The 72,089-nt window shown below is 40.3% G+C and overlaps 2 protein-coding genes and 1 long non-coding RNA gene across 3 annotated transcripts; 1 reads left to right on the top strand and 2 right to left on the bottom strand.

The window, feature by feature from the left end:
- Window positions 1-1,350: 1,350 nt before the first annotated feature.
- On the bottom strand, window positions 1,351-20,389 carry LOC139567117 (zinc finger protein 664-like). Its single transcript, XM_071388604.1, has 2 exons — window positions 19,822-20,389; window positions 1,351-3,643 (listed from the first exon to the last, which is right to left on the bottom strand). Exons 1-2 carry the CDS (start codon window positions 20,072-20,074, stop codon window positions 3,084-3,086), a joined length of 813 nt encoding a protein of 270 aa, XP_071244705.1. The 5' UTR covers window positions 20,075-20,389; the 3' UTR covers window positions 1,351-3,083.
- Window positions 20,390-25,329: 4,940 nt separating this feature from the next.
- LOC139567121 (uncharacterized) lies at window positions 25,330-40,109 on the top strand. Its single transcript, XR_011673229.1, has 2 exons — window positions 25,330-25,445; window positions 38,904-40,109. It is a non-coding gene; the product is annotated as an uncharacterized lncRNA (long non-coding RNA).
- Window positions 40,110-46,253: 6,144 nt separating this feature from the next.
- Window positions 46,254-57,245, bottom strand: LOC139567115 (zinc finger protein ZFP2-like). Its single transcript, XM_071388603.1, has 2 exons — window positions 56,625-57,245; window positions 46,254-49,595 (listed from the first exon to the last, which is right to left on the bottom strand). Exons 1-2 carry the CDS (start codon window positions 56,995-56,997, stop codon window positions 48,889-48,891), a joined length of 1,080 nt encoding a protein of 359 aa, XP_071244704.1. The 5' UTR covers window positions 56,998-57,245; the 3' UTR covers window positions 46,254-48,888.
- Between the last annotated feature and the right edge of the window lie 14,844 nt (window positions 57,246-72,089).

Here is a 72,089-nt window from a genome sequence, read left to right as displayed (position 1 = left end):
GATTGGTTGATTTCCAGTTGAAGTATTTAAGATGATTGACGAGAACAGTATAGTCCAACCATCCGGTAACTTGTTTCATGCGCATCAAAGGTGAGGGTGAATTTCAGATGTTTACTGCTTGTATTGATGAAGGAGTGGAATCGATGAAGTTCCTCTGCTGTCCCCTGGAATAGAAGGATCACGTCATCAATTAAACCTTTTACAGAGCCTGATGAGGTGCTAGAATGGATTGTTAGGGCTCACAATCACATTCTTCTCTAACAACCCCACATACAGTTAAGCATAATTAGATGCTATTTTTTTTTTTAAACTACAATGACCATAATGACCTGAGCGCCTACTTGTCTTGTCTGTGTTTCTTTTACACCTGCTACGTAAAAGAGACCGAAGAATGTGTAACAGTATAGCTTCCGTCCCTCTCCTCGCCCCTACCTGGGCTCGAACCAGGGACTCTGCACACATCAACAACTGCCTCCCACGAAACATCATTCCCATCGCTATTAGCGCGCACCCCGCTAACTAGCTAGCCATTTCACATCGGTTACAAATGCACAATGGTCAATGCTATCTGGGATTCTTGGGACATCCCTACCCTAAACCCTAACCTTAACCCCTAACTTAACCCTTTTAAATGTCAACTTCAACGGGCTAGGGACGTCCCAAGGATGTATCTCTACCTGAAAATACATGATCTAAGTGATTGATAGTTGGTATTCAGCAGTCATAAAGCCTTATTTACTTTAATGAACTACTAAAATAGTGATTTTGTCAGACAGCAGCTCTACACTTTATTGACTGACTGATCCATTCATCCTTCCTTCCCTCCTCTGAAGACCCAGTTAGGGTGGAGCTCAGTCAGAGAGCTGTTGAGGGACTGGTTAGGAAGAACACTTCTACAGCCAGAGAGGTGAGAGGTCACAGATGGTTTAGATGGTAAAAATGTATGTACTTTTCCCTACTCATTCACCCCACCTCTTTACGTTGCTTATTTATATTCAGTGGCCTGACTCCATCCAGACTGTCAAAGGCCCATCCTGGTAGATCTGAACCTAATTCAGCTTGGAGTGATCAGATGACAGAAGTCACATTTAGGTGCCAGGTGTAACTGAGGCCATAGACGCTCCATATCCATTACTTTTAATGTTTTATATGACTAAATGTGTTTATTTCTGTGTTGCAGGGGCAGTCAAGAAATGTAACGGCAAGGCCACAGAACATGACATAAGCAGGTAGAGCCGGGGGTGGTGTTTACCACTCCACCACGCCTTCAGCAGGCTGGAAAAGTGATACTGTTTTTCATACTAAGAGGGACCTAGAGTCTGTTGATTGGTCAGTCATTGGGTTCATTAGTTGAAATCAAATCAACCTTTATTTATACAGCCCATTTCAGACATGGATGCAACAGAATGGCTTCACAGGAAAAAATGAAAATAAACAGAAATATTTAGTACACAACAAACAGAAGACTAATAACTGAAAGACTAATGAACATTCTAAGGAAATACCATTGATTAAAATATTAATTGGATGCAGTATCCAACCCAAAATATAAGCTTGTTTTTTAGGAGGGGCTCTGAAAGACACTATGAAAGTTGATTAGTAACAACAACTGGGACATAAGACACCCACCATGAGACCCACCAAATCTGCCAAGAAGAGGCAAACAAAAGAAAAACCCACACCAAACTTAAAGACAGGAAGCAAACCAAAAAGGTGGAGCAACTAAAGGTGTTCACTCTCCACATCTATCAAGACAACTGGAGCACTGGACCAGACACTCTTAAATATAACCTGGACCAGCTCAGGTGAAACACCTTCCCACTAACGAGATGGACAAGCCAGCACAGGTGTAACACATACTGACTAACGAGGTGACACCAATCTGTGCGTTCTACGTGCTGACGAGCTATATGTGCTAAAGTCCAACCTCAAAACATAAATGGAAAAACCAGACTGTAACACCTTCCTCTTAGGACAACAAATATATTTTATATTTATGACTCAATTTATTAGGATTGTTAATAAAATTGATTATAGACCAATTTATTATACTGCGTCCATGTGTATAAGCTGCAAGTACGTTGAAATTAAATAGTTTTCTTTTACACTTTCAACTAAAACGTAGTCTTATTTTCAATGACATTTTGCTAGGTGGGATATCCCCAATGTCACAGTTTAAACGTGTCCAAATCAATAGTCCAAATGCAGAAACAGTTTGTGATAAATTGAAAATCTAAACGTAAAATGTACTATATACACAAACATCTGCCACAATAATCATATTACTTGTATTTTTTAAACAAGCACCTTATAAACTGCACAAGCACCAGAAACGCTGTTGTTTTGACAAGTAGCAATAAATCACTGAATTCAATTAGGTGGGACATCAGGTTGTATGTGCTGTTGAAACTAACACAACTAAAAAAACACATGGAAATGGGAGATATCTTTTACCTCACTGATTAGAGGACAACCTGCAGAAGACAGTCAGCTACATGTTGGAGTGTTGCATTTAAATTTAGGGGTCGCTAAACAAAGGAACGCAACACTTATTTGTCATCACTCATCGATATCATGTTGAAATCAATTGTGCCGAGAGGAGGGAGATGAGGTTGCACGTCCTGTTAAAACTAACAGCTCAAAAACCACACGGAATCTGGGAATAATGTGTACATCCCTGGTTAGAGGACAATTTGTAGAAAACAGCTAGCTACATTTTGAAGTGTTGCATTTTGATTCTAGTGCGTCACCAACGTGGTAAGTGTAACACAACTATTTTCTTGTTAGTCACTTTTTTGTTGAATCTCATAAATAGTACTCTTCCATTTCATAAATAATACTCTCTCAATTCAGAGCCTGGATTTTTCCCCTGAGGCTAATATCCATATCATGCTGAAATCATTTGATAAGGGGGCAAATGTTTAGGCTTCTACAATGTGACATTATTAAAATACTCCTACTACAATGTTAAAACATTCTACATTGTGACATCATTTCATTGATATCATGAAACAACTCCATGTATTTTCTGATGTTTAATCAGATATCTATTATCAGAGTATCTCTTCCCACATTGATTACAGCTATGAGGTTTTTCTCCTGTGTGTGTGTTCTCTTTGGTGTCTAGTCCGAACACTAGATATAGTAAAACTCTTCCCACATTGATCACAGCTATAAGGTTTCTCTCCTGTGTGTGTTCTCTGGTGGTATATCAGGCTGCTTGACCGAGTAAAACTCTTCCCACATTGGTTACAGCTAAAAGGTTTCTCTCCGGTGTGTGTTCTCTGGTGTACAACAAGACGGCTAGAACAAGTAAAACTCTTCCCACATTCATCACAGCTATAAGGTTTCTCTCTTGTGTGTGTTCTCTGGTGTAATATCAGGCTGCTTAGCTGAGTACAACTCTTCCCACATTGAGTACAGCTATAAGATTTCTCTCCTGTGTGGATTCTCTGATGAATTTTAATGCCTGCTGACGAGGTGAATCTCTTCCCACAATCAGAGCAGCAGTGAGGTCTCTTCCTTGTGGATCTCCGCAGGTGTTTCTTGAGGTGTTCTGATGTGGAGAGACTCTTCTCTGCCCTGTCAGCATCGTGATGTTGTTGAGGCTCCCCAGAGGATCCACAATAGTCCCGTCTCTCTCCTGTGTGAACAACAAAGTCAGACAGATGATTAAAGGCCCACAACATCAGAAATCCACTGTAAAAGTGATGCCAACAGCGTAGCCATGATGTTGTACAATAATTGACGCCTGTAATGAATGTAATGATTATTTGACATTTGTCTTAAAATGAGCAAGAATAGTCATATTGTCTTGTTTTCACATTAGTAGTTACATCTAAGATTGTAAACTAGAAATAAGTTATTCATGTTGTTGAAACTCTAAGCAGTGTGCCAGACGACTTTTGTTCTCCAATATAGGCCCCTTTCTGTGTTTAATAAAATTGCGGCATGAGAGCAATGCACACACAATTTGATTGCAGAAACACCTCCCTGCTAATGAGCAAACCGATAGTTATGGATGTAGTATATCTGCCAGGAGCAAAAATGGTGAGCAAAGATTATAGTTTTTCACAATTTATTCTGAATGTGAGTAGGTGAAAACTCAGGGGAGTAACCTCCATTTCCAGGTTGCTTATTAGTGCATTTCACACTACTTTGGATTATAATTGTAAGAATCGCTTGAATGTCCTGCTTAATATAATGTTTGCTACAGTATTAAGAATTATGTGTAATTATTGAAGAACGGCATTAATGACAGTATCCATTTGGGTGTCAATAAAGTTAATAATTTTTATTTTACCTTTATTTAACCAGGTAGGTCAGTTGAAAACAAGTTCTCATTTACAACTGCGACCTGGCCAAGATAAAGCAAAGCAGTGCGACAAAAACAACACAGAGTTACACGTGGGATAAACAAACGTACAGTTAACAACACAATAGAAAAATCTATATACAGTGTGTGCAAATGGAGTAAGGAGGTAAGGCAATAAATAGGCCTTAGTGGCAAAATAATTACAATTTAGCAAATTAACACTGGAGTGATAGATGTGCAGATGAGGATGTGCAAGTAGAAATACTGGTGTGCAAAAGAACAAAAAATAAATAATCATAAAACAATATGGAGATGAGGTAGGTAGTTGGATGGGCTATTTACAGATGGGCTGTGTACAGCTGCAGCGATTGGTAAGCTGCTCAGATAGTTGCTTCTTAAAGTTAGTGAGGGAGTTAAAGTTAGTGAGGGAGTTAAAGTTAGTGAAGTCTCCAACTTCAGCGATTTTTGCAATTCGCTCCAGTCATTGGCAGCAGAGCACTGTAAGGAAAGGCGGCCAAAGGAGGTGTTGGCTTTGGGGATGACCAGTGAGATATACCTCCTGGAGCACGTGTTATGGGTGGGTGTTGCTATGGTGACCAGTGAGCTGAGTGAAGGCAAAAACTTAGATGACCTGGAGCCAGTGGGTTTGGCGACGAATATGTAGCGAGGGCCAGCCGAAAAGAGCATACAGGTCGCAGTGGTGGGTGGTATATGGGGCTTTAGTGACAAAACGGATGGCACTGTGATAGACTGCATCCAGTTTGCTGAGTAGAGTGTTGGAGGCTATTTTGTAAAGGACATCGCCGAAGTTAAGGATCGGTAGGATAGTCAGTTTTACGAGGGTATGTTTGGCAGCGTGAGTGAAGGAGGCTTTGATGCGAAATAGGAAGCCGGTTCGAGATTTAATTTTGGATTGGAGATGCTAAATATTAGTCTGGAAGGAGAGTTTATAGTCTAACCAGACACCTAGGTATTGTAGTTGTCCACATATTCTAAGTCAGAACTGTCCAGAGTAGTGATGCTAGTCGGGCGGGTGTGGGCAGCAATCGGTTGTTGATTGATCAGTTGTTATTATCGGCTGTTGAGTCTGCCGATAAGAATACGGTGATTGACAGAGTCGAAAGCCTTGGCCAGGTCGATGAAGACGGCTGCACAGTACTGTCTTTTATCGATGGCGGTTATGATATCGTTAAGTACCTTGAGCGTGGCTGAGGTGCACCCGTGACCAGCTCAGAAACCGGCAGATAATTTTAGAAAGAGAGGGTCCAGATTTTCTAGCCCAGCTGTTTTGTATGGGTCCAGGTTTTGTAGCTCTTTCAGAACATCAGCTATCTGGATTTGGGTGAAGGAGAAGCTGGGGAGGCTTGGGCAAGTAGCTGCGGGGGTGCGGAGCTGTTGGCCGGGGTTGGGGTAGCCAGCTGGTCCAGGTTCTATTTAAGAGTGTATGGCCAGCCGTAGAGAAATGCTTATTGAAATTCTTGATTATCGTGGAGTTATCGGTGGTGACAGTGTTTCCTAGCCTCAGTGCAGTGGGCAGCTGGGATGAGGTGCTACAGGATGCAAATTTCTGTTTGAAAAAGCTAGCCTTTGCTTTCTTAACGTCTTGTCAATATGGGGGCGCTGTTTCCACTTTGGAAAAAATCTTGCCCAAATTAAACTGGCTCGTACTCTATTCTAGATCGTACAATATGCATATTATTATTACTATTGGATAGAAAACACTCTCAAGTTTCTAAAACGGTTTGTATTATATCTGTGAGTAAAACAGAACTCATTTTGCAGCAAACTTCCAGACAGGAAGTGAAAAATCTGAAAACGATGCTCTGTTCCAGGGCCTGCCTATTGAATTGCCTTATATTTATGGATATGCATGCACTGCATACGCCTTCCACTAGATGTCAACAGGCAGTGGAAGGTGGAATGGGGTGTCTAGCTTGATCTGAGGTCGAACAAGAGCTCTTGGAATGACGTGTCCAGAATTTCCTTTCTCTACCTAGGCGCGGGAAGCACCTCCATATTGTCTTATGATAAGCGTTCGGTATACACGGCTAATATCTCCGGCTTTGTTTTCATTTGATACATATTAGAAAAACATCATAAAGTAGGTTTTTCCAACCGAGTTTCATCAGTTTATTCAACGTTTAATGGGACTTTTGGAGTTTTCCGTTCTCTGCGTCGAGAGAAATTGGGAACGTCATCAACATTGGCTAGCCTTGTGGAGCGAATTCGACAGGAGAGAAGGACATTCTAAAACCAAACAACGATTTATTCTGGACCTAGGACTCCTTGTACAAGATTCTGATGGAACCTCAGCAAAAGTAAGAACAATTTATGATGGTATTTCGTATTTCTGTGGAAAATGTTGAGTCCTATTATCCGCCCTTTTTGCGGGCGCTGTCTCGCTATAACGTAAGCTGTTTGTTATGGTAAAGTAATTTTTTTAAATCTAACACGGCGGTTGCATTAAGAACTAGTGTATCTTTCATTTGCTGTCCAACATGTATTTTTTAGTAAAGTTTATGATGAGTTCTTTGATTAGATTAGGTGAGTGTCCAAAATATCTCCGGACAATTTGGTGAATCGATGCTACATATTCACAATGTATAACCACGGTTTGCAGCTCTAAATATGCACATTTTCGAACAAAACATAAGTGTATTGTATAACCTGATGTTATAAGACTGTCATCTGATGAAGTTGGTCAAGGTTAGTGATAAATTTTATATCTTTTGCTGGTTTTTGCGATCGCTACCTTTTGCTGCTAATAAATGCATTTGTGTGTTTGGCTATTGTGGTAAGCTAATATAATGCTATATTGTGTTTTCGCTGTAAAACACTTTATTTTTTATTTTTATCGGAAATATTGGCTGGATTCACAAGATGTTTATCTTTCATTTGCTGTACACCATGTAATTTTCATAAATGTTTTATGATGAGTATTTAGGTATTTCACGTTGCTCTCTGTAATTATTCTGGCTGCTACGGTGATATTTTTGATGGTAGCTGCAATGTAAAACTATGATTTATACCTCAAATATTCACAAGATGTTTATCTTCCATTTGCTGTATTGGACTTGTGATTTCATGAAAATTATATTATATGATATCCCTGTCGCGTTAGGCTAGGCTATGCTAGTCTGCTTTTTTGATGAGGATGCTCCCGGATCCGGGATGGGTAGCAATGAAAGGTTAACTGACTGTGTGTATTGGTTCCGGACTTCTCTGAAAAGATGCATATTGCGTGGACTATTCGATGCTAGTGCAGTACGCCACAGGATGTTTTTGTGCTGGTCGAGGGCAGTCAGGTCTGGAGTGAACCAAGGGCTATATCTGTTCTTAGTTCTACATTTTTTGAAAGGGGCATGCTTATTTAAGATGGTGAGGAAATTACTTTTAAAAGAACAACCAGGCATCCTCTACTGACGGGATGCGGTCAAAATCCTTCCAGGATACCCGTGCCAGGTCGATTAGAAAGACCTGCTTGCAGAAGTGTTTTAGGGAGCGTTTGACAGTGATGAGGGGTGATCGTTTGACCGCGGACCCATAACGGATGCAGGCAACGATCGCTGAGATCCTGATTGAAAACAGCAGAGGTGTATTTGGAGGGCAAGTTGGTCAGGATAATATCTATGAGGATGCCCATGTTTACGGATTTAGGGTTGTACCTGGTGGGTTCCTTGATAATTTGTGTGAGATTGAGGGCATCTAGCTTGGATTGTAGGATGGCTGGGGTGTTAAGCATATCGCAGTTTAGGTCACCTAATAGAACGAACTCTGAAGATAGATGGGGGGGGTGCAATCAATTCACATATGGTGTCCAGGGCACAGCTGGGAGCTGAGGGGGGTCTAACAGGCGGCAACAGTGAGAGACGATTTTCTGGAGAGATTCATTTTTAAAATTAGAAGCTGTTTGGGCATAGACCTGGAAAGTATGACAGAACTCTGCAGTAGATTACAACTCCTCTCTTTTTGACAGTTCTATCTTGAAGGAAAATGTTGTGGTCGAGGATAGAAATTTCAGAATTTTTGGTTTCCTTCCTAAGCCAGGATTCAGACACGGCAAGGACATTAAGGTTGGCGGAGTGTGCTAAATATGCATGAAACCAAGGCTTTTTGGATTACAGAAGTCAACAAATGAGAGTGCCTGGAGACACGCAGGGCCTGGGTTAACGTCTACATCACCCGAGGAACAGAGGAGTAGGATGAGGGTACGGCTAAAGGCTATCAGAACTGGTCGTCTAGTGCGTTGGGAACAGAGAATGAAAGGAGCAGATTTCTGGGCGTGGTAGGATAGATTCAAGGCATAATGTACAGACAGGGATATGGTAGGGTGCGGGTACAGTGGAGGTAAACCTAGGCATTGAGTGACGATAAGAGAGGTTGCATCTCTGGAGGCACTAGTTATGATAGGTGAGGTCACCGCATGTGTGGGAGTTGGGACAAAAGAGCTCTCTGAGCCATGTTGAGTGGGACTAGGGGCTCTGCAGTAAAATAAAACAATGATAACTACCCTAAACAACAGTATACAAGGCATGTTGACATTAGAGAGAGACAAAGCGAGGCATAAAGTAATCACAGGTGTTGATTGGGAGAGCTAGCTAAGACAACAACGGCTAAGACAACAACAGTTAATCAGCTAAGACAACAGGTAAAATGGCAATGAATGGGCAGAGAGGGTCAGTTAATTTATTTGGTATAGGGGGCAGCATTTTCACTTTTGGATGAATTTCGTGCCCATACTGAACTGCCTCCTACTCTGTCCCACATGCTAATATATGCATATTATTATTACTATTGGATAGAAAACACTCTGAAGTTTCTAAAACTGTTTGAATGATGTCTGTGAGTATAACAGAACTCATATGGCAGGCAAAAACCTGAGAAAAAATCCAAACAGGAAGTGAAAATTCTGAGAGTGGTTGTTGTTAAAGTCATCGCCTATTCAATTCCCTGTAATATACGGATCTGTTTGCACTTAATACGCCTTCCACTAGATGTCAACAGTCAGTAGAACGTGGAATGAAGCTTATGCTGTGTTTTGGGGCCGGATGGGAAGGGAATGAGTCAGTGGTCTTGCAGATTGCCAGTTCCTGGTCACGCGCTTTCCTCATTATATCATCTTGCGTTCCATTACTTATAGAGACTGAAAAGAATTCTCCGGTTGGAACCTTATTGGATATAAATGATAACAACATCCTGAAGATTGATTCTCTACTAAGTTTGACCAGTTTATTCGACCTGGAATATAACTTTTTGAAGTTTTCGTCCGAGTTCGCCTGGACCGGAGCCAGCGTTTGGACACGTGAACTAAACGTGCTAGCAAAATTAGCTAATTGGACACTAGTAATGGACATTATCGAACAAAACAACGATTTATTGTGGAACTAGGATTCCTGGCACTGCATTCTGATGAAAGATCAAAGGTAAGGGAATATTTATGATGTAATTTCGTATTTCTGTTGACTCCAACATGGCGGAGAAATGTTGTGTATTTCTGAGCGCCGTCTCAGATTATTGCATGGTATGCTTTTTCCTAAAGTTTCAAAATCTGACACAGCGGTTGCATTAAGAACCAGTGAATCTTTAATTATATGTAAAACATGTATCTTTCATCAAAGTTTATGATGAGTATTTCTGTTATTTGACGTGGCTCTCTGTAATTACTCCGGACATTTTGGAGGCATTTCTGAAAATGGCGCTAATGTAAACCGAGATTTGTGGATATAAATATGCACATTATCGAACAAAAAATAAATGTATTGTGTAACATGATGTCATATGAGTGTCATCTGATGAAGATGTTCAAAGGTTAGTGATTAATTTTCTCTATTTCTGGATTTTGTTACTACTATCTTTTGCTGGGAAAATGGCTGTGTTTTTCTGTGGCTATGTACTGAGCTAACATAATTGTTTGGTGTGCTTTCCCCGTAAATCCTTTTTGAAATCAGACATGTTGGCTGGATTCACAACATGTATAGCTTTAATTTGGTGTCTTTCATGTGTGATGTCATGAAAGATTGATTTTTATAGTAATATATTTGAATTTGCCGTGCCACATTTTTTCTGGATTTTGGTCACGTCCCACATACCCTAGAGAAGTTAACTATACACAAGGCCTGAGAATGAGGCTGGGGCCGACAGATAAACAAAATGGAGACACGTGATTAATGAACAATCCAGCAGCATCAGCTATGAAGCCAAGTGATCATGGGGTCCAGTGAACAGGAATATATGAAACAGGGAAGCCGCTAGGTAGTCGTTACTACGCTAGCCGGGAGATGCGCCTCGCTCGAGGCTAACTGGCGCTAGCTTCGGGACAAGGGCGTCACCGACGTCTGGCAAAGGCCGGTTGAGGGCACATCGGACGGAATTACATCGGCAGACCAGTCGTGATGGATCGGCGGGGCTCCTTGTTGACAAAGGGTCCAGGCCAATTGGCAAAAGAGGTATTGTAGCTGGAGTAATTTTGTTTGCTAGCCGGGAGATGCACCTGGCTCGAGGCTAACTGGTGCTATCTTCGGGACAAGGGCGTTAGTCACTATAGCCACTCCGGTGCAAAGGTCCAGAACTTATGGCAGGAATCCGGTGATGTAGTGGCTTCTAGTTGTCTTAGTGAAGAGACTGGGATGCATCAGCTGTGTAGCCGAGTGATCATAGGGTCCGCTGAGCAGGCTGGGAGATGGGCCTGGCTCAAGGCTAGCTTCGGGGCTGGGCCACTCAGTGGCAGCTAGCTAGTTGCGATTATCCGGTGTAATGGTCCTGAGCTTATGGCAGGAATACGGTGATGTAGTGGAGAAAAACAGTCCGATATTCTCAGGGTTGATATTGCGCTGTGCAGACTGGCTAAGCCAAACCTTGACCCGGAAAATATAAAAAACTATCGGCCTATATCGAATCTTCCATTCCTCTCAAAAATTTTAGAAAAAGCTGTTGCGCAGCAACTCACTGCCTTTCTGAAGACAAACAATGTATACGAAATGCTTCAGTCTGGTTTTAGACCCCATCATAGCACTGAGACTGCACTTGTGAAGGTGGTAAATGACCTTTTAATGGCGTCAGACCGAGGCTCTGCATCTGTCCTCGTGCTACTAGACCTTAGTGCTGCCTTTGACACCATCGATCACCATATTCTTTTGGAGAGACTGGAAACCCAAATTGGTCTACACGGACAAGTTCTGGCCTGGTTTAGATCTTACCTGTCGGAAAGATATCAGTTTGTCTCTGTGAATGGTCTGTCCTCTGACAAATCAACTGTACATTTCGGTGTTCCTCAAGGTTCCGTTTTAGGACCACTATTGTTTTCACTATATATTTTACCTCTTGGGGATGTTATTCGAAAACATAATGTTAACTTTCACTGCTATGCGGATGACACACAGCTGTACATTTCAATGAAACATGGTGAAGCCCCAAAATTGCCCTCGCTAGAAGCCTGTGTTTCAGACATAAGGAAGTGGATGGCTGACAACTTTCTACTTTTAAACTCGGACAAAACAGAGATGCTTGTTCTAGGTCCCAAGAAACAAAGAGATCTTCTGTTAAATCTGACAATTCATCTTGATGGTTGTAAAGTCGTCTCAAATAAAACTGTGAAGGACCTCGGCGTTACTCTTGACCCTGATCTCTCTTTTGACGAACACATCAAGACTGTTTCAAGGACAGCTTTTTTCCATCTACGTAACATTGCAAAAATCAGAAATGTTCTGTCCAAAAATGATGCAGAAAAATTAATCCATGCATTTGTTACTTCTAGGTTAGACTACTGCAATGCTCTACTTTCCGGCTACCCGGATAAAGCACTAAATAAACTTCAGTTAGTGCTAAATACGGCTGCTAGAATCCTGACTAGAACCAAGAAATTTGATCACATTACTCCAGTGCTAGCTTCCCTACACTGGCTTCCTGTTAAGGCAAGGGCTGATTTCAAGGTTTTACTGTTAACCTATAAAGCGTTACATGGGCTTGCTCCTACCTATCTTTCCGAGTTGGTCCTGCCGTACATACCAATACGTACGCTACGGTCACAAGACGCAGGCCTCCTAATTGTCCCTAGAATTTCTAAGCAAACAGCGGGAGGCAGGGCTTTCTCCTATAGATCTCCATTTTTATGGAACAGTCTGCCTACCCATGTGAGAGACGCAGACTCGGTCTCAACCTTTAAGTCTTTACTGAAGACTTATCTCTTCAGTAGGTCATATGGTTGAGTGTAGTCTGGCCCAGGAGTGTGAAGGTGAACGGAAAGGCTCTGGAGCAACGAACCGCCCTTGCTGTCTCTGCCAGGCCGGTTCCCCTCTCTCCACTGGGATTCTCTGCCTCTAACCCTGTTACAGGGGCTGAGTCACTGGCTTGCTGGTGCTCTTTCATGCCGTCCCTAGGAGGGGTGCGTCACTTGAGTGGGTTGAGTTACTGACGTGATCTTCCTGTCTGGGTTGGCGCCCCCCCTTGGTTTGTGCTGTGGTGGAGACCTTTGTGGGTTATACTCGGCCTTGTCTCCGGATTGTAATGTTGGTGGTTGAGGATTTCCCTCTAGTGGTGCGGGGGCTGTGCTTTGGCAAAGTGGGTGGGGTTATATCCTTCCTGTTTGGCCCTGTCCGGGGGTTTCTTCGGATGGGGCCACAGTGTCTCCTGACCGCTCCTGTCTCAGCCTCCAGTATTTATGCTGCAGTAGTTTATGTGTCGGGGGGCTAGGGTCAGTTGGTTACCTGGAGTACTTCTCCTGTCTTATCCAGTGTCCTGTGTGAATTTAAGTATGCTCTCTCTAATTCTTTCGTTCTCTCTTTCTCTCTGAGAACCTGAGCCCTAGGACCATATGTCAGGACTACCGGGCATGATGACACCTTGCTGTCCCCAGTCCGCCTGGCCTTGCTGCTATTCCAGTTTCAACTGTTCTGCCTGCGGTTACGGAACCCCTACCTGTCCCAGACCTGCTGTTTTCAACTCTTAATGATCGGCTATGAAAAGCCAACAGATTTATTCCTGATTATTATTTGACCATGCTTGTCATTTATGAACATTTTGAAAATCTTGGCGCTCTCTAATTTTCTCCTTCTCTCTTTCTTTCTCTCGGAGGACCTGAGCCCTAGGACCATACGTCGGGACTACCGGCCGTGGTGACTCCTTGCTGTCCCCAGTCCGCCTGGCCTTGCTGCTATTCCAGTTTCAACTGTTCTGCCTGCGGTTATGGAACCCCTACCTGTCCCAGACCTGCTGTTTTCAACTCTTAATGATCGGCTATGAAAAGCCAACAGATTTATTCCTGATTATTATTTGACCATGCTTGTCATTTATGAACATTTTGAAAATCTTGGCTCTCTCTAATTTTCTCCTTCTCTCTTTCTTTCTCTCGGAGGACCTGGGCCCTAGGACCATGCGTCGGGACTGCCGCCCGTGGTGACTCCTTGCTGTCCCCAGTCCGCCTGGCCTTGCTGCTATTCCAGTTTCAGCTGTTCTGCCTGCGGTTATGGAACCGCCACCTGTCCCAGACCTGTTGTTTTTCAACTCTTGATGATCGGCTATGAAAAGCCAACTGAAAATTATTCATGATTATTATTTGACCATGCTTGTCACTTATGAACATTTTTGAACATCTTGGCATAGTTCTGTTATAATCTCCACCCGGCACAGCCAGAAGAGGACTGGCCACCCCTCATAGCCTGGTTCCTCTCTAGGTTTCTTCCTAGGTTTTGGCCTTTCTAGGGAGTTTTTCCTAGCCACCGTGCTTCTACACCTGCATTACTAGCTGTTTGGGGTTTTAGGCTGGGTGTCTGTACAGCACTTCGAGATATTAGCTGATGTACGAAGGGCTATATAAAATAAAATTGAATTGAATTGAATAAAAGCGGCTGGTGTCTGAGCTAAAAAGGTAAAGGCCGCTAGCAGTGGCTAACAATGACTAAATAGCTAGTAGCTCATTAGGTGGTTAGCTTCTGATGGCTAGGTTCTGATGGCTAGGTTCTGATGGCTAGGTTCTGGCTATAAGGTCTAAAAAATAGCAGATCCGTATCACATTGGGTGAGGCGGGTTGCCGGAAGGTATATTTAATTTAAACATGGAAAAAGAGATTGAAATATTTTGCTATATATACAAAAAGTGACAAAAAATACATAACATTTACAACAACAAACACGTCATACTGCTACGCCATCTTGGATTGCAAGGTGACTCATTTAAAAAACATTGGATATAGCAAACTTTGAAATGACTTAGCATTTCTGTGCCCATGAAAACTTTTTTCCCAGCGTAACATAAGGAGCCACTAAATGATACGTAGTTCAAGTGCATTTCAGAATACAAAAAAACTGTCCGACAGCAAGATCCCTTATTTAAGTTGAAGTTCATCATATGACAAACGTAACGTTATGACTATAACGACTGTTCCCTGAAGAAGGGAAACTAGGTACAACATACTATTAAATTCAAGCCTAGCTCGGGTTTATTCCTTAAATTTAATACCGCTCTTCACCGACCAAGGAAGGAGTGGGGCCAAACAGGTGTTGCACCTCGTTTCCCTCCTTCAGGGAACAGTAATTATAGTGTTAGGTTCTAATTTTTCAGAGTAAATAACTCACGGACACTAGAGAAGCTTAACCAAGTTGAATTCTTCCCAAAGGGTCGTTACAGCTGTAGTTCAGACAAAAACATGTTCTCACCATCACAAGTATATACACCCCACTTTGGACACTCCTCTTTCTCTCCAATCCTTAAATCTTCTGGGTCGACAAGAAGAGGGTAACAGGATACTAAACCCTTATTACTCCCTTCAGGGCATCTGACCTGACCTCAACCCTTCCTTCACCTAATCCACAGATGTCCACCTGCTTCCCCTATAGCAATCCTGTGATCTCCTCCCATCCAACCAGCACATTCCACAGCCACTCTGTCTTTCTACAGATCTCACTCCTTTATATACTCTGCGTCTGATCTATCATGTCTTTAATATCTCAATGTTCAAAGTTTAGCCCGAATCCAGTCATAAAGTTACACTCCCTTTCAGTCTATGGGAAAATACAATCATTCCCCATGCCGACCCAAACAGATATTAAATGAAACGGCCCCTGGCAGACCACCCAGACCTTACTTCGCAAGATTTTTCAATGTATTAGTTGTATTTTGTTTGAAACACTCCTGTCAATATTGAGTAAGGACACACACCCAATTACGCATATAGAAGTAGGACTAGTCTTCCTGGCCTGAGCGCAAATGTAGGCCTATAAATGTGCCCATTTGGGGATGTCTGATAGTATTTCTGATTGTCTTAACGCACCACCACTAATGAGTTGTGGAGCTTCTCAAAGTAATGTTTTATTCACCTCAAACAGCAAGTAAACAAAGTCTAATCAAAATCAATAGCGAATGACAATAGTTCCTCAAAGTATTTTCGTAAAATATTTCCAGCTCTCACCCTTTCGATAACCACTCGGCACGAAAGGGAAAAACGTAATGGGCTGATCCAGTGGAAATGTTAAAACACCTGATTACTTCTTATCCATTTCACAAATAGCCTACAGCTGTGTCGGTCGAGAACTCACTGGCAGGGGAAACTGAGGGCCCAGAATATTTTATACAATGTTGCAAGCTTGCTATCTAGAGTTTTGGGCCGACCCAGTTGATAGTTGATCCAATGTTTCCAGTTCGTTGCAGACAGGACATGTGTAGCCAATGAGATTAATATGATATTTATTTATCAGGATATTTTATACATGCAGGCTGCAATGTCAGCATTTTTTAGCTTTATGTAGTTTTTTTTTTTTTTTTACTTAGCAAGGGTACAAATGTTTCTTCATAATTTTCATTTAAATAGAATGTAGATTAACCACAGAGAATGATGTTGAGATAATAATTATAATAGTCTATTACTATTATAAATTAAATGAAACTGTTCCAATAAAATGTGAATATGAAAATCCTAGCTGGCACCAGATCAGTAGAAATGGTCAGATAACTTGGCACCAAATGGAAAAGGTTGCCGACTGCTGGTGTAGCCTATTACCAGAAACTACAGGAGCATAACGACTGCTGGTGTAGCCCATTACCAGAAACTACAGGAGCATAACGACTGCTGGTGTAGCCCATTACCAGAAACTACAGGAGCATAACGACTGCTGGTGTAGCCCATTACCAGAAACTACAGGAGCATAACGACTGCTGGTGTAGCCCATTACCAGAAACTACGGGAGCATAACGACTGCTGGTGTAGCCCATTACCAGAAACTACAGGAGCATAACGACTGCTGGTGTAGACCATTACCAGAAACTACAGGAGCATAACGACTGCTGGTGTAGCCCATTACCAGAAACTACAGGAGCATAACGACTGCTGGTGTAGCCTATTACCAGAAACTACAGGAGCATAACGACTGCTGGTGTAGCCCATTACCAGAAACTACAGGAGCATAACGACTGCTGGTGTAGTCTATTACCAGAAACTACTGGAGCATAACGACTGCTGGTGTAGCCCATTACCAGAAACTACTGGAGCATAACGACTGCTGGTGTAGCCCATTACCGGAAACTACTGGAGCATAACGACTGCTGGTGTAGCCCATTACCAGAAACTACAGGAGCATAACGACTGCTGGTGTAGCCCATTACCAGAAACTACAGGAGCATAACGACTGCTGGTGTAGCCCATTACCAGAAACTACAGGAGCATTACGACTGCTGGTGTAGCCTATTACCAGAAACTATAGGAGCATAACGACTGCTAGTGTAGCCTATTACCAGAAACTACAGGAGCATAACGACTGCTGGTGTAGCCTATTACCAGAAACTACAGGAGCATAACGACTGCTGGTGTAGCCTATTACCAGAAACTATAGGAGCATAACGACTGCTGGTATAGCCTATTACCAGAAACTATAGGAGCATAACGACTGCTGGTGTAGCCTATTACCAGAAACTATAGGAGCATAACGACTGCTGGTGTAGCCTATTACCAGAAACTATAGGAGCATAACGACTGCTGGTGTAATCTATTACCAGAAACTATAGGAGCATAACGACTGCTGGTGTAGCCTATTACCAGAAACTATAGGACCATAACGACTGCTGGTGTAATCTATTACCAGAAACTATAGGAGCATAACGACTGCTGGTGTTGCCTATTAGGCCTATAGGTCTGCACAACGCATCACTGGGGGTAAACTACCTGCCCCCCAGGACACCTACACCACCCGATGTCACAGGAAGGCCATAAAGATCATCAAGGACAACAACCACCCGAGCCACTGCCTGTTCATCCCGCTATCATCCAGAAGGCGAGGTCAGTACAGGTGCATCAAAGCAGGGACCGAGAGACTGAAAAACAGCTTCTATCTCAAGGCCATCAGACTGTTAAACAGCCACCACTAACATCGAGTGGCTGCTGCCAACATACTGACTCAACTCCAGCTCACTTTAATAATGGATTTGATGGAAATTGATCAAAAATGTATATCACTAGCCACTTTAAAAAATGCCACTTAATATAATGTATATGTATATACTGTACTCTATATCATCTACTGCATCTTGCCATCTTTATGTAATACATGTATCACTAGCCACTTTAAACTATGCACTTTTATGTTTACATACCCTACATTACTCATCTCATATGTATATACTGTACTCGATACCATCTACTGCATCTTGCCTATGCCGTTCTGTACCATCACTCATTCATATATATTTATGTACATATTCTTTATCCCTTTACACTTGTGTGTATACGGTAGTAGTTGTGGAATTGTTTTAGATTAGGTTAGATTACTCGTTGGTTATTACTGCATTGTCAGAACTAGAAGCACAAGCATTTCGCTACACTCGCATTAACATCTGCTAACCATGTGTATATGACAAATAAAATTTTATTTGATTTATTACCAGAAACTATAGGAGCATAACGACTGCTGGTGTAGCCTATTATCAGAAACTTTAGGAGCATAACATCAGAATTTACGAAGGCAAGCAGCAGCGGGAGGAGTAGGCTAAGGAAGAGATTTTTCTGATGGTTAGGCTATCTTGTTTCAGAGGGGTGTATTCAGAAGTATTCAGACCCCTTTCTATGAGACTTGAAATTGCTTTCATGTGCATCTTGTTTCCATTAATAATCCTTGAGATGTATCTACAACTTGTTCGAAGTCCACCTGTGGTAAATTCAATTGATTGGATATGATTTGGAAGGCACACGCATACCTGTCTATATATGGTCCCACAGTTGACAGTGCATGTCAGAGCAAAAACCAAGCCATGAGGTCGAAGGAACTGTCCGTAGAGCTCCAAGACAGGATTATGTCGAGGCACAGGGAAGGCTACCAAAAAAATTCTGCAGCATTGAAGGTCCCCAAGAACACAGTGACCTCCATCATTTTTAAACGGAATACTCTTCCTAGAGCTGGTCACCCGGCCAAACTGAGCGATTGGGGGAGAAGGGCCTTGGTCAGGGAGGTGACCAAAAACCTGATGGTCCCTCTGACAGCCCTCCAGAGCTCCTCTGTGGAGATGGGAGAACTTTTCAGAAGGACAACCATCTCTGCAGCACTCCAACAATCAGGCCTTTATGGTAGAGTGGCCAGACGGAAGCCACTCCTCAGAAAGACACATGACAGCCTGCTTGGAGTTTGACAAAAGGAACCCAAAGGATGGGTGGAATGGAAAAGTTTGCCGACTGCTGGTGTAGCCTATTATCAGAAACTTTAGGAGCATAACATCAGAATTTACGAAGGCCAGCAGCAGCGGGAGGAGGAAGAGTTTTTTCTGATGGTTAGGCTATCTTGATCTCAGGCTCTCTCAAGTCATTTGTGTGTCTCAATTATTTAATCAAACAGCATGCTTAAAGCATCAGACCAGTTCAGTACATATAGTTGATTTAATGAAAACACATGGGGTGTGTCTATATATGGAAAAATACACGTTATAAGAAAAGACGATTCTTGGTTGACCCAAGATTTTTTTAGTTGGGGCCCTAGTGCATTCATTAAGTTCAGACTGCTTCCCTTTTTACACATTTTGTTACATTACTTGTTCTAAATTAGATTTTTTTTAAAGGATTAAATGAAAATGTTATGTTTTAGAAATGCTTGAGACTCAATTAAATCAATTAATCATGTTTTGAGGATATAGTGTTTGTTTACATTTACTGATAAACATTGGAGTAAAAAAAAGCTTATATTTTGAGTTCTGATGGGGTAGACAGTTGAACTAAGCTCATGAGGCATTTATAAGTGAATTCTTCAAGAAACAGATGGGTACATACCATTAATGTATAAGTCCCAAAATGGATGTAACAACTGCTGATTGCCCCTTTAAGACTACATATTGGGCTAATCTAATAAGAGATATTGAGGACTACAGTATTTCAGGCATTGTCATTGGATGCATTTGATAAATTGTTAACGTTTTGTTGATGGTCCACTCTTGATGTTCTACACGTTACAGTGTAGCTTCAGCCATTCCTACAGAACAACATGAAAGTGTAGAACCCCTTTACTGCATATTGGTTCACCGACTGCAGAGACGGTACTTACTGGGGTTAAACGGATCTCCAACCTTGTCTTCTTCCTCCAATGTGACAGTAATCTCCCCCTCCTCCTCTTTCACACCAAAAACGGCATCCTCCTCTTCCTCTACTTTCACTGAAACTTCTTTCTCTTCTTCTTTCAATGTAACAGCCTCACCTTCCTTCTCCTCTTTCACAACAATGTTCTGCCACAGACCCTCTTTCCCCGTCCAGCAGACCGCCTCTTCTTTAGCAGGAGGGGAGAAGCTTACTGACCTCATGTTCGGGAATGTTAGCTAGCTAGCTATCATTAGCGACTAGGCTAGTGCTAATTTAACCAGCCAGCTACTAGAGCTGACTAATAAAACATTACGTAATATTACATTAAATAGGTTAACAAGTTGATACGACAGAAGTGTGTCTAAAACACAGTAGCTAATATACACCGAAAGTGTATAAATAGCTTGAATCTTTTGGCTATGTTGGCTAGCAAGCTACCGAGGTGGTTGACGAGCTGTTTCTGAAGAACCGTCCATCTAGATCATACGTCACGCTGGCAGCATCGCCTGAAAGACGCACATCGCCGTCTGCTGACTGGAGGGGAAACGCAGTTGAGGATCATATTTTATTTTCAGACAAAGATTCTTTTAAATGAATTTAATTAAATAATACTAATATATTGAGACATACAAAGACAGGAATGTGTTGATTGATTAGTGAGAATAAAACATGTTTACTACAGCACATTTAAGGCAGTTTCATTAACTCAAACTAAATCTAAATAATTAGCAAGCTAATGTAGGTCCATACTGCTCCTACATGGTGTAACAATACATCATGTAGATGTATATAATGAACAGACTAGGTCTATACTGCTCCTACATGGTGTAACAATACATCATGTAGATGTATATAGTGAACAGACTAGGTCTATACTGCTCCTACATGGTATAACAATACATCATGTAGATGTATATAATGAACAGACTAGGTCTATACTGCTCCTACATGGTGTAACAATATATCATGTAGATGTACACTACCATTCAAAAGTTTGGGGTCACTTAGAAAGGTCCTTGTTTTTAAAAGAAAAGCAAAACTTTTCATTTACCTGTTTTTGCTTTGTCATTATGGGGTATTGTGATGTCATTATGGGGCAATGTGATGTCTTATGGGGTATTGTGATGTCATTATTGGGTATTGTGTAGATTGATGAGGGAAAAAATGATTGAATCAATTTTAGAATAAGGCTGTAACGTAACAAAATGTGGGAAAAGTGAAGGGGTCTGAATGCTTTCCGAATGCATTGTATATATAAGGGCAGTACTTAGTGACATCACTTCATGAAACAGGAGGTACAAATATATAACATACTTTCACAGTATCAACATTCAATGTATCAAAATATATGACCAAGCTGGAAGTGGAAACGCCAGTCCAGCCACAATCCTAGAGGTTCACTGATGATCAACCTCCTCCTTCACATCTGACTCCTGATGATCAACCTCCTCCTTCACATCTGACTCCTGATGATCAACCTCCTCCTTCACATCTGACTCCAGTGATCAATCCAGAGCGTCTTCTTTTTTGGGCAATCCCGATGGACGACGTCATCGAATAGGACGCCATCACCACAACCGCCCACAAGTTAATTGTCATTCAGGTTATTAATGGGAAGAACATTAGCAATATGTCCTGTCTGGTAACTTGTCTCGTTCAAAGGATTCACCTTGGCAGGTGCACAGGGAGAAACACCATTAAAAAAACTCAGTTGATCTTAAACTGCGGAAACACTTTTGGAAGTCTTTAACTGCATCAAAGTCTGTGGCCTCTGATGTTGGGACAAATAATAGTCCCTTATTATACAAGAGACAAAATTCACAAATTCTACAGCATAACCACAGAGTCATGTCTTCAGTGTAAAACTAGCAATGACTCAATAATCCTTCAGGGAATGTTATGATGTCATACAGTTATGGGCGGAGTTAGAAAGTTGGCTGTCAGAAGTACAGTTATACAATGTAAAATTACTTTTAATCTGTCTGTCTGTATATTTCAAAACATGGCATTTGAGGGTGCAGTGAGATACCCCAGAGTTGGACGATACTTTTCTCATAAATCATCTTAAATATTATACTTAATTAAACCTGGAAATCAACCAATCCTCTGTTGTTAATTCAAAAGAAAGGTCAAATGGTTTATTTTCTAAAAGTTTAAAGTGAGTTGGCAAGAGAGAGGGAAAAAATGGTGCTGATGAATGCGCTGGCTGTGTTCCAGTGGGTCTGGGCAGGTGTGATGTAGTTAATGGAGATGGAGGTGTGTTCTAGTGGGTCTGGGCAGGTGTGATGTAGTTAATGGAGATGGAGGTGTGTTCTAGTGGGTCTGGGCAGGTGTGATGTAGTTAATGTTTCTATGATGTTGTTTGTATGTGTATGTTTTGTATTGTTTATAAAATATCAAATAAAATATTATAACATTTCCAATGCAAAATAACACCTCACAGTTCTATTTTTTTAGTTATTACATTAAACCAATCAGAATTTAGAAGAATGCCAAAGTCAGGTGTGAAGTAATATGGAGGACCAGCCTATTCCCTATGATGTATACTACAACAGAAATAACTTAAAATGTATAACTTTAAATTAACTTTTACTTGGTACTCATCCCAGATCCGGGAGCACCCTCATCAGTAAAAAAGCTGACTAGCATAGCCTAGCATAGCGCCACAAGTAAATACTAGCATCTAAATATCATGAAATCACAAGTCCAAGACACCAGATGAAAGATACACATCTTGTGAATCCAGCCATCATTTCTGATTTTTAAAATGTTTTACAGGGAAGACACAATATGTATTTCTATTAGCTAACCACGATAGCAAAAGACCCAACTTTATTTTCTCCACCATTTTTTTACTGCATAGGTAGCTATCACAAATTCGACCAAATAAAGATATAAAAAGTCACTAACCAAGAAACAACTTCATCAGATGACAGTCTGATAAGATATTTATTGTATAGCATATGTTTTGTTCGAAAAATGTGCATATTTCAGGTATAAATCATAGTTTTACATTGTAGCCACCATCACAAAATCTCACCAAAGCAGCTAGAATAACTACAGAGACCAACGTGAATTACCTAAATACTCATCATAAAACATTTATGAACAATACACAGCGTACAGCAAATGAAAGACCAACATCTTGTGAATCCAGCCAATATTTCAGATTTTTTAAGTGTTTTACAGCGAAAACACAATATAGCATTATATTAGCTTACTACAATAGCCAACCATACAGCAGCATTGATTCATGCACGTTAGCGATAGCGAATAAACCAGCAAAAGATATTACATTTTTCACTAACCTTCTCAAAACTTCATCAGATGACAGTCCTATAACATCATATTACACAATACATATATGGTTTGTTCGAAAATGTGCATATTTACCGGCACAAATCGTGGTTATACAATGAGAATAGTAGCCAAACTGCAAACAAAATGTCGGGAGAAATCTTGGGAGAGGCACCTAATCTAATCAATAACTAATCATAAACTTGACTAAAAAATACAGGTTGGACAGCAAATGAAAGATACATTAGTTCTTAATGCAACCGCTGTGTTCGATTTTTAAATCTAACGTTACTACGACATACAGCGTGCGTTAAAGCGAGACCGCACCGAAATTAATGGCGGAATAATAGTTTTACATTTTTCAACAGAACAACGAATTAACATCATAAATAGTTCTTACTATTTGATGAGCTTCCATCAGAATCTTGTGCAAGTTGTCCTTTGTCCAGAATAATCGTTGCTCGGTTGTAGATTGTCGTCTTCAACTTTGGAATTAGCAGCAAACATTAGCCATGTGGCAAAAACGTGTCCAACTCACCATAACGCAGCACAAACAAAATACCGAAAATCACAATATACTGATATAAACTGATATAACTCGGTTTAAATTAACTACATTATGATGTTTTTAACACCTATATCGAATAAAATCAGAGCCGGATAAATCTAACTCCTATAACGAGAGCTTTTCAGAATGCAATCCTGAGGTCTGTCTCGCGTCATGACGAACGTTGAAAAGATTGCACCCCTGGTTCCAAGAGCTTTTGTACGGCCTCAGATCTACCTAGACACTCCATTCCAATTCTCACTGCTTACTGACATCTAGGGGAAGGCGTATGCAGTGCATGTCGACCCATAGATTACATGCAAATTAATAAACTGACCCTGGAACAGAGTGCCCGATTTCAGATTTCTCACTTCCTGACAGGAAGTTTGCTGCAAAATGAGTTCTGTTTTACTCACAGATATAATTCAAACGATTTTAGAAACTAGAGAGTGTTTTCTATCCAATAGTAATAATAATATGCATATTGTACGAGCAAGAATTGAGTACGAGGCAGTTTAATTTGGGAACGAATTTTTACAAAGTCTAAATGGCGCCCCCCTATTGAGAAAAGGTTTAAACCAATAATTTACACTCATGACTTGAGTGATTAAAGTAAACCACAGTTTTGTAAATACATAATGCCATCTAACCAAATATCAAAGAATGTTAGCTATATGCAGTTCTCTTAGCCAGCCAGCTAACATTAGCTATATGCAGTTATCTTAGCCAGCCAGCTAACATTAGCTATATGCAGTTATCTATATGCAGTTAGCCAACCAGCTAACGTTGGCTATTTAGCCAACTAGCTATTAGCCTAACCAGCGTAGCCAACCAGCACGGTTATGGTCAGCGAGACCAACTAACGTTACCGGAGAAAAAGTTACAAAACTCCCGTAGTCTAATTCACAGAAAACATGCTGAAAAGTAGTGATGGGGAAACAAAGCTTCCTGAATCATTGGCTCTTTCCAGCCAATTGTGTCAACAACAAAAAAATAGGTTCATTACTCAAGGCTTTGAGCGACACAGAATTTAGAACAGCCACATTTTATAGATGACGTCACACTCTAGCAGCGTAGCCATTATGTCATATATTAAACCACTGACCGTGTTCGAGAGCATCAAATCCATTCTGCGTTGTGGGTAAACGGTGACTAGCTGACTGATTTATAAATTACAATGAGTAGTTATTTATGATGCAAGGTGATTTGTAAATTAGTCAGTCAGCAGTCAGCAGCCACCTGCACTGTCGGCTGCAATGTCGAACGAGCCCAACACCAAACCAATCAGGTGTTCGACGAAATGATTCTTCAGACGTCATTGGTCACGTGCTGCTGATAAAGTGACACTGCTTGGAATTATACCGCTTAGCGACTTCAGTACATGCCTCATAGCTCCAGTCTCAAACTTTACCCCGTTCCTGTTGAAGAAGAGGAGTTCTGCTGGATGGAGAAAGAAGCTCTCGTGAAAGAGGAGGAGGAAGAGGAGGCTGTTACAATACAAGAACAAGTAGAAAGTGAGGCTGTTACCGTGAAAGAAGAAGAGAAAGACGTTACAGAGGAAGAGGAGGACGACGACATTTCAGTGAAAGAAGAGGAGGGGGAAATGACTGTCACATCGAAAAATGAAGAAGAGGACCAAACTGGATATCAGGTCCCGGTTTCCCAAACATATCTTCAGGCATCCGATGGTTCTAACGATGAACTTAGCAATAAGATGGTTTTGAGAAACCGTTCCCTGAGTAACACTCGTAAGTACTGTCTTAAAAACAGAAGCACAAACTCTGCGTTTGTTGAACTGATGTGTGGTGTTAAAGGGGAAATGTGCAATTACTATATCCATATTTGGACTTTTAAATTATTTATTTATAGCCTCAACATGGTTAAAACTATAATGTTGATATCATGGATGGTCAGTCCTTTCATCCATAGTCTGTCTATGAATTTGAGAGTAGTTACATTTCTCCAGCCCCATCCATCATCTTATTACCAAAACAGTGGTGGAATTACAGCTTTGTTATCGGTTGAACTGCAGATTGATTGATTGTTGTGTGGCTTTTTTAAAGGGGCAACCTAGTTTTTAAACAAACAAAATGGCTGCCCAGAGTCCTGAGCTGTGTTAGAATACTCATACTAACTGCACTATTTGTGATGTTAATTGAGTATATAGTCTGCTTATTGGTCATAGTATGGATATAGTTAGTATGCCAAAAGTTCCCGGATGTCGTACTAAATTCACCGAAATACGAAGTATACATGCAGTACTTTAGGACCCATAATGCAATTCTTCAGGAAATGTTTGTGTCTTCAACGTTTTCAGATTTGAATAAAATGGGAGGAAAATATGCAGCCGAAGTCCAACGAGAGAGCGGATACAAATGAACTGCTTTAAATAATTATGACAAATGTTGAGCAATGCAATAAAGTATTGACTTTTCAAATAAGTTACGTTACACGTTATGTTAGCTACACTATCCTTACAAAATGCATGGCATATCTTTACAGCAGTATGTACCAGTATGTGAGCTAGTGTTGATATCACAAGTTTACTGGAGAACTGAGACGAAGTAGAGACTCTGGACAGGGTGGATAAGGTTTAATTAAAAGCAATTTATTCAGAGGTAAAGATATCTGAAATAGCGTGCACGGACCCTTTCATCAAGCTCAAATGGAACTATCCGAAAGAAGCCCAGATAACAGAGTGCATAGACATTTTATACAGCACAGAAAGTAGGTTGAGTCTGGAAGTTCTGGTCCTCTGGTTGGTCCTGATGAGTTGGGCGAGGTCCCCTTCAGGCTAGTATCACTGTCCCATTGGCTCTGAGTAGAGTTCTTTGTCTTCAGAAATGTTCAGCTAAAACAGGAGATTAGGTGTGTGCGTAGATGTGCCTATTTTGACATTTCTGTGTGTCTCTGTAAAATGTTCAGACTGAAGAGGAGATTTTGTGTGTGCGTAGATGTTCCTGTCTTATCAGTGTTTATAAAAGGTTTATGTCAGCCCTCTGTCCTTGGGTATGTGTGTGTCTCAGTATCTCGTGAAATGCAGTACCAAGCACCCTTTTCTTATCGGTGTTTATGAAAAGTCTGTGTCAGCCATCTGTCTCTGGGTGTGTGTGGGTCTCAGTATCTGCTTATGAGTTTGTGAGAAACCCTGTTTGGAAAGAAGTTAGTTATAACAACGTAATAACAATATGCTTGTGTTATAATAAATGATATTTATTACAAATCCCCCTCTTCACGTCTCATAAGAGACGTGACAAAAGCTAGGACAAAAGCTACAAGTGGCAAAAAATAGAGTAAACTTTATCAGTAGATAAAGTTTTGATTCCCCCTCTTCACGTCTCCAAAGAGACGTGACATAAACTAGGTAAAAGTAAGAAAAGCAAAAGTAAACAACCAGGGAAACTTTCTCAGAGAGAAAGTTTTAAATCCCCCTCTTCACGTCTCACCAGAGACGTGACAAAAGCTATAAATGGCAGAATAGGGTAAACTTTATCAGAAGATAAAGTTTTGATTCCCCCTCTTCACGTCTCACCAGAGACGTGACAAAAGCTATAAATGGCGTTTAATTAGTCATCAGTCCAATAGCCTGGCTCCGCATCCTCCAGGGCAAGCATAGGAAACATCTGTCCCTTCTCTGCCTGGTTGGGATCAATAGCAGTAGTTATGATCCTAGTGGTCAGCGTTCGAATACATGGAATGCAGCAGCATCCACAAAGCACCAGTATCGCAGTGAAGACAGATATAGATACCAGTATGGAGGAAACAAGCATCTTATATTTACCAAACGCATCCATCCAAGAGTCCCACATAGAGGTGTCAACCCCGGAGTGGTGCTTCATCTTCTCATTAAGTGTACGAAGACCCTCTAAGGCAACAGTAAGACTACCATCAGTTGCTGTGTTATTGGGAATGAAAGTACAACATTGCTCCCCGAACATGGCACAAACACCTCCGCGTTCAGCCAACAACATATCCACCGCGATTCTATTTTGGAATGCCATCAGGCTAGTTGCAGCCAACTGGCCATGAACCGCTTCAAAACCTTGTTGAGTCCAATTACCTAATTTTTAACCAAAAAACGAGAAAATGTTAAACCCATCCCTCTATACAACCTGTACCAGGTGGGCTCGTCGCCACCCGGGAACTTCAAACCTTCACAACAGGGAGGACAAACATCACTTTTTATTCATTCGACAACCTCTACTACAGCAAACCAAGGGTCCTCCTCTGTCAGGCCCACTCTCCTGCGAAAGCTTGATTCCGTATCAGCCTCTCCAACTGGAGCATCAAGCAACGGCATCATACCAGAGGTCCTTGCCACATCTGTAACAGACTTCTTCAAACAAGGTATGATACAGGCAGCACAGCACATGAGCATAAGAAAAACAACAACTAGAGTCAGAAATCCAGTAACCATCATTGTAGTGCACTTACCAAACCAACCACCCAGCCAGGGGAACAGTCCATTCTCCTCCACACCTGCAAGACCCTTCATCTCCACTGATAACCTTGCCAACCCACTCAGAGCTTTTGAAATGCTCCCATCCGGACTAGTATTGTTTAGGGACAAACGTGCAACACTGTTCTCCAATCATTTTACATACACCTCCCTGGTTGGCCAGAATCATGTCCAGTTCTAGTCTATTTTGTCTACTGGTTTGAGAGGTAGCATCCAATCGTTCAGCCATCCCCGTAAGTACTGTGTGGGTGTAGTTAACAAATCATTGTTGATTATAGTAGATATAATTGATCCAGGCATTCTGCTTAGCATCAACAATAGCTGGGCCAAAAATGGGCAATAAATGCCACAGGCCATCATTCCTGTTTGATGTCTGATATTCGTGGGGGACCCCTATTGGGACCCCAACAGGTTGGTGTGCATGTTATCTGTACCCTCGGACCAAGGAGCGTCACGGTTCTGCCGTCTCCTGGGTTGGTACCGAGTCTCTGTGTCATGTGCAACTCCCAGAAGTTGGTTAGCTATAACCTCAATAATAGGCAATGGTGGTATCAGACTGGCCAAAGCACCTGTGCAACGACAATTTCCTTTCAAAATGGGGTCAACCGCCTGGCAGGTCCACACATCCACCAGCAACACCTCCAGTTAATAGTGGCATTAGTGATGCAGGTAGCAGTAGGGAGCCTCCCATAGTCTATACCCCTACCTGTACCAGTGTTACAGCTGTAATATCCCCCATATGCCTTAACCCCCCATGGTGTCTTCTGGGGAGGGACTTCTGGGAACACAAGACTCAGAGTTTTACACAGGGTTGAATTTGGCTTAAACTTTCCAATATGCACATCCAACCTTCCCCATTACTTAGGGCAAATGGGTGAGCAGCCAGAATAGGTCTGGCATGTCCACATACGACACAGTCCTTTCTATTTATTTTTTTATAGGCCAACCACATATTCTCCCTTTCCTCATAACCAGTTTCAGTCCCCAATTGTTCACTATCTGAGATGTCTTTTACATTTATTACCTGTACCAGATTGGAGAGCTTAGGTGATGGCGTGGGACTTGGTCTTGAAGTGGTGGAGGAGGCCGGCTGAACCCTGGTCCGTTGGAACTGGTGGTGGTTCTGGCAGTACTGTGATGGTAACATCCCCATCGTATCCTAATCAGACAGCTCAGGACCACAAGCAGTCCTGTAAAGCCCCATCCTCTCCCAGAGAACACATCATCAGCTAGAGATCAAGCAACACTTTCACTTCTATGAACGTACACAGTGAGGAAAGGTCGGGGTCAGGGAATTCTTCATTAAGGAGTTGACCCCTGAGCTTTATTAGCAACAGTTCTTCTCCTTAACTCTGTGATCATTCGGCAGTGTCAGTGTGTCTCACCCTCCAAGTGCGATATGCCCCCAGGTCGAGTGAATCACCTTCTCCTTTAATTCATCTGTAATGCATAAAATCTTGGACATACAGGTTTGGTTAACAAACAGTTTCTCATTTGTTCTATCTGATTATATATTTAACTTCTATGCCTATTTTTTAGCTAGAATTTTTTAAATTTTAAATTAGTTTATTATTCAATAGGCCCCATCCTATCCTAGACCACAATGTACCCCTCCCCCGTTTGATACCTGGCCCTGGCCAGGTAACAACCTTACCTACTCTAAATAATGACTTACACCAATTTACCTCAAAACCAGTATACCAAATGACCACAAATGCATTATTTACGTGGCCCTCCCCCGAAGCTGATCAGACTTCAAGAGACAGCCATGATGCAGGTCAAAGGTTACAACACCCCCTTATATTCGTGTTCCATACCATGTCTAGACCTATTAAAGAACCCCTTATCTTTAAAAATTAAACATTTCCTTGTCTAATTAAAACTCAGAAAATAAAACTCAGAATATTCCATAAGTGAGTGTGCCCCTTTAAGATACCTTGTCTCTGGGAACATGTAAATCCCCTTAACCCAAATGTTTACTACAAACAAAACATAATAATTATGATAATACCCTCAAATCATTCGTTTTAAATTTCCTCTATGTTTCATGTAACTGTCTGCCTTCTCCCAATTCCATGAACCTCCATAAGTTGACCAATGGCACCCTCTAGTGACTTTTCATGTAACTCATTCAGTCCTTCTCCAAATTTTCTCCCCAAAATACTTTATACCCTGCCATTGGACCTTGTGAATCTGTTTGGAGAGAGCTGCAGAAAGTTCCGTCAGTTTTCTCACATAGTCAGACATTGCAATTTGTTGTACATCAAGAGCGGGCATATGACCTCCCTCTCTTGGTGGACCAGACATCACCCTCCCTGTCATGATCTCATGAGGAGACAGATGAGTCCCTGCCCCTGGAGAGGCTCTCATGGCCATCAGCGCCAGGGGAAGGGCCTCTACCCACGACAGTTTGGACCCAGCACATACCTTGGCTATCTTAGCCTTCAAAGTCTGATTGGCCCTCCCACGAGGTCTTGAGATTGGGGCCTGTACATTTATATTGTTCCTTTCCCCCTGCCCTGTCCTGTATTTTTTGTTCTAGGTATTCATTGAACTTTAGTTTTGGGCCATTAGCGGCTGCCATGGTAAATTTCAGGATCAGGTTTGACTATCTTAGTGCACTTAGCCCGTCACTGGCCGAGGCCAGCAATGTATTCTCGGTGCTGACACCGACTTATCTCTGGTGCCCCACACTCGTACACAAAGAATTATTTACAGCAGTTATTACTGTTAATCAGTTTTTCGAGTTGTTATATATTTTCCCAGAAGGTATCAGAATCGCCCTTCTGGAACAATATATCTACGAACTCAAGCGCTCCCAAAATAATTATCAATTCAATTTTAGGAATTATTTTGCAAAAGTTATCAGCGTTTTTCAGTTTTTCGAGTTGTTATATATTTTCCCAGAAGGTATCAGAATCGCCCTTCTGGAACAATATATCTACGAACTCAAGCGCTTCTAAACTAATTATCAATTCAATTTTAGGAATTATTTTGCAAAAGTTATCAGCGTTTTTCAGTTTTTCGAGTTGTTATATATTTTCCCAGAAGGTATCAGAATCGCCCTTCTGGAACAATATATCAACAAACTCAAGCATTTCTAAAATAATTATCAATTCAATTTTAGGAATTATGGAAATACCAACATCACAATAGAGGAAAAATACAAGTCAGTTTTCAGCTTGGCGGCTGTACCAGGGGCCAAAAGAAGACTCAGCTGTCCTCCCAAAAGTTATCAACCAGTGAGTCTCGTGAAAAGGCCAATCTTACACAACATTCAAATTAACATTTCCACATTTGTATTTTATTACATAACAACATTAATACATTGATCGCAGGTTAAGTTCTTCACAGTGCATCTAGTTAAGTGCCAAGTCAACCATTGCCCGACTATCTGAACTTGTATTTTTATTTTATTTTGTTGATTCCCCCTAGGTAACTTCCAAGTGTTTTAACCAATCAAATGTTGTTAAGTCTGGGGAACCTTTTCTAGACTTGGATTCTCACGGAATTCTCACTCAACCCGACTATCTGAATCTTTTTATCAAGTCAGTTACAATTATAACACAATACATTGGATTCTCACGGCTTCTACCCGACTATGTGAATCTTTTACAACACACATTTACTTAGATTCTCACGGCTTCTACCCGACTATATGAATCTGAGTCTCACGGCTTCTACCCGACTATGTGACTCTCTATAAGTTATTTGGATTCTCACGGCTTCTACCCGACTATGTGAATCTCTCTTTAATTACTTTAGAGTCTCACGGCTTCTACCCGACTATGTGACTCTGAGTCTCACGGCTTCTACCCGACTATGTGACTCTCTATATCTCAGATATCTTTACATGTTTACTTTTACATTTACAATAGACATTTATCATAAATTTAACAGTAACCCATACTCAACCTCAGTACTCCTGATCTTTAATTTGGATTTTCCTAATATACAATATGCAGATTTTTGATCTAACAGGTACTGCTTACCTTTGTTTTGTAGGCCTTATAGATCAGTTTCCTGAGGCGAGCTGGATTCCCGGCTGCTCCTTCGGACAGGTCACACTTCCTTTCTGATCCGTCTCTCACTTGTCTCTTTTCTCTATCAACTTTTTTATGGACCGAATTCAGAGAAGAAAACCATCCTCTGCTACCAATTTGTTGATATCACAAGTTTACTGGAGAACTGAGACGAAGTAGAGACTCTGGACAGGGTGGATAAGGTTTAATTAAAAGCAATTTATTCAGAGGTAAAGATATCTGAAATAGCGTGCACGGACCCTTTCATCAAGCTCAAATGGAACTATCCGAAAGAAGCCCAGATAACAGAGTGCATAGACATTTTATACAGCACAGAAAGTAGGTTGAGTCTGGAAGTTCTGGTCCTCTGGTTGGTCCTGATGAGTTGGGCGAGGTCCCCTTCAGGCTAGTATCACTGTCCCATTGGCTCTGAGTAGAGTTCTTTGTCTTCAGAAATGTTCAGCTAAAACAGGAGATTAGGTGTGTGCGTAGATGTGCCTATTTTGACATTTCTGTGTGTCTCTGTAAAATGTTCAGACTGAAGAGGAGATTTTGTGTGTGCGTAGATGTTCCTGTCTTATCAGTGTTTATAAAAGGTTTATGTCAGCCCTCTGTCCTTGGGTATGTGTGTGTCTCAGTATCTCGTGAAATGCAGTACCAAGCACCCTTTTCTTATCGGTGTTTATGAAAGGTCTGTGTCAGCCATCTGTCTCTGGGTGTGTGTGGGTCTCAGTATCTGCTTATGAGTTTGTGAGAAACCCTGTTTGGAAAGAAGTTAGTTATAACAACGTAATAACAATATGCTTGTGTTATAATAAATGATATTTATTACACTAGCTACCTAACGTTAGTTGGCTACTTATACATCCAACTTGCCAGTATAGTAACTATATTCTAACTAACTACCCAATGTTTATTGACTTGATTAGAGCATAGAATAACTGATGAATTTAATAACTCTCAACACCCGTTGAATATGGCCGGTGTCAGTAAACATCTGCAAAAAAGCTCAAATTAAATTGTTGCCAGCAGCACAGTTAGTCACCAACGCTCTGGATAACATGAAAACAGCCTAACCAGCTCTGCTAGGGCAAGTAAAATGGTAAGAGTGAGGTTTTCTCTGATTTGTGTCTAGCAAGCTAACCAACGTTAGCCAGTTAGCTTGGGTGCTTTACTGTCATTGTGAGGTCAGAACGCTTGGATCGACCCTACTCCTCAGCCATATAGTATTTGTTTACAAACAGTGGCGTTATACGAGCTTATGTTTTGGTTTCTGGTGGGGTAATACGGTTGAAACATTTGAGGCATTTATAAGTTATATTCTTCAAGAATCAATGATTATATAGTAAATGGGTCTTTCTATAACTGCCAGTGTAGATTTCTTGTTGGGGTCAAATTGTTAGAGCTATTGATAAGTCATTGTATAATATTCTGGCAATTATTTTCATGCCATTACATTAAAGGCGAAAGATTGTCTTGTCTTAGCAAGGTGTTGCTTAAATAATGTTAGCTGCTAATTGCTAGTTAGCGGGCTAGCTAGCTTGCTAAATGTATTAAGAGTCAGAGCAAACGGAGCTAGCTAATAGTGCCTGGTACCAGTGCTGGTGTACGCCTAGATAAGCATGTTTGTGCAGAGGTATCTTATCAGAGAGAAGTAAGCGAAGTATGAATATGTTGGCTAGCTAGCCGGCTACATGAAGTAAGAAAACAACATGTAATGTAACATCTAATTAGGGTCAACTGGAAACACTGACCAACACTTTGGTTCCTACCATGTCTTCTTCTCTGAGGTTTATTGTCAGACTACACTCATCAGGTGTATTGCTGCCACCTACTGTATGGGGTTGTGAAAAATAACCAAAACGCAAAATAAATTGGGATTAACAAATCATACGAATTACGTAAAATAAAAAATAAACACGAACCAAATTCACTCCACTACCCTGAATTTCAAACAAAAATGGTACTTTTCATATCCCTACACAGGTTCAGGAACCTGGGAGAGGGAGAACGTCTTCATTCAGTACTCCCTGTAACATTTAGTCTGAAGTCCTGGAGATCCAGAAGTCTATTTGCCGCCTTCACAATGATGTCTAGCTTCTTAGATGTTTTATTCGTTTATTATTAATGCAATTTATCACTGCGGCAGTGAGGGCAATGCAAATGCAATTTTGTTGTAGAAACTCCTCCAAGCTAATGCGGAAACTGCTAGTTTTGGACGAAGGTTACTAATTATTTATTAATGCAATTTGTCACTTGCTCTATAAACACAACAAAGTCCACCTTGTTCACTATTAGTGTGTTGGGATCCTTCTCCTGCATGGCTTCACTGCAGACTGTGGGACATGAACTACCTTCTCCTCTCTACTCCTTCAGCTATTTTCACTGCCTCCACATAGGACACCTGCTGGATGGACCTGATCATCCTAGCTACTGTGACATCCTTCATCCGTACAGGGCACCCCGGGAACTCGGGAACGTGATTCCCATCACAATTACAACATGCTTCATCTGACTACGACATATTTATTCCTTCGACAAACACTGCCACGTGTCCAAACTATTTTACAATTGTAACACTGCAGCGGCTTCTGTATATCTCACTTACCCAGGTTTTACATAAGATGGGAGAACCACTTCACCAAACCACAGTAAGACCTTCCGACTATCATTAATTTTAATCAACGCGCGTCTACCTGAAATGTTTAACCTAAACCACACAAAGCTTTCTCCTTTTGCGCTGTTGACACACAATCAGTATAATACCGCTCCTGGTCACTCGAACCGATTCCACTTCACCCAATTCATCCTTCACCATCTTTGAGACCGTTAACAGGTCACCCACAAAAACATCCTTGCTGATGATTCCCACTATGACCCTAAACTGCTGTTCATTACCAACTTTAGCCCTTTTCACTCCACTGTTCATCACCATCGTCCACTCAGTCTCAACAACTGTACTCGCGCCAAGAGAATCCCACAATGCTTCCTCCATTGCTCCTCCAGTCATCCCCTGGACTCCCTCGCTCAGTGCTGTGGAAGAGTTTGTGTTCTCAAAGTAGCATCTATATTGTTATCATTCCATCTATATTGTTCTCATTCCATCTATATTGTTCTCATTCCAGCACATCTGTTGCTTCACCAACTTGTTATCCCTTTCGTCTGCACTACTTGCTGTCATTTCCCTTCCTGATTTCCTTCTCTTGGATGTCTCCACCATGCTCCTACTCTGTCAGTAATTGCTCCCTGGTTTATTAATTGGTAGTCATGTCAGACAGCAATATAGTCAAGGTGCTGCACATTCTATTCCAAATCTAGAATTAGAATCGTCATTATGTTTCCATGATTTCAACAGTTCACCAGTTAACTAAACCTATAATGTGGACACCAAGGATGTGGATACCAAGGAACTTGAAGCTCTCAACCTGCTCCGCTAAAACCCCTTCGATGAGAATGGGGGCGTGCTCAGTGTTTTTAGTCCCAGGGTCCTTAGCTTAGTGATGAGCTTTGAGGGTACTATGGTGTTGAACGCTGAGCTGTAGTCGATGAATAGCATTCTCACATGGGTGTTCCTTTTGTCCAGGTGGGAAAGTGCAGTGTGCAGTGCAATAGAGATTGCATCATCTGTGGATCTGTTGGGGTGTTATGCAATTTGGAGTGGGTCTAGGGTTTCTGGGATAGTGGTGTTGATGTGAGCCACGACCAGCCTTTCAAAGCACTTCATGGCTACAGACGTGAGTGCTACGGGTCGGTAGTCATTTAGGCAGGTTACCTTAGTGTTCTTGGGCACAGGGACTATGGTAGTCTGCTTGAAACAACTGGTATTAGACTCAGACAGGGGATGAAAATGTCAGTGAAGACCCTTGCCAGTTGGTCAGCGCATGCTTGGAGTAGACGTCCTGGTAATCCGTTTGGCCCTGTGGCCTTGTGAATGTTAACCTGTTTAAAGGTCTTACTCACATCGGCTGCGGAGAGCGTGATCACAAAGTCGTCCGGAACAGCTGATGCTGTCATGCATGTTTCAGTGTTACTTTCCTCGGAGTGAGCATATAAGTAATTTAGCTGGTCTGGTAGGCTCGTGTCACTGGGCAGCTATCGGCTGTGCTTCCCTTTGTAGTCTGTAATAGTTTGCAAGCCCTGCCACATCCGGCGAGGGTTGGAGCCGATGTTCAAGGGGTATATCAATCTCCCCAGGGTAGCAGTAATACGTTGAGAGATTTGTCCACAAAGGGTTACCCCTCCCATAGGTGGCTCATTATTGGGATTCATTGCTGATCCCTACCTGTAGCTCACTATGAAATGTCTAGTGATTCAGGTTAAGGGCCCTGTTGGAGATTGGTGGTTGGTAGTGGAGTCGAGGGAACAAGCAGGGTTGGACACGGCCATGTTATTATCCCACACAGTCTCTGTGGTTCATTTGAACCCCGTTCCTGGGAATTAGATTTGATTACAAATCGTCCCAGTCTGTTACCACAGAAGGCGTCCGTTTGTCCCATTTTCAGCAAAATTACGAGGCACTTAGTCATTTCCAGAGTCAGTTTATTTTGGTACTGTCCATATGTAGCTTGTTTTTGGTCACAGAATGGCTGAATAAGTGCAACATTTTACCTGGAGCTAACTAACTATGCAGAGCATAGCACATGTCGAATGACTTTAGCTTCCTTTTAGGCCTGAGGGCACACGCTCTCTAGTAGGCTTAAAATTAAAGATACGGAAAATAGGAGTGCCAATATAGTCCGCTATTATCCTCAGTAATTTTCCATCTAGATTGTCAGACCCCGGTGGCTTGTCATTGTTGATAGACAACAATAATTGTTTCACCTCTTCCACACTGACTTTACGGAATTCTAAATTACAATGCTTGTCTTTCATAATTTGGTCAGATATACTTGGATGTGTAGTGTCAGCGTTTGCTGCTGTTATGTCATGCCTAAGTTTGCTAATCTTGCCACTGAAAAAATCATAACAGTAGTGGGCTTTGTGATGAATGAGCCATCTGATTCAGTTAATGATGGAGCAGAGTTTGCCTTTTTTCCCAAAATTGTATGTAACGTTCTCCAAAGCTTTTTACTATCATTCTTTATGTAATTTATCTTTGTTTCATTGTCTTCTTTTTCTTCAGTTTAGTCACATGATTTCTCAATTTGCAGGACGTTTGCCAATCGGTTGTACAGCCAGACTTTATTTCCATTCCTTTTCCCTCATCCCTCTCAACCATACCATTTTTCAATTCCTCATCAATCCACTGGAATTTAACAGCTTTTACAGTCATTTTCTTAATGGGTGCATGCTTATTAGTAACTGGAATAAGCAATTTCATAAATGCGTGCAGTGTCTGGTTGCTCCTCATTACACACCAGAGCAGCAAATATTCTTTACATCATCAACATAGGAATCACCCGTTTTATTAAATAATTGAGACACACAAATGACTCTAGGGAACCAGAGATCAAGATAGCCTAACCATAAGAAAAAAACTCTTCCTTAGCATTCTCCTCCCGCTGCTGCTGGCCTTCGTAAATTCTGACGTTATGCTCCTAGAGTTTCCAGTAATAGGCTACAACAGCAGTCGGCAACATTTTCCATTTGCAGTGCCAATTTATCTGACCATTTCTATTGATCTGGTGCCAGTTATGATTTTAATATTCACATTTTACTGGAACAGTTTCATTTAATTTATAATAGTAATAATAATTATAATAGTCTTTATCTCAAAATAATTTTATATGATTAATCTACATTCTATCTAAATTAAAATTATACAAATCTAAATAACTTTTATTGCCATTGCCAACTATGTAAAAATAGCCTACATAAAGCCAACAAATAAAAACAGCTAGAAAATATCCAGATAAAAATAAATCACATTGGCTGCGCATGGCCTGTCTACATAGTTGATCATGTGTTTCAAGTTCTATCACCTAGGTCGGTCCGAAACTTGATACAAAATATTCTAGGCTCTGAGAGTTTCCCGCGCCAGTGAGTTTGGGACAGACACAGCTGTAGGCTATTTGTGTAAGGGATAAGAAGTAATCAGGTATTTTATGACATTTCCACTGGATCAGAGCATTACATTTTTCCCTTTCATGTCAAGTGTTTATTAAGAGTGAGAGCTGGAAATATTTTACAAATACTTTACAACGACTATTGTCATTCGCCAATTGATTTTAGTAAGACTTTGTTTACTTGCTGTTTGAGGTGAAGAGATAATTACTTTGAGAAGCTCCACAAATCATTAGTGGTGGTGCGTAAATACTATCAGACATCCCCAAATAGGTGCATCGCTCTCTGCATCGCTCTCTACCCTTTGTGTTTGCTAAAACGCAATTTGGTTGCAGAAACTCCTCCAAGCTAATGTGGAAACCGCTAGTTATACCATAGACCTACTGTAGGACCAATAACTTCACCTAACAACAACATAGACCTACAGAAAGGTGCATATATTGGAGACCAAAAATTGTCTGGCACACTGCTTAGGATTTCAACAACTTTGAAAACGTATTTCTAGCATACAATCGTCGATGTTACTACTAATGTGAAAACAAGACAAAATATGACTATTGTTGTTCACTTGACTGTCTTAAGACAAATGTCAAATAATGAACATTCATTACAGACGTCATTGTTTGTACAACATCATGGCTACGCTGTTGGCATCACCTTTTTACAGTAGATTTTTGCTGTTGTGGGCCTTAAACCATCTGTCCGACTTTTTGTTCACACAGGAGAGAGACGTGACTATCGTGGATCCTCTGGGGGGCCTCAACAACCTCATGATGCTGAAGAGGCAGAGAAGAGTCTCTCCACATCAGAACTCCTCCGGAAACACCAGCAGAGACCCACAGGGAAGAAATCTCATTGCTGCTCTGACTGTGGGAAAGGTTGCACATCTTCATCAGACCTTAAAATACACCAGAGAACACACACAGGAGAGAAACCTTATAGCTGTGCTCAATGTGGGAAGAGTTTTCCTACATCTAGCCAGCTGACTTCACACCAGAGAACACACACTGGAGAGAAACCTTATAGCTGTGATCATTGTGGGATGAGTTTTACTGCATCAAGCAATCTGATTCGACACCAGAGAACACACACAGGAGAGAAGCCTTATAGCTGTGATCAATGTGGGAAGAGTTTTACCACATCTAGCTCTCTGACTATACACCAGAGAACACACACAGGAGAGAAGCCTTAAAGCTGTGATCAATGTGGGAAGAGTTTTCCTACATCTAGCCAGCTGACTTCACACCAGAGAACACAGACAGGAGAGAAACCTCATAGCTGTGATCAATGTGACAAGAGATACTCTGATAAAAGATCTCTGATCAAACATCAGAAAATACATACATGAAGAAGTTGCTTAATGATATCAATGAAATAATGTCACAATGTAGAATGTTTTAATATTGTAGTAGGAGTATTTTAATTATGTCACAATGTAGAATGTTTTAACATTGTAGGAGTATTTTAATGATGTCACAATGTAGAATGTTTTAACATTGTAGTAGGAGTATTTTAATGATGTCACAATGTAGAATGTTTTAACATTGTAGTAGGAGTTTTTTAATGATGTCACAATGTAGAATGTTTTAACATTGTAGTAGGAGTATTTTAATGATGTTCTACTTTATCGTTTGCCCTGTTCAAATGATTGCAGCATGATATGGATATTAGCCTCAGGGGAAAATCCAGGCTCTGAATTGAAAGAGTATTATTTAACAAAAAGTGACTAACAAAAAAAGAGCTGTGTTACACTTACTGCGTTGGTGACCCACTTTAATCAAAATGCGGCACTTCAAAATGTAGCTAGCTGTTTTCTACAAGTTCAAAAAGCTGCTTGTTTAAAAAAATACATGTAATATGATAATTGTTGCAGATGTTTGTGTATATACACACATGAAAGCAGTATAATAAATTGGTCTATAATCAATTTTCTTAACAATCTGACATCACTCTAGTATTTCTTGACAACATTCAAGTGCTAATTGTCTTTATTCCACTACTGAAGAAGCATGACTCAAATCACCTCATATTTCAAACATTCAGCCTGACAAAAGATACATGTTTTATTATTCCATGCCTCACCCTTATGTGAAGTATTGCCAATACATATTAACAAAGGGGTTTACATTTGGTTTTGATATTTACAATTCATGTAACATTTAGTAATCATAATTATTTATGCAACCAGCTGACCATTTTTGTGTACAATTATATTGACAATGTTGCCCTGCTTTTAGAATATCAGGATTCATTCTCAGATGTGCTAACCCAAATGCATGACATTGGGGACTGGGCCCGATCCAACAACATGCCTATCGAGTGAACCCTGAAAAGAGAGAGAGAAGTAAGGTGGAAAGTTACTACGGATATTGCAGGAGTTGGTTGCTGATTGTCTCAAGGGTGGGCAGTCAACAAGTTTTGCGTTTAGCCAGTGCGTTGCCATGGATCACAATTTATTTTGACTGCACGTTTTTCCGTATTGGAGACTAGTTGTTTTGGGGCTCGTTCCAAGGGGACGAGAGTTCTAGAAGCGAGTGGGTTTTAGGATCCTATTGAAAGAAAAAGGATTTAAAAAATAATACGATTGTATATTATTATTTAGAAATACGCATTTATTCTTGTTTTTAATTGTTGACAACCAGTAGACACTATGTTTATATTGTAGAAGCATTGTAGTTGATTATGTGAAATGGAAGTTGTTTTCTGTTGGGGGTGAGCATACTTGTCCAACAAAAATATAGGACATATTTGTTGTCTAAAGGGGGAAGGTGTTACAGGCTTTGGTTTTTCCATTTATGTTTTGAGGTTGGACTTTAGCACGTATAGCTCGTTAGCACGTATAGCTCGTTTGCACGTATAGCTCGTTTGCACATATAGCTCGTATAGCTCGTTAGCACGTATAGCTCGTTAGCACGAATAGCTCGTTAGCACGAATAGCTCGTTAGCACGTATAGCTCGTTAGCACGTAGGACGCACTGATTGGTGTCACCTCGTTAGTCAGTATGTGTTACACCTGTGCAGGCTTGTCCATCTCGTTAGTGGGAAGGTGTTTCACCTGAGCTGGTCCAGGTTCTATTTAAGAGTGTCTGGCCCAGTGCTCCAGTTGTCTTGATAGATGTGGAGAGTCAACACCTTTAGTTGCGCCACCTTTTTGGTTTGCTTCCTGTCTTTAAGTTTGGTGTGGGTTTGTCTTTTGTTTCCCTCTTCTTGGGCAAATTTAGTGGGTCTCATGGTGGGTGTCTTTTAGGTCCCAGTTGTTGTTACTTGTCAACTTTCAGTGGACACAGAGCAAAACTGCAACATTATGTTATAATACTTTTATTGCATCAAATGGTTGTTTTATGCAACATAATAGAGGGTTCTTTGAACTATAGTGTCTGTGTGTTCTACTGAGGATGGGCCTCTGGGAGAAAACACTGACAGGAGATTTACAATGTCTTTTGGGTGATAAAACCTAAAGAGACAGCATTCCAGAGCATGAGTTAATGTTTCTGTTCTATATGGTACCAGGGAGAGATGACCTCAGGGCCAGACCCTGGTCTCTACACAAAGAGTACTGTTTTTACAGCAGATACTGTCTGCTGAGAATTATAAGTATCTCTCATACAAATATTAATCTTGTGACCCGTTCTATACATCTGTTGTTCGTCATGTAGTTTGAAAGGGGTGTATCTTGGCTGTAAAAGACCTTTGTACTTTTGTCTCGTGGCTCTCAACGAATCATCTGGGGGTGATTTGTCGACCAGCCATCATTATTGTAAAGCACTCAATTGATTCTCTTTATATGTGTGCGTTGTCTTGACCTGCTCCCTTATTATTAAGTGAATAAGGATTTAGTTTAAGAATAACTTTGACTTGTGTGATAAGTTTGTCTCCTCATTTGATATTAAAGAAATGAACCACCACATTTGGCGATGGGGATGTGAATCTTGACTTGGTGACCGCTCCTGACGACCTGGGTAAATCAAGGGATCCCTCAAACTTGCAATCTCAGGGAGACCACACTTCGGGAACGGAGCAGATGGACCCACCTTTGATCTGAGAGGCAGCGAGCTGAGTGGATACCACATCTCGAACGTAGTTAAAAAAAAATAAGAATGAGGTGAGCGAAACACGCAAAGTGGAGTTTTTAGAAAAGCCTCGTAGGCTCTGAGTGTGTATTCCTGTGTGAGGGGGGCACCTTGGAGGTGTAAACAGGGCCAAGTCAGTAGGTTCTGAGTGTGTATTCCTGTGTGGAGAGGTAATCAGGGCTCAGGCAGTAGGCTTTGAGTGTGTATTCCTGTGTGAGGGGGGCACCTTGGAGGTGTAAACAGGGCCCAGTCAGTAGGCTCTGAGTGTGTATTCCTGTGTGAGGGGGGCACCTTGGAGGTGTAAAAAGCCCAGTCAGTAGGCTCTGAGTGTGTATTCCTGTGTGGAGGTGTAAACAGGGCCCAGTCAGCTATCTGTGTGAACTGGATGAAAACTAGAATCTGTGTTTACTAGTTATGACCATTTATGGCCTATTTATTGCCTTACCTCCTCTCGCCATTTGCACACACTGTATATAGACTTTCTATTATGTTATTGACTGTACGTTTGTTTATCCCACGTGTAACTCTGTGTTGTTTTTGTCTCACTGCTTTGCTTTATCTTGGCCAGGTCGTAGTTGTAAATGAGAACTTGTTCTCAGCTGGCCTATCTGGTTAAATAAAGGTGAAATAAAACTTTTTTTTTTAAATGATCTTACTACACTTGCTAATTTTATTACAAAATACATTAGAGAAAGGGAAGGAATAAGAGCAAATCCCTCTTCTGTATTGTCCTTCAGGGACTGTCAAAATAGCAGGATGATGTCCTCACCCCTGCCTCGCCTTTCTACCTCTGATAGTCCTTGAATTATATTTTTGTCTACATCCATTCCATGGACTTGATTCATTTCTGAGAAGATCTGAAAAGATAATTTGCACACATTTGTATGCTAATAGATTTCAGTTTGTATTGACTGCTATGTAGGTTAAATGTACACTTCAAATGCAGCTGTCCTACAACATATCTGTACCTTCTTCTTGATCCCAATTGCATTGTGTCCATGTTCTGTCCGATAAGAATTTCAAAGGAAGAGAAAATGTGTCAATTAATAGTCTTACAAGCATTAAAACATATATATATATATATATATATATATATATATATAAAATAAATATTGCGTACATGTAACGTTTCCAAAAATGGGATAGTATTGTCCATGTAACGTTTTCCAAAATGGGTGTAACGAACGTCGTAATCCTCCTCGTCTGAGGAGGAGCAAGGATCGGACCAAAACGCAGCGTGGTATGTATCCATATTTATTTGAATACTTTTAAACACGAACAAAAACAATAAACAGAAAAAAAACAATGGGACAATACAGTCCTGAACTTGAGAACATAAAAACATGAACGCACGAACAGGAACAATCACCCACAAACAAACAGTGAACACAGCCTACCTAAATATGGTTCCCAATCAGAGACAACGTAAAACACCTGCCTCTGATTGAGAACCATATCAGGCAAATCAGACACACCTAAACCAATGAGACACATAACATAGACTACACCCACCCAGCTCACGTCCTGACCAACTAAACAAAGACTAAACAAAGGAAATAAGGTCAGGAACGTGACAATGGGATAGTTTTGTCCATGTAACGTTTCCAAAATGGGATAGTAATGTACATGTAACGTTATGCCCCCTTGTGGGTTAATAGTATTGCATGCTGTAGCAGGCTATATAAAGAGGAAGACCTCCATTGACGATTCAGTTCGTTGTAACATCTCGTCTGGACAGGTCACCGTCTTTAGTTAGTTAGTTAGTTAACGTTAGCTAGTTCATTATCACAAAAGTGAGAACTGCTCTAGATTGTAAACTTACGTTAATGAGTGTAAAGCCATGTTGGCTTTATGGAAACGATATACAATATATGGGAAAAAAATATAGTTCAGGGAAATAATCCAAACCTAGTTGTGCCTAGTTAGGACATAACGTTATCTAGCTAGATAACGGTACTGTACTGTAGCTCATACAACGCCGACGGTTAAACCCGGCTTTCTAATATTTACGGTAATTAACTATAGTAACGTTATGGAAGCTATTCACAGAAAACCATAATTGTCTTCGTTATTCATTATTAGTATGTTATATTATTATATAAGTTATTTCGAGACATATTCAGAGCCAAACATCAACCCAACTTACCTCTCTTAACTGTTGTCGCATCCAAACTTGTCACCATCGTTTTCAGTTGTAATTGCGAAGTTCCCGGAAGAAGTCCAGCAACAACGGAGGTTCCTCGATGAACCCACCTTCTAACAAGTTCTTTGAAGAACCTTTTGGGGCTGTTTTTCATCGACCAAGAACCCTACGGTTCTTAGGGGATCTGAGAACAACTCCACTTGAACCCTTCATTTTTAGAGTTGCAGTCCGGCTCTATTTACTCTCAGATTCAAACATGCTGATTAGCATCAACGATCAAGTCAGCTGCTGCTGCTTTAATACAGTATGAGGTGAGACGGTGAACTGATGTTGAACCGGGCAGTCAGCTGCTGCTGCTCCAATACAGTATGAGGTGAGACGTGAACTGATGTTGAGCCGGGCAGTCAGCTGCTGCTGCTCCAATACAGTATGAGGTGAGACGGTGAACTGACGTTGAACCGGGCAGTCAGCTGCTGCTGCTCCAATACAGTATGAGGTGAGATGGTGAACTGATGTTGAACCGGGCAGTCAGCTGCTGCTGCTCCAATACAGTATGAGGTGAGACGGTGAACTGACGTTGAATCATAATAATTAAGTTAATAAAAAATGTATTAGTGAAACTGTTAAAAAATAGTATATGGCAAATTAAATATATTACGCTATTATCATATAGAAACATCATGAAATATTGTACATCATATTAGCATCAACATACATTATTGTTTCATTCAATTTCAAATAATAAGGATATTTAATATTTAAAAGTACAGAAGTCAGAACTCATCACCTGCTATGTAAAAGAGACAGAAGAAGGCACAATGGTCAATGCTATCTGGGATCGTTGGGATATTCCTACCCTAAACCCTATACTTAACCCTTTTAAATGTCAACTTCAACGAGCTAGGGACGTCCCAAGGATGTATCTCTACATGAAAATACATGATCTAAGTGATTGATAGTTGGTATTCAGCAGTCATAAAGCCTTATTTACTTTAATGAACTACTAAAATAGTGATTTTGTCAGACAGCATAGCAGCTCTACACTTTATTGACTGACTGATCCAGTCATCCTTCCATCCCTCCTCAGCCTTCCTCTCCTCTGAAGACCCAGTGAGGGTGGAGCTCATTCAGAGAGCTGTTGAGGGACTGGTTAGGAAGAACACTTCTACAGCCAGAGAGGTGAGAGGTCACACATGGTTTAGATGGTAAATATTTATGTCCCCTTAGCAGTTCATCACATAAGCAAAAGGTAATATGTTCCGTCATCCATGTTAATTTACATTAGTGCAAATTGTCCACTGATATTGGTGTAATTTCTCACAACTTTTGGCTGTATGAAAGTTAATTTCCCCTCAGGCACACACATTTGTTCTTTGATAAAGGTAATTTGTGTCAAATGTACTTTTACCCACATCTCTTTCCATTGCTTATGGATATTTGGCCAGACTCAAAATCCCGAACACAATGCCCATCCTGGTAGATCTGAACCTAATGCAGCTTGGAGTGATCGGATGACAGAAGTCACATTTAGGTGCCAGGTGTAACTGAGGCCATAGATGCTCCATATCCATTACTTTTAATGTTTTATATAATATGACTAAATGTGTTTATTTTTGTGTTGCAGCGGCAGTCAAGAAATGGAACAGCAAGGCCACAGAACATGACATAAGCAGAGCTGTGGGAGACCACCTCAAGCTCTTGGTAGAGCCGGGGGTGGTGTTTACCACTCCACCAGCAGAGCTGTGGGAGACCACCTGAAGCCCCTGGTAGAGCCGGGGGTGGTGTTTACCACTCCACCACACCTTCAGCAGGCTGGAAAAGTGATGCTGTTTTTCATACTAAGAGGGACCAAGAGTCTGTTGATTGGTCATTGGGTTCATTTGTTGAAATCAAATTAAGCTTTATTTATACAGCATATTTCAGACATGGATGCAACACAATGGCATCACAGGAAGAACAAAAATGAAAATAAACAACAATATTTAGTACACAACAAACAGAAGACTAACAACTGAAAGACTAATGAACATTAAGGAAATTCCATTGATTAAAATATTAATTGGATGCAATATCCAACCCAAAATATAGGCTTGTTTTTTAGGAGGGGCTCTGAAAGACACTATGGGGGTGTCCACTGGAAGTTGACTAGTAACAACAACTGGGACACAAAAGACACCCACCATGAGACCCACTAAATCTGCCCAAGAAGAGGCAAACAAAAGAAAAACTCACACCAAACTTAAAGACAGGAAGCAAACCAAAAAGGTGGCGCAACTAAAGGTGTTGACTCTCCACATCTATCAAGACAACTGGAGCACTGGGCCAGACACTCTTAAATAGAACCTGGACCAGCTCAGGTGAAACACCTTCCCACAAACGAGATGGACAATCCAGCACAGGTGTAACACATACTGATTAAAGAGGTGACACCAATCGGTGCGCCCTACGTGCTAACGAGCTATACTTGCTAACGAGCTATACGTGCTAACGAGCTATACGTGCTAAAGTCCAACCTCAAAACATAAATGGAAAAACCAAAGCCTGTAACACCTTCCCCTTTAGACAACAAATATATCCTATATTTTTGTTGGACAAGTTTGCTCACCACCAACAGAAAACAATTTCCATTTCACATTATAATCAACTACAATGCTTCACCTTCTACAATATAAACATGGTGTCCACTGGCTGTCAACAATGAAAAACAAGAAAAAACAAATTTCTAAATAATAATATGCAATAATATTATTTTTTAAATCCTTTTTCTTTCAATAGAACCCTAAAACTAACTAGCTTCTAGAACTCTCTTCTTCCTAAAACTCACTAGCTTCTAGAACGCTCGTCCCCTTGGAACGAGCCCAAACAAAACTCATCTCACGGAAAAACGTGCAGTAAACCCGCCCCCAAAAAAGAAACTCAAATCTAATTGTATTAGTCATGTCTGATTTCAAGAGCAAACTCCTGCGAAATCCCAATATCCGTGGTAACTTTCCACCTTACTTCTCTCTCTCTTTTCAGGGTTCACTCGATAGGCATGTTATTGGATGGGGCCCAGTCCCCAATGTCATGCATTTGGGTTAGCACATCTGAGAACGAACCCTGATATTCTAAAAGCAGGATAACAATTTCAATATAATTGTACCCATAAATTGTCAGTTTGTTTCATAAATAATTATGACTAAATGTTACATGAATTGTAAATATGAAATATTAAAAGCAAATTTATACCCCTTTGTTAATATGTATTGGCAATAATTACCTTAATGGCGAGGCATGGAATAATAAAACATGTATCTTTTGTCAGGCTGAATGTTTGAAATATGAGGTGATTTGAGTCATGCTTCTTCAGTAGTGGAATAAAGACAATTAGCACTTGAATGTTGTAAAGAAATACTGGAGTGATGTAGGATTGTTAATAAAATTGATTATAAACCAATTTATCATACTGCGTCCATGTGTATAGGCTGCAAGTATGTTGAAATTAAGTCGTTTTCAAGTCACTGACAAAAGACATCTTTTCAACTTTCACTTTCAAATAAAACCGAAAGTATATTGGACGTTGGGCATAGTCTTATTTTCAATGACATTTTGCTAGGTGGGATAGCCCCAATGTCAAAACACAGTTTTAACGTGTCCAAATAACCAATATGCAGAAACAGTTTGTGATATATTCAAAACCTAAAAGTAAAATGTGCTATATATACACAAACATCTGCCACAATAATCATATATATTTTTTAAAACAAGCACCTTATAAACTGCACAAGCAGCAAAAACGCTGTTGTTTTGACAAGTAGCAATAGATCACTGATATCAATTAGGGGGGAAATCAGGTTATATGTTCTGTTGAAACTAACACAACTAAAAAAACACATGGAAATGGGAGATATCTTTTACCTCACTGGTTAGAGGACAACCTGCAGAATAGTCAGCTACATTTTGGAGTGATGCATTTAAATTTAGGGGTCACTAAACAAAGGAAGGCAACACTTATTTGTCATCACTCATAGATATCATGTTGAAATCAATTGTGCCGAGAGGAGGGAGATGAGGTTGCACGTCCTGTTAAAACTAACAGCTCAAAAACCACATGGAATCTGGGAATAATGTTAAGATCACTGGTTAGATCACTGGTTTGTTAGTCAATTTTTGTTAAATCTCATAAATAGTACTCTTTCAATTCAGAGCCTGGATTTTCCCCCTGAGGCTAATATCCATATCATGTTGAAATCAATAGAACAGGGCAAACATATATATAGGTAGAACATCATTAAAATACTCCTACTACAATGTTAAAACATTCTACATTGTGACATTAATTCATTGATATCATGAAACAACTCCTTCATGTATGTATTTTCTGATATTTGATCAGAGATCTTTTATCAGATTATCTCTGGTCACAGCTAAGAGGTTTCTCTCCTGTGTGTGTTCTCTGGTGTTGTTTGACTGAGTAAAACTCTTCCCACATTGATTACAGCTATAAGATTTCTATTATGTGTGTTTTCTCTGGTGTACAGTCAGCTGCCCAGATGTAACAAAACTCTTCCCACATTGATTACAGCTATAAGGTTTCTCTCCTGTGTGTGTTCTCTGGTGTATAGTCAGACTGCTAGATGTAACAAAACTCTTCCCACATTGACCACAGATATAAGGTTTATCTCCTGTGTGTGTTCTCTGGTGTGATATCAGGTTGGTTGACTGAGTAAAACTCTTCCCACATTGATCACATCTATAAGGTTTATCTCCTGTGTGTGTTCTCCGGTGTACCTTCAGGTTGCCAGATGTAAAAAAAAACTTTGCACATTGATCACAGCTATAGGGTTTCTCTCCTGTGTGTCTTCTCTGGTGCACTGTCAGATCGCTAGAATGACCAAAACTCTTCCCACATTGACCACATATAAAAGGTTTCTCTCCTGTGTGTATTCTCTGGTGTGATGTCAGGCTGGTTGACTGAGTAAAACTCTTCCCACATTGATCACAGATATAACGTTTCTCTCCTGTGTGTGTTCTCTGATGAATCTTAATGCCTGATGAGGTGAATCTCTTCCCACAGTCAGAGCAGCAGTGAGTTCTCTTCCCTGTGGGTCTCTGCTGGTGTTTCTTGAGGAGTTCTGATCTGGAGGGACACTTCTCTGCCTCGTCAGTATCATGATGTTGTTGAGACTCCCCAGAGGATCCACGATTGTCCCGTCTCTCTCCTGTGTGAACAACAAAGTCAGACAGATAGTTAAAGGCCCACAACAGCGGAAATGCACTGTAAAAGTTGATGCCAACAGCGTAGCCATGATGTTGTACAACAATTGACATCTGTAATGAATGTTACAATTATTTGACAATTGTCTTAAAATGAGCAAGAAGTCATATTTTGTCTTGTTTTCACATTAGTAGTAAAATCGATGAATGTAGGCAATAAATAAGTTGTTGAACCCCTAAGCAGTGTGCCAGACAACTTTTGGTGTCCAATATTGGCCCCTTTCTGTGTTTAATAAAATTGCAGTACGAGGGCGATGCACACACAATTTGATTGCAGAAACACCTCCCTGCTAATGAGGAAACCGCTAGTTATGGATGTAGTATATCTGCCTGGAGCAAAAATGGTGAGCAAAGATTTTAGTTTTTCACAATGTATTCTGATGTGAATGGGTGAAACTCAGGGGAGTAACCTCCATTTCCAGGTTGCTTATGAGTGCATTTCACACTACTTTGGATTATAATTGTAACGCTCGTTTGAATGTCCTGAATAATATAATGTTTGTGTCATCATCGCAAATCAACCGCTTTGTAGTTAAAAAACACTTCAACCAGTAAAATGGGGTCTCAATCTCTTTCTATGGTCAAAAGAGACAGCTTGGAATGGCATGACCCCAGAATTCGTTTGTTCAGGAAGCGCATAAAGGTCACCAGTATTGGCTTCTGAAAAGCAATCGTTATAGACGTCTTATATCTCCGGCTTTGATTTTATTTGATAAATGTGAAGATATCATCGTAAAGTATGTTTTTTCAATATAGTTTTATTAGATTATTGAAAATTTTTCCGGAGTTTAGACGTGTTGCGTTCTTTGCGTTTGGTGACGAAGGAGAGCTTAGCGCCACTTGGCTAGTTTTGCTTGCTCATTCGAGAGGGAAAAATGCCATTCTAAAACCAAACAACGATTGTTCCCGACAAAGGACCCCTTGTACAACATTCTGATGGAAGCTCAACAAAAGTAGGACCCATTTATGATGTTATTTCATATATCTGTCGAACATGTGTACTATTAGTTTGCGCCCAGATTTTGGGCGCTCTCTCGCCATAACGTAAGCTGCATGTCGTAATGAAGTTATTTTTAGAATTCTAACACGGCGATTGCATTAAAAACTAGTGTATCTATCATTTCCTATAAAACATGTATTTTTTAGTAATGTTTATGAATAGTTATTTGGTCAGAATAGGTGAGTGTCAGAAAAATATCCGGACATTCTGGGAAAAATATGCTAAGTTTTCAGAATGTATAACCACGGATATCAGCTCTAAATATGCACATTTTCGAACAAACCATATATGTATTGTGTAATATGATGTTATAGGACTGTCATCTGATGAATTCTGAGAAGGTTAGTGAAAAAATTAATATCTTTTGCTGGTTTATTCGCTATCGCTAACGTGCCTATCGCTATCGCTAACGTGCCTTGAATGAATGAATGCGGTTGTGTGGTAGGCTATTGTAGTAAGCTAATATAATGCTATATTGTGTTTTCGCTGTAAAAGACTTTAAAAAATCGGAAATATTGGCTGGATTCACAAGATGCTTGTCTTTCATTTGCTGTACACCATGCATTTTTCAGAAATGTTTTATGATGAGTATTTAGGTATTTCACGTTGGTCTCTATAATTACTCTGGCTGCTTCGGTGCTATTTGTGACGGTAGCTGTGATGGTAGCTGCAATGTAAAACTGATTTATACCTCAAATATGCAAATTTTTCGAACAAAACATAGATTTATTGTGTAACATGTTATAAGACTGTCATCTGATGAAGTTGTTTCTTGGTTAGTTTGGTTGGTTCTTGGTTAGTTTGGTTGGTTTTGTGCATGCTACCTGTGCTGTGAAAAATGTCTGTCCTTTTTTGTATTTGGTGGTGAGCTAACATAAATATACGTGGTGTTTTCGCTGTAAAACATTTTAAAAATCGGACATGTTGACTGGATTCACAACATGTTTATCTTTCATTTGCTGTATTGGACTTGTTAATGTGTGAAAGTTAAATATTTCTCAAAATTATTTTTTGAATTTCGCGCTCTGCCTTTTCAGTGGAATGTGGGAGGAGTTCCGCTAGCGGAACCCCGGGGCTAGACAGGTTAAAAATCATTGAACATTTCAGGTGAAACATGGAAACTAAAATGTCTGTCATGACATTTCATAACCAGATCATTTTGTGAATAATCCCACTAGGCTACTCTGTAATGTGTTGTCATTCTAAATGTCCTGAATAAGAAAATAGCTGTGTGTTGTACAATAGCCTATCCATCAAGGAACAGTTCTCTACACATTATGAGCTAGTATCTCCATTTCCAAACAGACTAACGAGACCCTACAGTAAATCAAGTAGACAATAACACATTATAAACATTCATTTGTTAGGGATGTTGGATGCAACGTGGTGCACGGCATAACTGTCTTTACCAGAGTAATGAATGAAGAAGCACTTTGGTTGTTGTTTGCATGTCGTAATGTTTGTCATGTCACTGTCATTCAGAAATTTATTTCCTGGATCAGCTGATGATAGTTGAACATGTGACTGTAACTAAACAGCTACAGTATTAAGGTTGGAGTGTGCTAAAGCAGTGAGTAAATCAAACTTAGGGAGGAGGCTTCTGATGTTAACATGCATGAAACCAAGGCTTTTTCGATTACAGAGAGCGCCTGGGGACACGCAGGGCCTGGGTTAACCTCTACATCACCCGAGGAACAGAGGAGTAGGATGAGGGTACGGCTAAAGGCTATCAGAACTGGTCGTCTAGTGCGTTGGTAACAGAGAATAAAAGGAGCAGATTCCTGGGCGTGGTAGGATAGATTCAGGGCATAATGTACAGACAGGGGTATGGTAGTGTGCGAGTACAGTGGAGGTAAACCTAGGCATTGAGTGACGATACGAGAGGTTGCATCTCTGGAGGCACCAGTTATGCTAGGTGAGGTCACCGCATGTGTTGGAGGTGGGACAAAAGAGCTCTCTGAGGCATGTTGAGTGGGACTAGGGGCTCCGCAGTAAAATAAAACAGTGATAACTAAACAACAGTATATAAGGCATATTTACATTAGAGAGACATAAAGCGAGGCATAAAGCAATGACAGGTGTTGACTGGGAGAGATAGCTAAGACAACAACGGGTAAGACAACAATTAATCAGCTAAGACAACAACGGGTAAGACAATAACAACAAGTAAAATGTCGATGAATGGGCAGAGAGGGTCAGTTAACTTCTTCGGGGTAGGGGGCAGCATTTTCACTTTTGGATAAATAGCATGCCCAAATTCAACTACCTGCTACTCATCCCCAGAATATAACATATGCATGTTATTAGTATATTTGGATAGAAAACACTCCAAAGTTTCTAAAACTGTTTGAATCATGTCTGTGAGTATAACAGAACTTATGTAGCAGGCAAAACCCTGAGGACAAAACATTCCGATTTTTTCCCCCACTGTCTTTTCAATGAGATTTCATTGGGAAACCAGATTTCTAAGGGACTTGTTTGCAGTTCCTACCGCTTCCACTGGATGTCAACAGTATTTAGAAATTGGTTGAGGTTTTTCCTTTGTGTAATGAAGAAGTACGGCCATCTTAAATGAGAGTCACTTGAAGTGGATTGTTTTACCGGAAAAGTTGCGTCAGTTTGTTTTCTTTTTGTATTGAACACAGATCATCCCGTCTTCAATTTGATCGATTATTAACGTTAAAAAATACCTAACGTTGTATTACAAAAGTAGTTTGAAATGTTTTGGTAAAGTTTACATGTAACTTTTGAGATATTTTGTAGTGACGTTGCGCAAGTTGGAAGCTGTGTTTTTCTGGATGAAACGCGCCAAATAAATGGACATTTTGGATATATATCGACGGAATTAATCGAACAAAAGGACCATTTGTGATGTTTATGGGACATATTGGAGTGCCAACAAAAGAAGTTCGTCAAAGGTAAGGCATGAATTATATTTTTATTTCTGCGTTTTGTGTCGTGCCTGCAGTGTTGAAATATGCTACTCTCTTTGTTTACTGTTGTGCTATCATCAGATAATAGCATCTAATGCTTTCGCTGAAAAGCCTTTTGGAAATCTGACATGTTGGCTGGAATCACAACGAGTGTAGCTTTAATTTGGTATCTTACATGTGTGATTTAATGAAAGTTAGATTTTTAGTATTTTATTTGAATTTGACGCTCTGCATTTTCCCTGGCTATTGGCCCCAGAAAGGTTAACTACACACAGGGCCTGAGTTCGAGGCTGGGGCCGACAGATAAACAAAATGGAGAACCGTGATTAGTGAACAGTCCAGCAGGCATCAGCTATGTAGCCAAGTGATCATAGCGTCCAGTGAACAGCAATATATGAACCAGGGAAGCCGTTAGGTAGTCGTTACTATGCTAGCCGGGAGACGCGCCTGGCTCGATGCTAACTGGTGCTAGCTTTGGGACAAGGGCCTCACCGACGTCTGGCAAAGTCCGGTTGAGGGCACATCGGATGGAATTGCGTCGGCAGACCAGTCGTGATGGATCGGCGGGGGTCTGTGTCGACAAAGGGTCCAGGCCAATTGGCAGAAGAGGTATTGTAGCTGGAGTAATTTGTTTGCTAGCTGGGAGATGCACCTGGTTCGAGGCTAACTGGTGCTAGCTTTGGGACAAGGGCGTTAGCCACTATATCCAATCCGGTGCAAAGGTACAGAGCTTACGGCAGGAATCCGGTGATGTAGTGGCTTCTAGTCGTCTTAGTGAAGAGTCTGGGAGGCATCAGCTGTGTAGCCGAGTGATCATAGGGTCCACTAAATAGGCCGGGAGATGAGCCTGGCTCAAGGCTAGCTTCGAGGCTGGGCCACTCGGTGGCAGCTAGCCAGCTGCGATTATCTGGTGTAATGGTCCAGAGCTTACGGCAGGAATACGGTGATGTAGTGGAGAAAAACAGTCCGATATGCTCAGGGTTAGGTCAGGAATACGGTGATGTTGTTACAGTTTGGACTTAAATTGTCTTGAAAGTCTATGGCAAGACTTGAAAATGGCTTTCTAGCAATGATCAACAACCAACTTGACAGAACAGGAAGGATTTTAAAAATAATAATGAATATTCACATGAAGATCTGTCGCCTATTGGATGACATCACGACTTCCCATCAAGCCAACTCCTTGAAGGCCTTACTATGACACCACTCACTCCTTCTAGTTTGCAGTTCTCAAAATATATATATATATTTTGCTCAAAACATTTATTTGTTTCCCTTTAGTGTGTTTGTACTTTACTGTATTTATACACTGCTCCAAAAAATAAAGGGAACACTTAAACAACACAATGTAACTCCAAGTCAATCACACTTCTGTGAAATCAAACTGTCCACTTAGGAAGCAACACTGATTGACAATAAATTCCACATGCTCTTGTGCAAATGGAATAGACAAAAGGTGGAAATTATAGGCAATTAGCAAGACACCCCCAATAAAGGAGTGGTTCTGCAGCTGGTGACCACAGACCACTTCTCAGTTCCTATGCTTCCTGGCTGATGTTTTGGTCACTTATGAATGCTGGCGGTGCTTTCACTCTAGTGGTAGCATGAGACGGAGTCTACAACCCACACAAGTGGCTCAGGTAGTGCAGCTCATCCAGGATGGCACATCAATGCGAGCTGTGGCAAGAAGGTTTGCTGTGTCTGTCAGCGTAGTGTCCAGAGCATGGAGGTGCTACCAGGAGACAGGCCAGTACATCAGGAGACGTGGAGGAGGCCGTAGGAGGGCAACAACCCAGCAGCAGGACCGCTACCTCCCCCTTTGTGCAAGGAGGAGCAGGAGGAGCACTGCCAGAGCAAAATGACCTCCAGCAGGCCACAAATGTGCATGTGTCTGCTCAAACGGTCAGAAACAGACTCCATGAGGGTGGTATGAGGGCCCGACGTCCACATGTGGGGGTTGTGCTTACAGCCCAACACCGTGCAGGACGTTTGGCATTTGCCAGAGAACACCAAGATTGGCAAACTCGCCACTGGCGCCCTGTGCTCTTCACAGATGAAAGCAGGTGCACACGCACATGTGACAGACGTGACAGAGTCTGGAGACGCCGTGGAGAACGTTCTGCTGCCTGCAACATCCTCCAGCATGACCGGTTTGGCGGTGGGTCAGTCATGGTGTGGGTGGCATTTCTTTGGGGAGCCGCACAGCCCTCCATGTGCTCGCCAGAGGTAGCCTGACTGCCATTAGGTACCGAGATGAGATCCTCAGACCCCTTGTGAGACCATATGCTGGTGCGGTTGGCCCTGGGTTCCTCCTAATGCAAGACAATGCTAGACCTCCTGTGGCTGGAGTGTGTCAGCAGTTCCTGCAAGAGGAAGGCATTGATGCTATGGACTGGCCCGCCCGTTCCCCAGACCTGAATCCAATTGAGCACATCTGGGACATCATGTCTCGCTCCATCCACCAAAGCCACGTTGCATCACAGACTGTCCAGGAGTTGGCGGATGCTTTAGTCCAGGTCTGGGAGGAGATCCCTCAGGAGACCATCCGCCACCTCATCAGGAGCATGCCCAAGCGTTGTAGGGAGGTCATACAGGCACGTGGAGGCCACACACACTACTGAGCCTCATTTTGACTTGTTTTAAGGACATTACATCAAAGTTGGATCAGCCTGTAGTGTGGTTTTCCACTTTAATTTTGAGTGTGACTCCAAATCCAGACCTCCATGGGTTGATAAATTTGATTTCCATTGATAATTTTTGTGTGATTTTGTTGTCAGCACATTCAACTATGTAAAGAAAAAAGTATTTAATAAGAATATTTCATTCATTCAGATCTAGGATGTGTTATTTTAGTGTTCCCTTTATTTTTTTGAGCAGTGTATATCACTTTTCAACAGGAAAAGTTTAAAAATCACTGGAGGACGTCATGAACAATTCCGACAGTACAAAAACATATTCAAGTGTAGAATGCCCTTTTAAAAATCACACATTAGTTCAACAACTGCTGAGTTTGTGCCCCTGTTTTATAAGATAGTACTCACTGTATTTACTGGTGTTAATCAGTTCTCCAGTCTTCTCTTCTTCGTCCTCCTCTAATGTGACAGTAATCTCCCCCTCTTCATCCTTCATTCCAAAAACCTCTTCATCTTCTTTCGCTTCATCCTCCACTCCAAAAACTGCATCTTCCTCATTTTCTTTCACAGTAACATCCTCCTCCTCTTTCACTCTGAACGCGTCTTCCTCTTCTTTCACTGAAACGTCTTTTTCTTCTTCTTTCACCCTAACAGCCTCACCCTCTACTTGTTTTTGTATTGTAACAACCTCCTCTTCCTCCTCCTCTTTCACGAGAGCTTCTTTCTCCGTCCAGCAGACCTCCTCTTCTATAGCAGGAGGAGAGTAGCTTAGTGAACTCATGGTCGGGGATAATAGCTAGTTAGCATTAGCGATTAGACTAGTGCTAACTTAACCAGCCAGCTAACGTTAGTTGACTTAAAACGTAAATATTAAATGGGGTAGCTATTTGTTTCCACATAAGTATGTTTAAATCATAGTGGCAAATAAACCAGGAAATTGTCTAAAGAACATGAATGTTCCGACTTTGTTGGCTAGCGAGCTACCGAGGTGGCTGCAGTTGTTGAAGCGTTCCGTCCACTAGATTATACGTCACAGAAGAAACATAGCCTGAAAGACACATATTGCCATCTGCTGTCTGGAGGGAGGAAACGCAGTTGAGGGAAAACTTTTTTTATTCTTCATTGAATTATAATATTATAAAGCAGTTTAGGGAAACGTTTTTTTTCTCTCCATTAAATATTAATATTATATCAACACGTACAAAGAGCAACAAGTGTTGTTGGATTAGTTCAGATTTTTTATGAGAATTTAAAACAAACTCTACATCTATTCCACATCTGTATTTCTGATTCAGTTAAATAACTAGATATCAAAATAAGCACCTAGTTATTGATACCCTTGATAAATATGAGCAAAAATTACTGTATAAAATAAATAAATAAACTTTACCCACTACCAGGATATTTTAGCCAGAAACCTGGTTACCTCTCTGCTAGGAGGCTGAAACTTGGACCATAAGTGGATCTTCCAGCAAGACACATCAACATCCACAAAGAAATGGTTAATTGGGAACAAAATCTAAATTTTCAATGGCCATCTCAGTCTTCGGACTTGAACTCCATTGAAAACCTGTGGTTTGAATTGAACAGGGCAATCTATAAGCGCAGACAAAATAAATCAAGGACCTGGAGAGATTCTGTATGGAGGAATGGTCTAAGATCCCACCCAATGTGTTCTCTAATCTCATAAAACATTTCAGTGTCGTTATCCTCTCAATGGGAAGGTGCTGCAGTATTGAAAACACGGGTGGCAATAATTCAGACCCTTACCTTTTGAGAATTACATGTTAAACTATATCTCTTTCTCTGAGCAATTGTATCAGTATAAAATAATATAATTTCCATTTTTTTGTTGGTGTAACAATACATCATGTAGATGTATATAATGAACAGACTACGTCTATACTGCTCCTACATGGTGTAACAATACATAATGTAGATGTATATAATGAACAGACTAGGTCTATACTGCTCCTACATGGTGTAACAATACATCATGTAGATGTATATAATGAACAGACTAGGTCTATGCTGCTCCTACATGGTGTAACACTACATCATGTAGATGTATATAATGAACAGACTAGGTCTATACTGCTCCTACATGGTGTAACAACACATCATGTAGATGTATATAATGAACAGACTAGGTCTATGCTGCTCCTACATGGTGTAACACTACATCATGTAGATGTATATAATGAACAGACTAGGTCTATACTGCTCCTACATCATTTAACAATACATCATGTAGATGTATATAATGAACAGACTAGGTCTATACTGTTCCTACATGGTGTAACAATACATCATGTAGATGTATATAATGAACAGACTAGGTCTATACTGCTCCTACACGGTGTAACAATACATCATGTAGATGTATATAATGAACAGACTAGGTCTATACTGCTCCTACATGGTGTAACAATACATCATGTAGATGTATATAATGAACAGACTAGGTCTATACTGCTCCTACATGGTGTAACAATACATCATGTAGATGTATATAATGAACAGACTAGGTCTATACTGCTCCTACATGGTGTAACAATACATCATGTAGATGTATATAATGAACAGACTAGGTCTATACTGCTCCTACATGGTGTAACAATACATCATGTAGATGTATATAATGAACAGAATAAGTCTATACTGCTCCTACATGATGTAGATGTACACTACCGTTCAAAAGTTTGGGGTCACTTAGAAATGTCCTTGTTTTTTAAAGAAAACACATTTTTTGTCCATTAAAATAACATAAAATTGATCAGAAATACAGTGTAGACATTGTTAATTTTGTAAAAAACATTTAAAAATACAAAAAACATAAAAAAGGCACCTTTATTTAACCAGGTGGCCATGATGTCATAAGGATAGTTTAACCAGGTGGCCATGATGTCATAATGATAGTTTAACCAGGTTGAGTTAGTTAGTTGAGAACAAATTCTCATTTACAACCGCGACCTGGCCAAGATAAAGCAAAGCAGTGTGACACAAACAACAACTTGTTCTTTAACAAAGCTTTTGTAAACAGTATTGTTGCATAACAATCAGGCAGTAGAACAACAATAATCATCAACCTCTTGACCAATCTTCCCTCCCCTTAACATTGGGTTTGATTCAGACCCTGCCAGTGTGCCAGGTGGACATTGGGTTTGATTCAGACCCTGTCAGTGTGCCAGGTGGACATTGGTGTACCAGGTGGACATTGGGTTTGATTCAGACCCTGTCAGTGTGCCAGGTGGACATTGGGTTTGATTCAGACCCTGTCAGTGTACCAGGTCAGGTGGACATTGGGTTTGATTCAGACCCTGCCAGTGTGCCAGGTAAGACATTGGGTTTGATTCAGACCCTGCCAGTGTACCAGGTGGACATTGGGTTTGATTCAGACCCTGCCAGTGTACCAGGTGGACATTGGGTTTGATTCAGACCCTGCCAGTGTACCAGGTGGACATTAGGTTTGATTCAGACCCTGCCAGTGTACCAGGTGGACATTGGGTTTGATTCAGACCCTGCCAGTGTCCCAGATGGACATTGGGTTTGATTCAGGCCCTGCCAGTGTACCAGGTGGACATTGGGTCTGATTCAGACCCTGCCAGCATGGCCAGAAATGTATTCCAAGGTCTAGTATGTCACTGCATCAGACACCATTCACAGTGCTGGCTGAGGTACGAGTAAAACATGAAATATTATTTCCTAACCATTCACAATGCTGGCTGAGGTACGAGTAAAACATGACATATTATTTCCTATTTGTAAAATTATCTCCACTCCTTTAGTCCATAATCAACTAGTCTCTCACTGTTTAACCAGAATAACATGAGTTGTGTCCTTCAGACTGTTAGACTGTTAGTCCGTAATCAACTAGTCTCTCACTGTTTAACCAGAATAACATGAGTTGTGTCCCTCAAACTGTTAGACTGTTAGTCCATAATCAACTAGTCTCTCACTGTTTAACCAGAATAACATGAGTTGTGTCCTTCAGACTGTTAGACTGTTAGTCCATAATCAACTAGTCTCTCACTGTTTAACCAGAATAACATGAGTTGTGCCCTTCAAACTGTTAGACTGTTAGTCCATAATCATATTCAGCTACTTAGATGTCATGTATTGTCATGTTATGTTCTCTATAATGAAATATCACCAAGTGAAATAAAGTTGATAAGATATTCTTAATAGACATTAAATAAAAAACTGTTGTTCAGAAATCATTCATTATCATGTTGCTCTCATGAAATGAACTAAATTTTTTGAATAATTGCAAGGATCATATTTGCATATTGCACATTGACCGTAAGAAATCCTGAATGTATTGAAATGCCTGGGCTCGCAGTGAATGTGTTAATTCATAACCCATCATTTGTACCTGTTAGTTCATAACCCATCATTTATACCTGTTAGTTCATAACCCATAATTTATACCTGTTAGTTCATAACCCATCATTTATACCTGTTAATTCATAACCCATCATTTATACCTGTTAATTCATAACCCATCATTTATACCTGTTAATTCATAACCCATAATTTATACCTGTTAGTTCATAACCCATAATTTATACCTGTTAGTTCATAACCCATAATTTATACCTGTTAATTCATAACCTATCATTTATAACTTAATCAACCCCAGGAAGAGTAGCTGCTGCCTTGGCAGGAACTAATGGGGATCCTTAATTAACCCCAGGAAGAGTAGCTGCTGCCTTGGCAGGAACTAATGGGGATCCATAATAAATCCCAGGAAGAGTAGCTGCTGCCTTGGCAGGAACTAATGGGGATCCTTAATTAACCCCAGGAAGAGTAGCTGCTGCCTTGGCAGGAACACAGTCATGTGATATGTGGTATATAAAAGTCCAATCTTAGGAGAGTACATGACAGGCACTATACTGTGTGTCTGCAGGTGTCTATCTGGTCAAAACCACTGATACAGGTGCCCCTCCACCCTCTGGTGGGATGGATCATGTCTACAGAGAAAACTAGATTCAAATACTTAGATGTGTGTGTATTGGGTATATGTTGTGAAATTGTTAGATATTACTTGTTAGATATTACTGCACTGTCGGAGCTAGAACCACAAGCATTTCACTACACCTACAATAAGATCTGCTAAACACGTGTATGTGACCAGTATACTGTGATTTTGATTTGAAATAAACGTTTTATTTATCAAAGGTGCTTTTGGCTGGAGTCAAAATGACTGCAAAGGATTTGAATTTGTTAGAAGTCCATATTGATACAGAAACACTAAATCATGATTTGGATTTATTAAGAACCAGGTGATTGACAAAGTCATTAAAAATGGGAAGAATTTAATAAAAGACATTTAGGCTATGATCAAATATATGCCTCTGGGGTCAAAATCATCCATGTCAGAAGTATGGTTCAATGCAAATATGTAGCGGGTGTAAAAATTTGTTTTAAATTCTCACTCTTTTAAAAACGAATCAATCAACACATGCTTCTCTTTGAACGACTTAATATAATATTAAGCTTTTATGAAATAAATGAAGTGACCTAGCTAGACCAGTTATTGTAAATGAATACATCTAGTGACCAAGCTAGACCAGTTATTGTAAATGAATACATCTAGTGACCAAGCTAGACCAGTTATTGTAAATGAATACATCTAGTGACCAAGCTAGACCAGTTATTGTAAATGAATACATCTAGTGATCAAGGTCAAAAGAAAGAATATCATCATCACTAAATCAAGGCTGATGGAAAACATCTTTGGACAACTTTGATTCAACACAAGTGGCAGACATGTTTGAATTCCTACCCATTGTAACATTCATTACCAAAACCACCTGACATTGCAAATGACTTGAATGACTAATTGACGGGTCAGGTGGACACGTTGAGAAATGAGTCCAACTGACGGCTCCCGGAATCGGACCGCAGAGTGAAGAAAAAGCAGCCAACAAGTGCTCAGAATATGTGGTAACTCCTTCAAGACTGTTGGAAAAGCATTCCAGGTGAAGCTGGTTAAGAGAATGCCAAGAGTATGCAAAGCTGTCAATAAGGCAAAGCGTGACGATTTGAAGAATCTCAAATATAAAATATATTTTGATTTAACACTTTTTTGGTTACTACATGATTCCAAATGTGTTATTTCATAGTTTTGATGTCTTCACTATTATTCTACAATGTAGAAAATAGTAAAAATAAAGAAAAACCCTTGAATGAGTAGGTGTTCTAAAACTTTTGACCAGTAGGGTATATTATGTTATATAATAAATATGTAATAACATTAAAACATAACTGTTTGTCCTTATAGGGAACCAGATCGTGACTCCAACTCAAAACTCAAGTCTTTAACCACACTGTGTTGTTACACTGGTGAGTAAAAACTCATGCTTCCTACCCTTTAACTTTTTGTGTGAAAATTAAAATATACATTTTATTCAACTGCGTTACCCACTCCAGTCAGCAGATGACGATCTGCGACTTTAAGGCCATTCTGTTAGTGTGACGTATGATCTAGTGGACGGGACGCTTCTTTCAACAGCAACAACAGTCAGTCAGCCACCTCGGTAGCTTGCTAGACAAAATAGCCGAACCAATAAAGCTCTTTAGACGCTTCAGTGTATATTAGCCACTGTGTTTTAAACCCACTTCTGTCGTTTAGTTAGTTATCCGATTTAATTTCATATTTACGGTGTTGTTATTAGTCAGCTAGCGGTCTGATTAAGTTAGCATTAGCCTAGCTAACATCCCCGACCATGTGGTCACTAAGCTACTCCCCTGCTAAAGAAGAAAGGGTTATCACAGTAAAACAAGAAGTAGAGGATGAGGCCGTTACTGTGAAAGAAGAAAAAGACACGTTCAGAGTGAAAGAGGAGGAGGCTGTTACGGTAAAAGAAGAGGAGAAGAAAGAGGAAGATGCGTTCAGAGTGAAAGAGGAGGATGTTACAGTAAAAGGAGAGGAGGTTGCAGTTTATGCCATGAAAGAGGAGGAGGAGGAGATGACTGTTACATCGAAAAAGGAGGGGGGGAAACTGGATATCTGGGCCCGGTTTCCCAAACGCATCTTAAGGCATCCAATGGTTCTAACGATGAATTTAGCCATAAGATGGTTTTGAGAAACCGTTCCCTGATTAACACTAGTAAGTACAGTCTTAAAAACAGAGGCACAAACTCTGCAGTTGTTGAACTGATGTTTGGTGTTAAAGCGGAAATATGCAATTGCTACATCAATATTGTGACTTTTAAATTATTTATTTATAGCCATTGATTCTTGAAGAATATAACACATGCTTCATGAGCCTAGTTCAACTGTTGTACCCCATCAGATCCCCAAATAAGCTTTTTTTACTCTAATGTTTAGAAACAATGTAAATCAACACTGTATAGCCTCAACATGGTTAAAACTATAATGTTGATATCATGGATGGTCAGTCCTTGCATCCATAGGTCTGTCTGTCTGTAGTTACATTTCTCCAACCTCATAATCATCTTATTACCAAAACAGTGGAGGAATGACAGATTTGTTATTGTTTGAACTGCAGATTGCTGGGTTGTGTGGATTTTTTAAACAGCAACAAAATGGCTTCCCATAGGCTTGGTTTGGTAAACAGCTGAGGGATGGGGGAAGGAGAAGTGTAACCAATCTCAAATTCATAGAGAAAGCTATTGTAGCAACCGTAACCCAACACCTAGCGACCTCGTCAAGAAGTTCAGACATCTTGGCATAACAGTTATAAGGTGTTGGCTTGACAGTCGCTGGACACAGGTTTGAGTTCAGCTCAGGGCTACCCCACGAATTCAGTACACTATGAATACATGGCCTGGCCATGCATGATGTCATAATGATAGTTTAACTTCTTTGGGCTGCAGGGGCAGTATTGAGTAGCTTGGATGAAAGGTGCCCATTTCCAACGGCCTCGTACTCAATTCTTGCTCGTACAATATGCATATTATTATTACTATTGGATAGAAAACACTCTCTAGTTTCTAAAACCGTTTGAATTATATCTGTGAGTAAAACAGAACTCATTTTGCAGCAAACTTCCTGATAGGAAGTGGAAAATCTGAAATCGATGCTCTGTTCCAGGGCATCCCTATTCATTTGCTTGATATGTATTAGTATACATGCACTTCATACGCCTTCCACTAGATGTCAATAGGCAGTGAGAGAAGAAATGGAGTGTATATCTTGATCTGAGGTCGAATAAGAGCTCTTGGCATGACGTGACACCAATTTCCTGTTTTCAGGAAGGCGCGAGAAAGAACCGGGGATTGCCTTCTGAAAAGCTGTCGTTATAGACGGCTACTATCTCCGGCTTTGATTTTATTTGATAAATGTGACAATATCATCGTAAAGTATGTTTTTTCAATATAGTTTAATCAGATGATTGAAATTTTTTCGGGAGTTTTGGCGTGTTCCGTTCTCTGAGTTTGTTGACGATGGAGAGCTTCGCGCCACTTGGCTAGTGTGCTTGCTAATTCAAGAGGGAAAAATGCCATTCTAAAACCAAACAACGATTGTTCCCGACAAAGGACCCCTTGTACAACATTCTGATGGAAGATCATCAAAAGTAGGACCCATTTATGATGTCATTTCATATATCTGTCGAACATGTGTACTATTAGTTTGCGCCCAGATAGTGGGCGCTCTCTCGCCATAACGTAAGCTGCATGTCGTAATGAAGTTATTTTTAGAATTCTAACACGGCGATTGCATTAAGAACTAAGCTATCTTTAATTTGCTGTCCAACATGTATTTTTTAGTAAAGTCTATGAATAGTTATTTGATTAGAATAGGTGAGTGTCAGAAATATATCCGGACATTCTGGGAAAAAGATGCTAAGTTTTCCCAATGTATAACCACGATTTGTGCTGCTAAATATGCAAATTTTCGAACAAACCATATATGTATTGTGTAATATGATGTTATAGGACTGTCATCTGATGAAGTTTGAGAAGGTTAGTGAAAAAATTCATATCTTTTGCTGGTTTATTCGTTATCGCTACTGTTGGCTTGAATCAATGCGGTTGTGTGGTTGGCTATTGTAGTAAGCTAATATAATGCTATATTGTGTTTTCGCTGTAAAACACTTAAAGAATCGGAAATATTGGCTGGATTCACAAGATGTTTGTCTTTAATTTGCTGTACACCATGTATTTTTCATAAATGTTTTATGATGAGTATTTAGGTATTTCAATTTGGTCTCTGTAATTGTTCTAGCTGCTTCGGTGCTATTTCCGATTGTAGCTGCAATGTAAAACTATGATTTATACCTCAAATATGCAAATTTTTCGACCAAAACATAGATTTATTGTATAACATGTTATAAGACTGTCATCTGATGAAGTTGTTTCTTGGTTAGTTTGGTTGGTTCTTGGTTAGTTTGGTTGGTTATGTGCAAGCTACCTGTGCTGTGAAAAATGTCTGTGCTTTTTTGTATTTGGTGGTGAGCTAACATAAATATACGTGGTGTTTTCGCTGTAAAACATTTAAAAAATCGGACATGTTGGCTGGATTCACAAGATGTGTATCTTTCATTTGCTGTATTGGACTTGTTAATGTGTGAAAGTTAAATATTTCTAAAAAATATATTTTGTTAACAGGTTAACAAATTGGCCCATAACTTCACCTAACAACAACATAGACCTACTGTAGGACCCATTACTTCACCTAACAATAACATAGACCTATTGTAGGACCCATAAATTCACCTAACAACAACATAGACCTAGGACTATAAATCATTTAATATTTCAGAACTTCTTAAGACTAGGGGGTGACATTTTCACTTTTGGATGAATTGGTGCCCAAATTGAATGGCCTCCTACTCTTTCCTAGATCATATGATATGCATATTATTATTACTATTGGATAAAAAACACTCTGAAGTTTCTAAAACTGTTTGAATTATATCTGTGAGTAAAACATAACTCATATGGCAGGCAAACTTCCAAACAGGAAGTGAAAAATCTGAAATGTATTTATTTTATTTATTTATTTCACCTTTATTTAACCAGGTAGGCAAGTTGAGAACACGTTCTCATTTACAATTGCGACCTGGCCAAGATAAAGCAAAGCAGTTCGACACATACAACAACACATAGTTACACATGGAGTAAAACAAACATACAGTCAATAATACAGTGAAAAATAAGTCTATATACAATGTGAGCAAGTGAGGTGAGATAAGGGAGGTGAAGGTAAACAAAATATATAAATAAATAAAAAATATAAAATAGGCCATGGTGGCGAAGTAAATACAATATAGCAAGTAAAAAACACTGGAATGGTTGGTTTGCAGTGGAAGAATGTGCAAAGTAGAGATAGAAATAATGGGGTGCAAAGGAGCAAAATAAATAAATAAATACAGTAGGTAAAGAGGTAGTTGTTTGGGCTAAATTATAGATGGGCTATGTACAGGTGCAGTAATCTATGAGCTGCTCTGGCAGCTGGTGCTTAAAGCTAGTGAGGGAGATAAGTGTTTCCAGTTTCAGAGATTTTTGTAGTTCGTTCCAGTCATTGGCAGCAGAGAACTGGAAGGAGAGGCGGCCAAAGGAAGAATTGGTTTTGGGAAATGGGTCGATGGGAAAGTCATCGCCTATTCAAATCTCTATCATTTATGGATCTGTATGCACTTCATACGCCTTCCACTAGATGTCAACAGGCAGTAGAACGTGGAATGAAGCGTCTAGTGTGGGACCGGATGAGAGCCATTGGAGTGACTGGTCTGGCAGATTGTCAGTTCTTGGCCACGCACACTACGCATGTGATGTCCTTGTTTGCCACGGTTATATAGACATGAAGAAATGCTCCGTTTGGGACGTTATTGGATATATATGAGAAAAACATCTTGAAGATTGATTCTCAACTGAGTTTGACCAGTTTTTTCAACTTTTAATATCACTTTTTGTGAAGCTTTCGTTCATTGCGCAAATGTGTATGGACATTATAAAACAAAACAACGATTTATTGTGGAACTAGGATTCCTGGCACTGCATTCTGATGAAAGATCATCAAAGGTAAGGGAATATTTATGATGTAATTTCGTATTTCTGTTGACTCCAACATGGCGGAGAATGGCTGAGCGCCGTCTCAGATTATTGCATGGTGTGCTTTTTACTAAAGTTATTTTTTAAATCTAACACAGCGGTTGCATTAAGAACCAGTGTTACTTTAATTATATGTTAAACATGTATCTTTCATCAAAGTTTTATGATGAGTATTTCTGTATTTCACGTGGCTCTCTGTAATTACTCTGGCTATTTTTGGAGGCATTTCTGAACATGGCGCCAATGTAAAACCACGATTTGTGGCTATAAATATGCACAATATCGAACAAAACATAAATGTATTGTATAACATGATGTCATATGAGTGTCATCTGATGAAGATCTTCAAAGGTTAGTGATTAATTTTATCTCTATTTGTGGGTTTTGTGAAAGCTATCTTTGCTGTGAAAAAATGGCTGTGTTTTTTTGGATATGGTGGTGAGCTAACATAAATATATGTTGTGTTTTCGCTGTAAAACATTTAAAAAATCAGACATGTTGGCTGGATTCACAAGATGTTTATCTTTCATTTGCTGTATTGGACTTGTGATTTCATGATATTATATTATATTATTTACGCTATGCTAGGCTATGCTAGTCAGCGTTTCTGATGACAATTATCCCGGATCCGGGATGGGTAGTCCAGAAAGGTTAATATCTCAATGTTCAAAGTTTAGCCCGAATCCAACAGTCATAAAGTTACACTCCCTTTCAGTCGGTCAACTTCGGTAAAACATACTATGGGAAAATACAATCATTCCCCATGCCGACCCAAACGGATACGAAATGAAACGGCCCCTGGCAGACCACCCAGACCTTACTTCGCAAGATTTGTCAATTTATTAATTGTATTTTGTTTGAAACACTCCTGTCAATGTTGAGTAAGGACGCACGCCTGATTACCCATATAGAAGTAGGATTAGTCTACCTGGCCTGAGCGCAAATGTAGGCCTATAAATGTGCCCATTTGGGATGTCTGATAGTATTTCTGATCGTCTTAACGCACCACCACTAATGATCTGTGGAGCTTCTCAAAGTAATGTTTTATTCACCTCAAACAGCAAGTAAACAAAGTCTAATAAAAATCAATAGCGAATGACAATAGTTACTCAGAGTATTTTCGTAAAATATTTCCAGCTTTCGCCCTTTCGATAACCACTAGGCACAAAAGGGAAAAACATAATGCACTGATCCAGCGGGAATGTCAAAATACCTGATTACTTCTTATCCCTTTCACAAATAGCCTACAGCTGTGTCGGTCGAGAACTCACTGGCAGGGGAAACTGAGGGCCCAGAATATTTTATACAATGTTGCAAGCTTGCTATCTCGAGTTTTGGGCCGATCCAGTTGATAGTTGATCCAATGTTTCCAGTTCGTTGCAGACAGGCCATGTGTAGCCAATAAGATTTATATGATATTTATTTATCAGGATCGAAATCTGGTTAAACTATCATTTTGACCTTAAAGATGGCCAGTCCTTGTATTCATAGTGTAGTGAATTCAGGGGGTAGCCCTGAGCTGAACTCAAACCTGGTTTCAGTGACTCTCAAGCCAACACCTTATAACTGTTACACCAAGATGTCGGAACTTCTTGACGAGGTCGCTAGGTTTTGGGTTAAGGTTGACACAATAGCTTTCTCTATGAATTTGAGAGTGGTTACATTTACATTTACATTACATTTAAGTTACACTTCCCACGTTGGTGACCCACTTGAATCAAAATGCAACACTTCAAAATGTAGCGATCTGTTTTCTACAAGTTGTCCTCTAACCAGGGATGTACACGTTACTCCCAGATTCTGTGTGGTTTTTGAGCTGTTAGTTTTAACAGGACGTGCAACCTCATCTCCCTTCTGTCACACAATTGATTTCAACATGATATCGTTGAGTGATGACAAAAAAGTGTTGCGTTCCTTCGTTTTGCGACCCCTAAATTTAAATGCATCACTCCAAAATGTAGCTGACTGTCTTCTGCAGGTTGTCCTCTAACCAGTGAGGTAAAACGTATCTCCCATTTCCATGTGTTTTTTTTTAGTTGTGTTAGTTTCAACAGCACGTACAACCTGATTTCCCCCCTAATCGATATCAGTGATTTATTGCTACTTGTCAAAACAACAGCGTTTCTTATGCTTGTGCAGTTTATAAGGAGCTTGTTTTAAAAAATACAAGTAATGTGATTATTGTGGCAGTTTGTGTACATAGCACATTTTATGTTTAGGTTTTCAATATATCACAAACTGTTTCTGCATATTGGTTATTGATTTAGACACATTAAAACTGTGTTTTGACATTGGGGCTATTCCACCAAGCAAAATGTCAATGAAAAGAAGACTATGCCCGACGTCCAATATTTGTTCGGTTGTAGTTGAAAATATGTATTTTCGGGTCATTTTTTAAAACAACGTAATTTCAACGTACTTTCAGTAGCCGAGTGGTTAGAGCGTTGGGCCAGTAACCGAAAAATGCATTTGCCATTTATTAACTTTTGAATTAAACAATTATTTTAATCAAGTTCAAGTGTCCTATTGTTCCTATCTCAGTTGAACTTACGCAACCCTAACAATTGGTGACCCCGACGTGATCTGAGGGAACTTCGCTGGACATTGAGCCATCCAGCCTTTGGCCTAGACTGTCGCCAGACGGGGTCCTCTCACAAAAGACCGCGGTCTACTTAAACAGGTAAGCAGATACCTATTGTATTAATATACTAAAGTTCTGCACATTGGCGTTAACCAAATTTATTTTGTGAGAAAACCTAACTGGTGTAAGTTACTAAATTTTCGAACCATATGTTCATTTTAGTAAAGTAAGGATAAAACTAATTACGTATTATTTCATTACGTACTACTTAATGGCGAATGCATTTTCAATTGGCCAACAGAATAACAATGGTATGACTGTATGTGTATGGAGTGAAATTAAAAGCCTGTTTGTGTGTGTGTATGTATGTAGGCTAGGGTTGTTTTATTAAAAGTCTTATATATAAGACTTTAGGGAAGTGATTGAGGACAATGGCCACATAACCACCGTGACTGGCGGGATATTGAACATAAGACAAGTTCTAATATTGAACGACAATATACCGACTTCACGGATTTTTATGTATTTACATGGTATGTGGGATATAAGACAAATTGTCGATTAACAAGTCTAGGTGTAGTGGACCCTCGACTAAAAGTGGACGGCAACATAGTCCAGGGAAAGGCAGAAGTATTGGAATATAAGATAAGTCTAGGTGTAGTGGACCCTCGACGGCAATACACTGAGTAAGACAAGTTCCCTGTAACAAGTAAACGGCAAAATATTTTAAGTTGGGTTTATATGCGCATATTACCGAACAACAATGTTTTGGAGATAAGATAAGTTTACTGATTGAATAAAGACGTGTTGGATATAAGATAAGTCACACTGTATGTCTGTTGCTATATGATTGTGTGTACGAAGTAAGTCAGGCTTATATGTAGGAGGAAGTAAGGATATAACGTAGTTAGGTATACTCTAATAATACCATAGACAGTAACACACTTACCCACTATTTAATCATAGTCACATTAAGAGATAATACACAAATATAACCATTTGGGATAAATAGTTAACTATAATGGCCCACATTGAAAAAGTGATGATAACACTGAAATCTACTCTAGAAATAAATGGAGAAAAATTATACAGAGAATGGACAGGAGAGGGCAGTATTGCAGCGCCTAACGGGCTCCCAGTCTACGGGGAGCCTGGTTGAATACTGGTGACACAACTGAAAACTTAAAACAATTCGGAGTAGAGAGAGAATAAGGATAATCCTCGCTGGGGGAAAGCTTGGACCTTTGAATTGTAATATTTTCTGGGAATTGTTTTGGTGCTGGTGTTTGCGACTACAGAAAAATTATAATAATGGGGTTATTGGCTCCTTTATTCCAAAAGTGATGGTGGTTCAGGGGTTAAATAGCTGCCTCCCAAGCTTGAGACCGGACTTCGATTCACGGTAAATACTCTGACTAAAATCTGAGTTTTTAATTGTAATTAAACCATTTGTATGTTTTGCCTAAGACAATATGGTCATTAGTGTCGGTATAGGATATAAACTGAAACGTTTTAATAACTTGTTTAGGTTAAAATGAAAGACTAATCTAATTCTAAATGATGGCGATGCCCTTTCGATGTGATACGTTGTGTTGCCTCAATGATCTGCATGAATAATGTATGGAGACGTGAGTCGTATTTATATTACTGAATCGTAGAAGTGACAGTTACCTTAACCTGATGAATTCTATAGAATAACGGAGAAATACGATGAAGTTGTGCCCATCGGAATGTTATAATTGTTATGGATTGGCTGACATGCGATATAAATTTAGCAAAGAACATGGTACGTTTACATTTTGGAGTAGAGAAAGTTGAGAAGTTGATTTTACTTATACGATAGTTTTGGTGCAAAACTCAGTTGGACGTAAAACAACGTCATTAGGTGGGATACACAATTACGTTACTCGACTGGATTTAGCCATTGTTCAGGTACACTCTATTCTGTACCTCTGGCAGTATAATTTCGATTGAGAGATGTTGATTGACGTTGTAAAATTATATTCCAGATCCAACCTTTGTGATAAATTGGTTTTGGGTTATCGAACCCGTACTATTGCCTGTTGCAGTTAGTCAACGATGATTTACAGTTCGTTGAAAGTTGCTGCGTTCTGAACACAGGTTGAGCGCTAGTTGTTGACATAACTCACGATGCACTTTTGCAACCAGGGGCCTGTTGCACAAAACTAGGATAAGGGATTAAGCCAGGATATCTTGGTGATCCTGGCTCAATTGATCCGTAATCCGGTTGCACTAAAGATGGATAG

Source organism: Salvelinus alpinus, unplaced genomic scaffold (genome assembly GCF_045679555.1).
Source record: "Salvelinus alpinus unplaced genomic scaffold, SLU_Salpinus.1 scaffold_44, whole genome shotgun sequence".
Taxonomy (NCBI): domain Eukaryota; kingdom Metazoa; phylum Chordata; class Actinopteri; order Salmoniformes; family Salmonidae; genus Salvelinus; species Salvelinus alpinus.
Note: the sequence above shows the minus strand (reverse complement) of the source record. Positions and strands in the feature narration are given on the sequence as shown.

Bases quoted from the DNA above. Each gene is read 5' to 3' on its own strand.
- LOC139567117 (XM_071388604.1), bottom strand. From the start codon at position 20,074: ATGAGGTCAGTAAGCTTCTCCCCTCCTGCTAAAGAAGAGGCGGTCTGC. The intron at 3,644-19,821 runs GTAAGTACCGTC...TTGTTCACACAG, and splicing joins TGGAGATCCGTTTAACCCCA to GAGAGAGACGGGACTATTGT.
- LOC139567115 (XM_071388603.1), bottom strand. From the start codon at position 56,997: ATGAGTTCACTAAGCTACTCTCCTCCTGCTATAGAAGAGGAGGTCTGC. The intron at 49,596-56,624 runs GTGAGTACTATC...TTGTTCACACAG, and splicing joins GATTAACACCAGTAAATACA to GAGAGAGACGGGACAATCGT.